We start from the raw sequence: 72,089 nt of genomic DNA, 5'->3' as shown, positions 1-72,089 counted from the left end.
AAGATGAAAGCACTTTTTCATATATATGTAAGGAGAATAATTGCTTTTAGTCTGTGGCACACCTCTCACTTTATTTTCCTCTCATTTTAAAAAACAAAAGGTTTTAATTTTGATGAAGTCTAATTTATCCTTTGTAAAGATTTTAAATTTGTTTTATCTAAAAAACTGTAGTCTACTCCAAAGGTACATAGATTGTCCCTTAGACTTTGCTCTAAAGTCTTACAGTTTTGGCTTTTGCATTTAGGTCTGTGATCTGTTTCAAGATGATCTTTGTGTAGAGTATGAAGTACATGCCAAGAGTCATTTTTTCCGGGTGGATATCCAATTATCTCAACATAGTTTGTTAAGAATATTACTTTTTGATTCACTGAATTACCTTGAAATCTTATCAAAAATCAATTAATGTGTACTTTTTTTTCTGGACTCACTATTCTATTCCATCGATCTGTATGTCTACACTTATGCTAAAATTCATTACCTTAACTCCTGTGACTTTATGACACCTTGAAATTAGATAGCATAAGTTTTCTAACTTGATTCTTATTTTTCAAATTGTATTAAATATTCTTGATCTTCTGTATTTCCATATAAATTTGCCAAGATCTATGAAAGAAAGGCTATAGGAATTCTGACTGAGACTGTGTTAAATCAGTGGCTTTCCAGGTGGCTCAGTGGTAAAGAATCCACCTGCCAATGCAGAAAACACAGGAGGTAGGAGTTCAATCCCTGGGTCAGGAAGATTCTCTGGAGTAGAATATGGCAACCCACTCCAGTAAACATGCCTGGAAAATCCCATGGACAGAGGAGCCTGGCGGGCTACAGTCAATGGGGCTGAGGTTGGACACAACTGAGCACAAGGGATATTATGCTAACTCAATAGAGCAAGTCAAGGAATTATGAAATTTTAATAGCATTGATGCCTTCAATCCATGAATCTAATACGTACATTTCTATTTATTTAGATCTGTTTTAACTTTCCTCAGCAATATATGGTAATGTTCTATATGCAGCTATTTGATATATTTTGCTAAATTTACTTTAAGGTATTTTATTTTTATGCTATAAAATAGTATGTGTTTTATTTTGATTTTCCAATTGTTTGTTGTTAGTATTAAAAGCTTCAATAAAGTTTTGCATATTGAACTTATGTTATCTGGCTAAATTCACTTACTAGTTCTAGCAGTTTTTTCACAGATTCTTTGGGGTTTTTTACATGTACTATCATATCTTCTACAAATAAAAAGCTTTACATCTTTCCTTCCAATCTATATACCTGTTATTTGTTTTTCTTGCCTGTTGCAACAGCTATAATCTCCAGGAAAATGTTGAATAAAAGCAGTGAAAGCATGTACTCCTGCCTGTTCCTAATCTTATAGGAAAGATATCCAGTATTTCACTACTAAATATGATATTAGTTGCAGGTTCTTCAGACTCCCTTTATTAGAATGAAGAAGTGTTTTATTTCTAGTTTCCCAGGGATTTTTTTAGATCATTAATTGAAAGTGAAAGTCGCTCAGTCACGTCCGACTCTTTGTGACCCCGTGGACTGTAGCCAGCCAGGCTCCCCTGTCCGTGGGGATTCTCCAGGCAAGAATACTGGAGAGGGTTGCCATGCCCTCCTCCAGGGGATCTTCCCACCCCAAGGATCAAACCCAGGTCTCCCACATTGCAGGCAGATTCTTTACCATCCGAGCCACCAGGGAAGCCCAAGAATACTGGGAGTGGGTTGCCTATCCCTTCTCCAGGGGAACTTCCCGACCCAGGAATCAAACCAGAGTCTCCTGCATTGAAAGCAAACTGTTTATCGGCTGAGCTGCCAGAGAAGCCCCGGTACAACCAATACCACTATCTACTTCCAAAACTTTTTCATCAGCCCAAACAAATTCTGTAACAATTAAGCAATAAATCGCTCATTCTTCGCATTCCCGAACCCCTGGTAACATTAATCTACTTCTGTCTCTATGAATTTACCTATTCTTGATATTTCACACAAATGCACTCATATAATCCTTGTCCTTTTGTGTCTGGCTTATTTCACATAGTGTAAAAATGCCAAGATTCATTCAAGTTGTAACACATAGTGGAACTTCATTCCTTTTACGGTTGAATAATATTCCATTGTATGTATGTATCATAATTTGCTTATCTATCCACTTGTTGAAGAACATTTAGGTTGTTTCTGCCTTTTGTATATTCTAAATAACTATGCAGTAAAAATTCGTGTGCAAATATCTGCTCAAGTCTTGGCTTTCAACTATTTTTGGTATACATCGAGATGTGGAATTGTGATTTGCTTTCTAATTTGATTTTTTTCCTTCTGCTAGTTGAAGATTACGGATTCTCTGTCTACTCTTTACTAATTATCTTTAAAATAATATTTTGCATTCATAATAATTAACAAAGTATATGGTTACTATTTTAACCCCCGCCAAATAATTCAACAGGTTTAGAAACTTAACTGATAACCTCCCTCCTGGCTTACATAGATTTGTTATCCAGAATTAATTTGTCTTCTTTTTAACCCCATAAATTATGTATTTTCATCATTATAGTTACTATTACTGGTATGCTGATATGATACAAGTTAAATAAAGAGTACAAGTAGGGTATATGACTTAAAAAACAGAAAAAGAAATAAAATCTTGATTTAAAAAAATTATAAATGTATACAGATTTTTTTAGCCACTAATAAAAAATAAAAATTAACAAAGAATATCAATAGATGCTGAGAAAACAAAACACCAGGACAGCAAATTTCTGCTCAAGTTAAAAATCTCTGATGTTAGGTTGATATTGCCACTATGTCTAACACTAGTTTGATCATATCTACAAACAGAATATATCATTTATCTTGAGAGTACTAATGGGTTCTGAACTATGTCATCTCAAGTACCCAGATTGTTACCTATGGCCTAGCAGGCCAGTAAGGTTCAATCATTAATTTGGTCAGCATACAACCATTCGGTATCTGGAATAGGACAGCACAGTTCCAGGCACTAGTAATATAGCACTGAATCCACAAAAGAAAATGAATGTCTCCAGACGTTAGTAAACATTTTTCCAAAGAAGACATACAAATGGCCAAAAACACATGAAAAGATGTTCAATGTAACTAAACATTAGAGAAATGCAAATCAAAATCACAGTGAGATGTGACCTCACACACATTAGGATGGCTAATATAAAATTAAAAATAAAAAGAGGAATAACAAGTGTTGTCTAGGAGGTGGAAAAATGGACCCCTAGGCATTGCTGAGAATGTAAAATGGTGCACTGTGAAAAACAGTGTGGACATTCCTCAAAAAGTGCAAAATAGGGCGGTCCTAAGATGGCGGAGGAATAGGACTGGGAGACCACTTTCTCCCCTACAAATTCATCAAAAGAATACTTAAACGCTGAGTAAATTCCACAAAACAACTTCTGAATGCCAGCAGAAGCCATCAGGCACCCAGAAAAGCAGCCCATTGTCTTCAAAAGGAGGTAAGAAAAAATATAAAAGACAAAAAAAGAGAGACAAAAGAGGTACGGATGGAGCTCGGTCCTGGGAAGGGAGTCTTAAAAAGAGAGAAGTTTCCAAACACCAGGAAACGCTTTCACTGTCGAGTCTGTGGCGAGCCTTGGGACCACAGAGGGCAACATAACTGGGAGGAAAAATAATTAAAACCCACAGATTACGTGCCCAACAGTAACTCCCCCACCATAGAAGTAGCGCAGACACCGGCACATGCCACTAGAAAGTGGGGGCTGGGCAGGGAGGCACGGGCTGCATTGCTTAGAGTAAGGACCAGGCCTGAATGCCCCGAGGGCAATCTGAGGGAACTAACAGGCTAGCAAACCAGACTGTGGGATAGCTACCACACGAAAAGCCCTAACCTAAGACACCGCCAGGCCTGCTCACAGAACAAAGGACTGAGCAGAGCTAGCCGGCTGCAGACCATCCCCCTCTGGTGACAGGCAGCCAGAGCCGGAAGGGGGCAATCGCAGCCCCAGAGAGACATTATCTACCAAACTGCAAGCAGGCTTCTTTGCTATCTAAGACTTCCTGGGGTTCTGGACAGTCAACACCCACCTGAGAAGGTGCGCCCAGTTGTACATCCAGAAAACTGAGCACAAAATGCAGGCCCAACCAAGTCTGTGCCTCTGAGGACTTCCTGAGTGCCTGAACCTGAGCGGCTCGGACCTGGGAGGTGCATGCAGCCCAGGGCCAGCCTCGAATGGTTCCCGGAGGAGCAACCTAGAGCCTGAGCAGTGTGGGCAGGGAGGGCACATGCGCCGTGAGCAGGGGCAGGCCCAGTGTGGCTGAGGCACTGCGAGCACATGCCAGTGTTATTTGTTTGCAGCGTCTGTCCCTCCCTCCCTACAGCATGACTGAACAAGTGAGCCTAAAAAAGTGTCCACCACCTCCCCACTTGTGTTAGGGAGGAAATCAGACACTGAAGAGACCAGCAAACAGAAGAAGCTAAAACAGAGGGAACCACCTTGGAAATGACAGGTGCAATAAGCCGGACCAAGGAACTATCTGAAAATGAACTGACCCCACACTGCCCACAACACCACCATAGAAAGTCCTAGATATATTTTTACTATTTTTATGATCATTCTTTTTTTTAATTTTTAAGTCCTCTATTACTCCTTTAATTTTCATTTTTATAACCTACTATTACTTTGCAAAAAAACAAAGACCCTATTTTTTAAAGCAAACTTCATATATAATTATATTCTTATAATTTTTGTGACTTATTTTTTTCTTTTCTTTAATATTGTATTTTTGAAAATCCAACCTCTACTCTAGATTTTTAATCTTTGCTTTTTGGTATTTGTTATCAATTTTGTACCTTTAAGAACCCAATCTTTAGTACCCATTTTTACTTGGGAGTGAGATTACTGGCTTGACTTTTCTCTCCCCATTTGGACTTTCCTTTTTCTCCACCAGGTCACCTCTATCTCTTCCCTCCCCTTCTTTTCTTACCCAACTCTGTGAATCTCTTTGTGTGTTCCAGATGGTGGAGAACACTTAGGGAACTGATTACTGGCTGGATCTGTGGCTCTCCTTTTGATTCCCCCCTTTATCCTCCTGACCACCTCTGTCTCCTTCCTCCCTCTTCTCTTCTCTGTATAACTCCGTGAACATCTCTGAGCGGTCCAGACTGTGGGGCACATATAATGAAGTGATTACTGGCTAGCTTGTTCTCTCCTCTTTTGATTCCACCTCATCTCATCCTGGTCACCTGTTACTCCCTCCTCCCTCTTCTCTTCTCCACGTAACTCTGTGAACCTCTCTGGTTGTCCCTCACTGTGGAAAAACTTTTCATCTTTAACCTAGATGTTTTATCAATGGTGCTGTATAGATGGAGAAGCCTTGAGACTACTGTAAAAATAAGACTGAAAACCAGAAGCAGGAGGCTTAAGTCCAAATCCTGAGAACACCAGAGAACTCCTGACTCCAGGGAACATTAATCAACAGGAGCCCATCAAATGCCTCCATACCTACACTGAAACCAAGCACCACCCAAGGGCCAACAAGTTCCAGAGCAAGACATACCATGCAAATTCTCCAGCAACACAGGAACACAGCCCTGAGCTTCAATATACAGGCTGCCCAAAGTTACTCCAAAACCACTGACATCTCATAACTCATTACTGGACACTTCATTGCCCTCCAGAGAGAAGAAATCCAGCTCCACCCACCAGAACACCGACACAAGCTTCCTTAACCAGGAAACCTTGACAAGCCACCCATACAACCCCACCCACAGCGAGGAAACTCCACAAAAAGAGAACTCCACAAACTGCCAGAATACAAAAAGGCCACCCCAAACTCAGCAATATAAACAAGATGAAGAGATAGAGGAATACCCAGCAGGTAAAGGAACAGGATAAATGCCCACCAAACCAAAGAAAAGAGGAAGAGATAGGGAATCTACCTGATAAAGAATTCCAAATAATGATAGTGAAAATGATCCAAAATCTTGAAATAAAAGTGGAATCACAGATAAATAGCCTGGAGACAAGAATTGAGAAGATGCAAGAAAGGTTTAACAAGGACTTAGAAGAAATAAAAGAGTCAATATATAATGAATAATGCAATAAATGAGATCAAAAACACTCTGGAGACAACAAATAGTAGAATAACGGAGGCAGAAGATAGGATTAGTGAAGTAGAAGATAGAATGGTAGAAATAAATGAATCAGAGAGGAAAAAAGAAAAACAAAAGAAATGAGGACAATCTCAGAGACCTCCAGGACAATATTAAACGCCCCAACATTCGGATCATAGGAGCCCCAGAAGAAGACAAAAAGAAAGACCATGAGAAAATACTTGAGGAGATAATAGTTGAAAACTTTCCTAAACTGGGGAAGGAAATAATCACCCAAGTCCAAGAAACCCAGAGAGTCCCAAACAGGATAAACCCAAGGCAAAACACCCCAAGACACATACTAATCAAATTAACAAAGATCAAACACAAAGAACAAATATTAAAAGCAGCAAGGGAAAAACAACAAATAACATACAAGGTGATTCCCATAAGGATAATAGCTGATCTTTCAATAGAAACTCTTCAGGCCAGGAGGGAATGGCAAGACATACTTAAAGTGATGAAAGAAAATAACCTACAACCCAGATTACTGTACCCAACAAGGATCTCATTCAAATATGACTGCTACTGCTAAGTCACTTCAGTCGTGTCCGACTCTGTGCGACACCATAGATGGAAGCCCACCAGGCTCCCCCGTCCCTGGGATTCTCCCGGCAAGAACACAGGAGTGGGTTGCCATTTCCTTCTCCAATGCATGAAAGTGAAAAGTGAAAGTAAAGTCGCTCAGTCGTGTCCGACTCTTAGCGACCCCATGGACTGAGGCCTACCAGGCTCCTCCGTCCATGGGATTTTCCAGACAAGAGTACTGGAGTGGGTTGTCAGTATGAAGGAGAAATCAAAAGCTTTACGGACAAGCAAAAGCTGAGAGAAATCAGCAACAGCAAACCAGCTCTTCAACAAATGCTAAAGGAGATTCTCTAGACAGGAAACACAAAAAGGGTGTATAAACTCGAACCCAAAACAATAAAGTAAATGGCAACGGGATCATACTTATCAATAATTACCTTAAACATAAATGAGTTGAATGCCCCAACCAAAAGATAAAGACTGGCTGAATGGATACAAAAACAAGACCCCTATATATGTTGTCTACAAGAGACCCACCTTAAAACAGGGAATACATACAGACTGAAATTGAAGGGCTGGAAAACGATATTCCACGCAAATAGAGGCCAAAAAAAAGCAGGAGTAGCAATACTCATATCAGATAAAATGATTTTAAAATAAAGGCTGTGAAAAGAGACAAAGAAGGACACTACATAATGATCAAAGGATCAATCCAAGAAGAAGATATAACAATTATAAATATATATGCACCCAACATAGGAGCACCACAATATGTAAGACAAATGCTAACAAGTATGAAAGGGGAAATTAACAATAACACAATAGTGGGAGGCTTTAATACCCCACTCACACCTATGGATAGATCAATTAAACAGAAAATTAACAAGGAAACACAAACTTTAAATGATACAATAGACCAGTTAGACCTAATTGATATCTATAGGACATTTCATCCCAAAACAATGAATTCACCTTTTTCTCAAGTGCACACAGAACCTTCTCCAGGATAGATTACATTCTGGGCCATAAATCTAGCCTTGGTAAATTCAAAAAGTTGAAATCATTCCAAGCATCTTTTCTGACCACAATGCAGTAATATTAGATCTCAATTACAGGAGAAAAACTATTAAAAATTCCAACATATGAAGGCTGAACAACACGCTGCTGAATAACCAACAAATCACAGAAGAAAATAAAAAGGAAATCAAAATTTGCATAGAAACGAATGAAAATGAAAACACAACAACCCAAAACATGTGGGACACTGTAAAAGCATTGCTAAGGGGAAAGTTCATAGCAATACAGGCATACCTCAAGAAACAAGAAAAAAGTCAAATAAATAACCTAACTCTACACCTAACGCAACTAGAAAAGGAAGAAATGAAGAACCCCAGGGTTAGTAGAAGGAAAGAAATCTTTAAAATTAGGGCAGAAATAAATGCAAAAGAAACAAAAGAGACCATAGCAAAAATCAACAAAGCCAAAAGCTGGTTCTTTGAAAGGATAAATAAAACTGATAAACCATTAGCCAGACTCATCAAGAAACAAAGGGAGAAAAATCAAATCAATAAAATTAGAAATGAAAATGGAGAGATCACAACAGACAACACAGAAGTACAAAGGATCATAAGAGACTACTATCAGCAACTATATGCCAATAAAATGGACAACTTGGAAGAAATGGACAAATTCTTAGAAAAGTACAACTTTCCAAAACTGAACCAGAAGAAATAGAAAATCTTAACAGACCTATCACAAGCACGGAAATTGAAACTGTAATCAGAAATCTTCCAGCAAACAAAAGCCCAGGTCCAGATGGCTTCACAGCTGAATTCTACCAAAAATTTAGAGAAGAGCTAACACCTATCCTACTCAAACTCTTCCAGAAAATTGCAGAGGAAGGTAAACTTCCAAACTCATTTTATGAGGCCACCATCACCCTAATATCAAAACCTGAAAAAGATGCCACAAAAAAAGAAAACTACAGGACAATATCACTGATGAACATAGATGCAAAACTCCTTAACGAAATTCTAGCAATCAGAATCCAACAACACATTAAAAAGATAATACACCATGACCAAGTGGGCTTTATCCCAGGGATGCAAGGATTCTTCAATATCCACAGATCAATCAATGTAATACACCACATTAACAAATTGAAAAATAAAAGCCATATGATTATCTCAATAGATGCAGAGAAAGCCTTTGACAAAATTCAACCTCCATTTATGATAAAAACTCTCCAGAAAGCAGGAATAGAAGGAACATACCTCAACATAATAAAACCTATATATGACAAACCCACAGCAAACATTATCCTCAATGGTGAAAAATTGAAAGCATTTCCTCTAAAGTCAGGAACAAGACAAGGGTGCCCACTTTCACCACTACTATTCAACATAGTTTTGGAAGTTTTGGCCACAGCAATCAGAGCAGAAAAAGAAATGAAAGGAATCCAAATTGGAAAAGAAGAAGTAAAATTCTCACTGTTTGCAGATGACATGATCCTCTACATAGGAAACCCTAAAAACTCCACCAGAAAATTACTAGGGCTAATCAATGAATATGGTAAAGTTGGAGGATATAAAATCAACACACAGAAATCCCTTGCATTTCTATACACTAATAATGAGAAAATAGAAAGAGAAATTAAGGAAACAATTCCATCCACCATTGCAACGAAAAGAATAAAATACTTAGGAATATATCTACCTAAAGAAACTAAAGACCTATACAGAGAAAACTATAAAACACTGGTGAAATAAATCAGAGGACACTAATAGATGGAGAAATATACCATGTTCATGGATCGGCAGAATCAATATAGTGAAAATGAGTATGCTACCCAAAGCCATCTGTAGATTCAATGCAATCCCTATCAAGCTACCAACGGTATTTTTCACAGAGCTAGAACAAATAATTTCACAATTTGTATGGAAATACAAAAAACCTCGAATAGCCAAAGCAATCTTGAGAAAGAAGAATGGAACTGGAGGAATCAACCTACCTGACTTCAGGCTCTACTACAAAGCCACAGTCATCAAGAGAGTATGGTACTGGCACAAAGACAAAAATATAGATCAATGGAACAAAATAGAAAGCCCAGGATAAATCCACACACCTATGGACACCTCCTCTTTGACAAAGGAGGCAAGAATATACAATGGAAAAAAGACAATCTCTTTAACAAGTGGCGCTGGGAAAACTGGTCAACTACTTGTAAAAGAATGAAACTAGAACACTTTCTAACACCATACACAAAAATAAACTTAAAATGGATTAAAGATCTAAATGTAAGACCAGAAACTATAAAACTCCTAGAGGAAAACATAGGCAAAACACTCTCCGACATAAATCACAGCAGGATCCTCTATGACCCACCTCCCAGAATATTGTAAATAAAAGCAAAAATAAACAAATGGGACCTAATTAACCTTAAAAGAGCTTCTGCACAACAAAGGAAACTATAAGCAAGGTGAAAAGACAGCCTTCAGAATGGGAGAAAATAATAGCAAATGAAGCAACCGACAAACAACTAATCTCAAAAATATACAAGCAACTCCTACAGCTCAATTCCAGAAAAATAAACGACCCAATCAAAAAATGGGCCAAAGAACTAAATAGACATTTCTCCAAAGAAGACATACAGATGGCTAACAAACACATGAAAAGATGCTCAACATCACTCTTCATCAGAGAAATGCAAATCAAAACCACAATGAGGTACCATTTCATGCCAGTCAAAATGGCTGTGAACCAAAAGTCTACAAGCAATAAATGCTGGAGAGGGTGTGGAGAAAAGGGAAGCCTCTTACACTTTTGGTGGGAATGCAAACTAGTACAGCCACTATGAGAATAGTGTGGAGATTGCTTAAAAAACTGGAAATAGAACTGCCTTATGACGCAGCAATCCTACTGCTGGGCATACACACTGAGGAAACCAGAATTGAAAGAGACACATGTACCCCAATGTTCATCACAGCACTGTTTATAATAGCCAGGACATGGAAGCCACCTAGATGTCCATCAGCAGATGAATGGATAAGAAATCTGTGGTACATACACACAATGGAGTATTACTCAGCCATTAAAAAAATACATTTGAATCAGTTCTAATGAGGTGAATGAAACTGGAGCCGATTATACAGAGTGAAGTAAACCAGAAAGAAAAACACCAATACAGTATACTAATGCATATATATGGAATTTAGAAAGATGGTAACAATAACCCTGTATGAGAGACAGCAAAAGAGACACAGGTATACAGAATAGTCTTTTGGACTCTGTGGGAGAGGGAGAGGGTGGGATGATTTGGGAGAATGGCATTGAAACATGTATAATATCATATAAGAAACAAATCGCCAGTCCAGGTTTGATGCAGGATACAGGATGCTTGGGGCTGGTGCACTGGGATGACCCAGAGGGAGGGTACAGGGAGGGAGGAGGGAGAGGGGTTCAGGATGGGGAACACATGTACACCCGTGGCGGATTCATGTTGATGTGTGGCAAAACCAATACAATATTGTAAAGTAAGTAGCCTCCAATTAAAATAAATAATTTTTTTTAAAAAGGAATGTAAAAAATATTTTTTTTAATTTTAAAAAAAGTTCAAAATAGAACTATATAATAGAGCAATTCCACTTTGGGGTACATATTTAAATGGATTGAAATCAGCATCTCCATGTGTTATTTAGGACCTCGGGGATATATGTATACTAATAGTCATAGAAGCATTATTCACAATAGCTAAAATTAAAATGCTGGGCTGGAAGAAGCACAAGTGGGAATCAAGATTGCCAGGAGAAATACCAATAACCTCAGATATGCAGATGACAACACCCTTATGGAAGAAAGTGAAGAGGAACTAAAAAGCCTCTTGATGAAAGTAAAAGAGGAGAGTGAAAAAGTTGGCTTAAAGCTCAACATTCAGAAAACTAAGATCATCTTAGTTTACGATCATCTTAGTTTATGATGCTTAGTCAAAAGCATCTGATCCCATCACTTCATGGGAAATAGATGGGGAAACACTGGAAACAGTGTCAGACTATTTTTCTGGGCTCCAAAATCACTGCAGATGGTGATTGTAGCCATGAAATTAAATGACGCTTACTCCTTGGAAAGAAAGTTCTGACCAACCTAGATAGCATATTCAAAAACAAAGACATTACTTTGCCAACAAAGGTCTGTCTAGTCAAGGCTATGGTTTTTCCAGTGGTCATGTATGCATACGAGAGTTGGACTATGAAGAAAGCTGAGCGCCGAAGAATTGATGCTTTTGAACTGTGGTGTTGGAGAAGACTCTTGAGAGTCCCTTGGACTGCAAGGAGATCCAACCAGTCCATTCTGAAGGAGATCAGTCCTGGGTGTTCTTTGGAAGGACTGATGCTAAAAGCTGAAACTCCAATACTTTGACCACCTCATGCGAAGAGTTGACTCATTGGAAAAGACTCTGATGCTAGGAGGGGTTGGGGGCAGGAGGAGAAGGGGCCAACAGAGGATGAGATGGCTGGATGGCATCACTGACTCGATGGACGTGAGTTTGGGTGAACTCTGGGAGTTGGTGATGCACAGGGAGGCCTGGCGTGCTGCAATTCATGGGGTCTCAAAGAGTCAAAGGCGACTGAGTGACTGAAGTGAACTAAACTGAAAATTAAAAGTCATTCAGACCATAGATAACTGAATAAGAAAAATGTGATACATGCATGTATTGGAATATTATTTAGCCTTAAAAACATAGAAAATTCTGACACATGCCTCAATATGGATGAACCTTAAGGACATTATGCTCCATAAAATATGCCAATCACAAAAAGACAAATGTTGTATGATTCCACTTATATGAGATACTTACAGTAGTCAAAACCATAGAGACAGAAAGTAGAACAGTGGTTGTTAAGAGACAAAAGAAGAGGGGAATGGGAAGCTATCATTTAATGGGTATAGAATTTCAGTTTTGCAAGATTTAGAGTTCTGGATACAGGTGGTGGCAATGGTAGCATAAAAATATGAATGTTCTTAATAATGACTGAATGGGTTTACTGAAAATGGTTAAGATAATCATTTTTATGTTGTGTGTATTTTGCCACATCAAAGTTTTTTAATTATTTCAGGAAGCTGACACACTGTGAGAAAGGAAGAAAATGAAAAAGAAACAAAATACATGACATGTCAATATGTGGAATGTTCCAGAGAAAAATAAAACAGGGAAGAAAGATAGGGAATGCTGGGGGTGGCATGTAGGTGGTTGTCGTGGTCAGGGAAGACTTCATCAAGGAGGCGATGTCTGAGCAACGACCCTGTGTCACAGAGGGCTGGCTGTCCACAAGCATTTGCATTCTCTGTATTAGAGCAAAACTGTTGTACGAGGTGACCTCTGAGCCAGGATGACATTTTCCAGGTCCTCTCACAACCGGACACAGCCATGTAACTAATTCTCATCAATGGAATTTGAGGAGATGAGCTTTCTCTTACCTCTAAGCTGAGATTTTATGAATCTGAAGTGGCTCCTCCACTGTCTCTTTCCCTCCCTGCCAACTGATACACAAGAATCTAAAGCTTTAGAACAGGGCTGTCCAAGAGAAATAGAATATGAGATATATATGTTATTTTAAATTTTCTAGTAGCTACACTAATATACATATTATTCCTTTCCCTGGTAGCTCAGAGGGTAAAGCATCTGCCTGCAATGCGGGAGACCTGAGTTCGATTCCTGGTTCGGGAAGATCCCCTGGAGAAGAGAATGGCAACCCACTCCAGTATTCTTGCCTGGAGAATCCCATGGACAGAGGATCCTGGTAGGCTACTGTCCACGGGGTCACAAAGAGTCGGACACGACTGAGTGACTTCACTTTCTTTCACTTTCTTACACAACATATGTATTTTAGCTTTGTGTAGTGGCAGTATCATAGCCAAGCAAGTTTATCCAAGATGTGATTATTGCTATTATAAATGGGTAAAATTCATTTCAAGAATGCATTTTTGAGCCTACATGTGCATGCGTGTGTGCTCAGTTGCATCCAACTCTTTGCAATCCTATGGACTGCAGCCTGCCAGACTCCTTTATCCATGCATGGGATTTTCCAGGCAAGAGTACTGGAGTGGGGTGCCATTGCCTGGGAGGTCTGTTTTTGAGCCCAGTGGGGCTCAAATAGAGAGGAGGTTACGCAGATCTTTGGTGGCCGGAGGGCGGTCTGTGGCAGAAACATCTAGCTGCCCCAGGAGTCCTTACTCCATGTTCACTGCATTAGATTCTTGCTGGGACATGCTACAGAGCCAGTGATTATCATCACAGCTCACCTTGAATCCAGTGTGGCCCTGTCACTAACTGTTCTCCCAAGAGAAGCTGAGTACCAGTGATGCTTGCCATGTCCACTGTCTGATCTTCCTTCTACTATGGAGAAACAGAGGCCTCAGGGCCCTGACCAAAGACACTGTAGAGTCACACAGGGAAGGAGCCTACGCCCCAGAGTTGCCACTTACAGGAAAGTCACCTGCCATCCAGGCACCATTTTCAGCTGTTTCAGGAATGGGAGGTAGACTTGTGCTTTGGTAAAGGCACTGTAAATTGAAGGTTTCTTTGCTATAGTTGCAAACAGAACCCTAATTAACATGCTCCTGATAGAAGTGAAGGAGAGATGTAAGCAGCTCTCTGGGCAAAGAGCATTCCAGGCAGAGGGAGCAGTCAATGCACAGCCCTTGGGCAACAGAAGAAGTGTGTCCAGGGATCAACCAGGAGCAAAGTGTGGCCAAAGACAAGCAATAAGGGGAAGGTGATAAGATCAGAGCCATAAAGAGAAGCCAGATCCTCAGGACCTTGTCGGCCATTTTAAGGACTTTGGCTTTTACCCTGAATGCGTTGGGGAGCCACTGACGTGTTCAGAGTCAATGAGGAAGGCATGCCCTGACATTTCAGCCTGGATCACTATAGTGGGTGCTTAGGAAAAAAGTCCAGAGGGACAACAAATAGAGAGATCCATTAAAATGATTGAGGGAGGAGGTGAAGTTGGTTAGGAATCAGGAAGTGGTAGCGGAGGTGGGAAGCAGTGTTTGGATTCTGAGTATGTGTTTAAGGTAATGCCAAAGGCTCCTTGTCTGAAATTGAGGCATAAATGATATTTATGCTTCCGGCTGGCTCATGCCAGACAACTATATATGCATGGAGAGCAGAAATTGGCTCTTGGCAGCTCATCAAGTACTTGGTGTCCTCTGTAGTGAAAAGGGCTCTTCCAATGCATAACCACATTATTGTTTCATTACAGGTATTAATAATTGATGTGTAAAAACCCAACAAAACTAACCGGAGTTCTTAGGAATGCTTTCTGAGCTACTCAGCTCATTAAAAACTTTTCATTGGGATTTAATGCTATTAAAATATATTCACCCTCAGTGCCATCATTAATATAAACTATGAAACTGTCATCAACCTGAGAGACAAGATTGCTTGGGGTTCTTTCCAACAGCCAGCTATGATTGTTATGAGACAAACAAACATGGCAAGCTACTTGAAACAGGAAAACTATCAAGACATCAGTCTTATAGCCATGAAATTCAGTGAAGCTTTACTCACGGACTGTATGGAGGGTTATTACCCTCTCTTACTTCTAATGATGAGAGCAAAATTAATTTTTATTACTATTGTACACATTTTAATCCATATCTTTTCCTTTTAAAACCTATATAATTTCCATCATTATACATGTGGTCTTCCTCACTAGCAATATTCTCTGCTTTCCTCTCTCTATAATATGTTCTCAGTTAAGCCTCAGCTGAGTTTGTCATTTTTTACTCCTTTAGAAGTGTCACTGGAAAAAAGGTAATCCTTTTACATAGCTGTATTGTTCTTCAATTAGCAACTTCACCTGGTTTAGGTTGACACTAAGGCAGAAATTTCTTAAAATTTGTAATTTAAAAGAACATTACAAGATTAGAAAAGATTTAGGGAAAGAGCAAACACAAATTGCCCTGAGGATACTGTATATTGTGTCACTGTAATTGCAAACATCAATAAAACGTTTAACCATGAGACAAGAAATCGGTAAAATGGAAAAAAAATTCCATAGTAAATTTCAAAAGCTTGAGAAAATAATAGAAGTGGCCACATGGGAACATTTAAACAGTAAGAAATCCAGTAATCTGGGTATTGGAAACAGGTAGGAGTCTCCCTTGAGTCAAAAGGATAGGCAGGATTATAATTAAGAGACCAGTTTACTAAACAAGTGTAAGGCCTCCATTACTGTTCAGTCGCTAAGTCGTGTCTGACTCTCTGTGACTCCATGGACTACAGCACACCAAGCTTCCCTGTCCTTTACCACCTCTCAGAGTTTGCTCAAACTCATGTCCATCAGGGGAGAAATAAATGCAACAAAACATTAGACATTATTTCAAAAAAAAAAAAAAAAACCACATGATGAATAAGAAAACATTCTCATTTTACTTAAACTACATAAAGTGTAAGATAAAATAAGAAAACTATGCTTTCTTACAAATAAGGACCTACAACTTTAAAAAACTGACATTAAACAAAAGAAACAATGATTTAGCACTCCTTTGCTCAAAACACAATCGCTTTTGATGGGACTTTTATAACAAACAACATGTAGAGAGGAGAGAAAGAGAACTTAATTAAGGCAATTATGGCATCATTAAAATGTAGACCAAAAGAATATGTGCTAATTTGCAGGACCTTCTGGGTTCCTGTGCTAGATGGTATCATTCTCTATAATGGGTGCAGCCAAATATAAGAACAAAACAAAAGTCTGTTCTACCATCACAGAAACAGCTGTTTATTTGATAGGCATGCTCTTTCTAGAGATTTCACCCACTACAGATTTTATTCATATATTTTAAATCTTCGACAAGAATAATAATCCAGGGATCCCGAATAATTCTATGAAGTTGGTCATACAAGCCTCTGTTTTCTCACACTCCTTTCTGAAACCTTCTCCCTTCATCTGGAGGCTCTTCCTCTTCCTACCCCGTTAGGAATGTAGAGTCACCTCCATTCAAGCTTTCTTCCTTGGAGGAAGGGACAACTCCTGTCCCCCCTCTTACCTGATTCCACTCATATCTGTCCCTCTCAACTATGCCTGTCCTGAGTTCTCCCTCCTTACTGTGTACAAGTCTTACTGTACACAGACACTCTGATCAATTTCTCTGAGTGTAATGAGGCCATGAATACACACCCAAGAACTGACCCTCATAATCTGTGACTAGAGGAGGAAAGAGGAGCATTTGGGAAATTATTCAACCAAAGAGACCAAAATTTGACCCAATCACAGCATCTCAGCCATTGGAGGGGGCAAGCAACTATATATAACAAAGTGCTTTTATAGATCTACTTCCCAGATCGGGGCCCCAGCCCAGGCCCCAAGACAATGCTTAGGAATAAGGATAAGAAGTGAAAAGTAACCACCAGGAGAGATTGTTCTCTGACTCCCTATCTTGGCACAGAAATGAACTTTGCTTGGGGGGTTGGTGAGAAGAGGGTACGAGAAGGGGGCCAAACCCATCTCCCATCCTCTGTGGCAACAGCACCAGCAAAGATCCATATCTGGTTTTACTTGCTGGTGGCAGCAGCAGTAGCTGGCGCCTTTGACAGGGGACATGGTGGCATCACAGAGCATCCTTGACTTCATGGGTACCAACAGCTTCATTAGCCAGAGTAGCCAAGCTACATGGAAATATCTGGCATCACACAACCCCAGTGGGGGTAGAAAGAAATCAACATATGGCAGTAGAGGCCCTGGGTGTCAGGGAGGTGGGAAGGACTTGAGAGTATGTGTGACGAGGTGCCCCGAATTCAATGGGGAGGCAAAAGTGAGTCTCAGAACAAGGCTAGAAGGTTCAGTGTTTTATAGAAGGTATTATAGAGAAACAACATTTTGTACTTTAAGGTTAACATGATTTTTACCCCCAGGTATGATCTGAGGATAAATGTCTTAACATGATACACAAGTGATGTTAGTTAAGTGATTACTCTTTCCAGGAACAGTTTGCATTTCAAGAGGGATTTCTTGTAGACAAAACCTTAATATTTGTATACCCACACTTCCCCCAGTTGTTAACTGGACTCATGGGCTAATGTACCTCCACTTAGGCTCAATAATCTACTTGTCAAGTTTGTTCTAAAGCTGAAGGTTCCTGCATAGGATGAGGTGGTTAGGTTAGGGAAAGCTGATATTTTAAGTATTTCAAGTTTCCAGTTCCTGAGCCCCTCACCCCAAACTCTTCTTTCTACTTCATAATGAAAACATTTTCATTTGGTCCTACAGAGTATTATTAATGAAAAAGTACTATTAAAATTATGCTATTAGGGAGCATAATATATTTATTATATTCTATATAAACTGTGGAAAATTCTGAAAGAGATGGGAATACCAGACCACCTGATCTGCCTCTTGAGAAATCTGTATGCAGGTCAGGAAGCAACAGTTAGAACTGGACATGGAACAACAGACTGGTTCCAAATAGGAAAAGGAGTTCGTCAAGGCTGTATATTGTCACCCTGCTTGTTTAACTTATATGCAGAGTACATCATGAGAAACGCTGGACTGGAAGAAACACAAGCTGGAATCAAGATTGCCGGGAGAAATATCAATAACCTCAGATATGCAGATGACACCATCCTTATGGCAGAAAGTGAAGAGGAACTCTTGATGAAAGTGAAAGTGGAGGGTGAAAAAGTTGGCTTAAAGCTCAATATTCAGAAAACGAAGATCATGGCATCCGGTCCCACCACTTCATGGGAAATAGATGGGGAAACAGTGGAAACAGTGTCAGACTTTATTTTGGGGAGCTCCAAAATCACTGCAGATGGTGACTGCAGCCATGAAATTAAAAGACGCTTACTCCTTGGAAGGAAAGTTATGACCAACCTAGATACCATATTCAAAAGCAGAGACATTACTTTGCCAACAAAGGTTCTTCTAGTCAAGGCTATGGTTTTTCCTGTGGTCATGTATGGATGTGAGAGTTGGACTGTGAAGAAGGCTGAGCGCTGAAGAATTGATGCTTTTGAACTGTGGTGTTGGAGAAGACTCTTGAGAGTCCCTTGGACTACAAGGAGATCCAACCAGTCTGTTCTGAAGGAGATCAGCCCTGGGATTTCTTTGGAAGGAATGATGCTAAAGCTGAAACTCCAGTACTTTGGCCACCTCATGCGAATTGACTCATTGGAAAAGACTCTGATGCTTCGAGGGATTGGGGGCAGGAGGAGAAGGGGACGACCGAGGATGAGATGGCTGGATGCCATCACTGACTTGATGGATGTGAGTCTGAGTGAACTCCAGGAGTTGGTGTTGGACAGGGAGGCCTGGTGTGCTGCGATTCATGGGGTCGCAAAGAGTCGGACACGACTGAGCGACTGATCTGATCTGATCTGATATTATATATTTATTAAATTGTGTAATTTTATAAGTATGATTTATAAAGTATATTATAAATATAAATTATAAAATATATATTTATAGAAATAAACATATAAAATAATCTTATTTTAACTTGTATATAAAGTTCAGTTCAGTTCAGTTCAGTCGCTCAGTCGTGTCCGACTCTTTGCAACCCCATGAATCACATTACATTTAGCCAATTTAAGCTTAGAAAAATGACAACGAACATCAGTCCTTGGCCTGATATTTTTTAACATTCTCATTATTAATGTATATATATACATAATGTAATATAACAAGTAGAGAAATGTGCCCACTATCACCAAATATGGAAACTAAAAAGTGACTTCAGCAAACATTCTTACATATCCACACTAAGTGATTAGGTGTCAGTGGCAACAGTTTTAGGAGAATATCCTCAGCATCCAATAAATACCTAGAATGACAGGAATGGATGACTCTCAAAGACCCTCCAAATCAGACTGGCAATTTTAAAGAGAAAATTAAGGCTAGGTAGGCAATATCTTTTGTCTCATGGCCAAGCTTAATCTGGAACCTATGCCCCTCCACAACTCAAAGTGTGTTCTTTCCCTTCTAGCTAAGGCTCTGGAGATTAACAGGACACCTACCCCCATTTCATTCAGAATCTGGTTTCCAGGCTAGTGGTCAATCCCCACTCTTACCCAGCAAACCTTGTGGTTCCCCCCAAACAACCACACCCAAACCTGGAGCATAAAAGTAGCATTGCATAAAGGGGTGACCTCCTATACACTCTCCAGGACCATGGTATTCCCAGACTCACCCAGCTCAGCTCAAAATCCATCCTATATGTTGTGGGCTGAAATGTTTGTTATAGCACAACCCATGTACAATCCTTGCCTAAAACATACACAAGTGCAAACAAACACACACACACACACACAAAATGTGTTAAATTTTAATTGCATGAGGATGCAAGTCACACAATCTTTAAGCAAACTGACTGCTCAATAGTGCGAAGGATGACAAGGACTCTGTAAAGATAAAGAATTAATTTCCTCTGTTCCCTGTGGAACATGTAAGCACAGTTTAGGCACCTCTCTTTGGATAGCTGGACATCTGGATGTCGTGAGATGGGAGCCATAATTGCCCTTTGGTATTAATATGATCTTTTTTAAAAAATTGCTACTAAGGTCATGAGCAGGAACCAATCATGAACTGATTCTCCTTCTGACATTGCTTATGGTCAGCCAAGAGTAAATTTTCTGCCTTCTCTGAACCACAAGCAGTTAGAGAAGCAAATGTAACACATTCCCAGACCCAGGAATATCTAAAGACAAAGCACATTTTAAATGGTAGCCCTCAGTTTAAGAAGAACCATTAAACCGATCCACTCAGACACCTCAGAATTGCCAGGACGTGAAGTCAAGGTCCCTCTGTTATCCATGTGGTGAAAAATCAGTTTTTAATTCCCTTCTGTGACTGAACGTTTGCAAACGGATGTTACAACAAGATGACTGTGCTTGCAGTAGTGGAAGGAAAGGAAAATATCAGAGGAAGCTGACATATTAACTGGACAATTCATACTAAATGACATGTATTGTATCTCACCACAGTATATTTTCCCTGCAAAGTGTGACCAATTGAGATTGGGAACCCCAAAAGGGCAAAAGACCATCTGCAAGTTTGAAAAATCACACAGTATCTTATATACGGAAGAATGTCAGTCATCTGCTGTGTTATCTTCCGATCACAGCCCCTGCTGCTCATTCGTCTATTAATTTCCACCCACCCATCAGATTTCTCATTTACAACCTCAACTCCTTCTGAAAACCAGTGATGACATAGCCATACTCTTCAGAGACAGTACTCCAACACACTTACTTATACTGATGGTTTCAAGTCCCAGAATTTATAAATAATCTGTCAGTCACTCAGTTACTCAGTTGAAGCTAACAGTGGCTGGGAACTCAACTAGGGCATCAAGAATATGTGACTTCTTTCTGCCTTCACTGATGGAGCCTGAGGATCCATTTCTGAAATCACTGAGTCAGAAGCATCCAAAGGAGTCAATGAATAACCATACAATTAGCATATACAAAGAACATGACACTAGGAACTGAAAAAACATGTAATACCCAGGTCCAATTCCAGATCAAGTAAACTAGAAATCTCTTGAGTGTGTGGTCAGATATAGGTTTTTGGGTTTTTTTGTTGCTTTTTTTTTTTGATTGGAGGATAACTACAATATTGTAATGGTTTTTGCCATACATCAACATGAATCGGCCACAGGTATACAGTGTCCCCCCCATCCTGAATTCCCTCCCACCTCCCTCCCCACCCTATCCCTCTAGGTTGTCCCAGAGCATCAGTTTTGGGTGCCCTGCTTCACGCATCAAACTCTCACTGGACATCTTATTTTACATATGGTAATATGTATGTATGTTTCAATGCTATTCTCTCAAATCATAACACCTTCTCTTTCTCACACTGAGTCCAAAAGTCTGACAAGAGACCGACCTCAAACCTAGGAACACATACAGACTGAAAGTGAGGGCCTGGAAAAAGGTATAAGTTCTTTTTAAAAAAATCTCTCCAGGTGATTTTAAAGCACAGACAGGATTGAGAACCACAGGCTTAACACAATACAGGACCCCGAGGCCTGTGGCCACAAAAGTGCACAGAGCACAGTTTCCACTTTGTCAGCTGGGAGAGGCATTGTGGAGCCCCAAGCCACCATGTAAGTCTAGCCAGCTTGAATCACCATGCTGTGAGGAAGATCAAGCCCCACGGAGAAGTCACATATTCTCAATGCCCTGCCTGAGGGCCCAGCCACTATCAGCTTCAGCTGAGTAACTGAGTGGCAGATTACTTATGAATTCTGGGAAGTGAAAACATCAATATAAATAAATGTGTTGGAAAACTGTCTCTGAAGTTGCTCATCAAACATTCATTTTCTAGTTTTCCTCTAAATCACTCTTGTTTAAGCAATTAATGAAATTACAAGTGTTTGAAGCCACATACTGAGTTTTTCATGTTTTGAATAGAGATTACATCCCTGGTGGCTCAGAGGTTAAAGCGTCTGCCTGGAATGTGGGAGACCCGGGCTCGATCCCTGGGTCGGGAAGATCCCCCTGGAGAAGGAAATGGCAACCCACGCCAGTACTCTTGCCTAGAGAATCCCATGGAGGGAGGAGTCTAGTAGGCCACAGTCCATGGGGTTGCAAAGAGTTGGACAGGACTGAGCGATTTCACTTTCACTTTCACTTTTCACTTTAATTGAAATAGGTGGATAAAATATTCAGAAAATGCTACGAGAAGGTCTACAACATAAAGCTGCCTAACTTCAAAGAGACAATACAGTATTATTTTGAAATAACAGAGAAATGAATAAACTATAACCATTGGAATGGTGATCTAGAAGGCTGAATGGGGGTCACCCCAAAAAAGGCATGCATGCATGCTTGCTGCTAAGTCACCTCAGTCGTGTCCTACACTGTGTGACCCCATAAACGGCAGCCTACCAGGCTCCCCCATCCCTGGGATTCTCCAGGCAAGAACACTGGAGTGGGTTGCCATTTCCTTCTCCAATGCATGAAAGTGAAAACTGAAAGTGAACTCTCTCAGTTGTGTCTGACTCTTAGCGACCCCATGGACTGCAGCCTACCAGGCTCCTCCGCCCATGGGATTTTCCAGGCAAGAGTGCTGGAGTGGGGTGCCATTTCCTCCTCCAGGGGATCTTCCCAACCCAAGAATTGAACCCATGTCTCTTGCATCTCCTGCACTGCAGGCATTTTTTAACGCTACACCACTAATCCCTGCAATCCGTGAATATTGCCTTATTTGGAAAGGTCTTTGCAGACATTAGTAAGGCTCTTAAGATGAAGTCATTCCAGATGATACAGATAGGACCTAAATCCAGTGACAAGTATCCTTATAAGGGGCACATAGGAGAGATTAAAGACAGACAAGGAGGAGGCACTGTGACCACTGAGGCAGAGATCTGAGCAAGAAAGCCATACGTTAGTCAGGATTGCTTATGGCCACCAGAAACTGGAAGAGGGGAGGAAGAGATTCTCCACTATAGTATCAGAGGGAGTGTGGCCCTGTCAACAACTAGATTTCAGAATTCTGGCCTCCAGAATTGTGAGAAAATAAATCTGTGGTTTACCACCCAGGGTGCAGTAATTAGTTACAATAGCTACAGGAAACTAATATAGTTGTAAAACATTTATTCATCTAACTTTCTGCTTCCACTACAATGGCAAAATTTAATAAACTGCAATTTTATTCTTTGTATTTGTCCTTATGCTTCTACCTACAAGACAGACTTCAGTTTAAAATACCATTTCTATTATATAAGTGTCAAATGTTTATTACATTATTATTTTCGTTTATGTTTAATGTTTCCCATGCATTTTTTTTGTCTTTTTAATGTATGATCTAGCAGTGATTTTCACTCTGTATTTACCAGCAATCTTTTTTTTAAGATTTGTTTTTTAATGTGGACCATTTAAGTCTTTATTGAATTTGTTACTATAACACTTCTGTTTTGGTTTTTCAAAGACAATGCATGTGGGATCTTAGCTCCCCAACCAGGGATCCAACTCACACCCTCCGCACTGAAAGGTGAAGTCTTAACCACTGGACCACCAGGGATGTCCCCCTGGTGTACAAAGGTAAGCACTGATTGAGCATTCTGAACACTGCAGATAGTTTGTTTAAAACATATATATATATACACACAGGTATATATATATATATATATATATATATATATATATATATATACACATACACACATATAGGCGGCTTCCAGTTCTCAGTGGTAAAGAATCCACCCACAGTGCAGGAGACTTGCAGGAGAGATGGGTTCTATCCCGGAGTTGGAAAGATCCCCTGGAGTAGGAAATGGCGACCGGCTCCAGTATTCTTGCCTGGGAAAAAAAACCATGGACAGAGGAGCCTGGAAGGCTACAGTCGATGAGGTTGCCAAGAGTCGGACACAACTGAGCAACTGAACAGCAATATATGTGTGTGTGTGTGTGTGTGTGTGTGTGTAATTTCCAACAGTGGAACGTTCTACAAAATGACAGTAACCCTCAACACTGTCAAGGTCATCTAAAATGAGCAAAGTATGAGAAATTGTCAAAGCCAGGAGGCACCTATGGAGACATGAAGACTAAATGTAACGCTGTATCCTGGAACAGAAAAAAAGGACATTGGATAAAAATTATGGAAAACTGAATGATTGCTTTAGTTAAGAATAATATAGCAATATTGGTTCATTAACTTAACAAACGTGCTATACAAATTTTAAGATGTTAACCAATAGATGAAACCGGGTGCCCCCCGTATGGGAATTCCCTGTACTATCTTCTCAATGTTTCTGTAAATTTAAAGCTGCTCTTAACAGTCACGCCTATTAATACACACACACACATACACACACACACGCACACACGCACACACACAGCTCTATCAACATTCGTATTTTAAGTAAGAAACTAAGGTTGAAGGAAGTGAAATATTTCATACAAATCAGCAATGTTGAGGAAATTTCCTCGACTGTTTCCCAGAATACTAGTGAGTTCTTTAATAAGGCTAATTATTGGCGATATTCTGAAAAGGGAACAACACCAATAAACTTTCCTGGACTTGCAAAGGAGAAAGAAAAAGCAGCTGGTCCTGCTGGCAGTCGAGTTTCCAGGGCTAACTGGCGTGCCATCTGCTCGCCGCAGCAGAGCGTGGTAACATGGTTCACGTGTCACTCCAGCGATCGCGTTAGAAGTCGGCCTCAACAAGCCTGGACAATTTCGCGGCCACGCAGGTTGCCGGAGGAGGGGGTGGCGGCGGCAGCAGCATCCAGAGTGTGTGTATCGTTTTCCCAAACTCCATCTGCTCCCTCGTCCCCGGGCTGTGCCCGCGGTCTGCCCGCGCGGCCAGCCGAGGGACGGGCGGGTATTTTGGGCACAACAAAAGAACGTTCGTCCTCCTCCCCACGCCGCCCCCGCCCTCGCTTCCCGCGGCCTCCCGGGCGCGCGTGCCCGGGAGGAATCAGCTCCCGGGCCCGAGGTTTCCAGGTACCCGGAAGGGGAGGGGGCGATGCGGCCACAATTGGGCGGGTGAGGCCGAAACGCGCGCCCAGGAGCGCCAAGACGCGGAGGGCGGCGAGCCCGGGCCGTGCCGCCGCGCGATTGGCCGGGGCCGGCCCGCCGGCCGCCGCTGATTGGCGGATGCTCGAATTCGGTCTCTAGGCGCCAGAGGAGGTGTTTTAGCCGGGACCGCGGTCCGGAGCTGGAGTCGCGCTCGGCGGGCTGGGACGCTGGCGCTCCGCGGACGCCACGGGGTCCCCGCTAGCGAAGGGTGCTCGGAGCGGGGAGCTGCTTGCCTAGCTTTGCCCGCCCGATGTCGCCGTCCGGTTGCTGATCGAGTCCCCCAGCTGATCCCGCTCCACTGTGGGGCTGCGGAGGTCCCGGGAGAGGCAGGAAGGCTCCTTCGCAGAGTGGGAGTAAGTAGCGCTGGCAGGGAGGCGGGAATTGGGGGGAAAGGGGGCCCTCCGGCTCCGGCTACCAGTCTGCCACCCCTCCCCTCCCCGACTGGCGGGGAATCGAGGCATCGCTGCCTCTGGACCAGGCGAGCGTGGGGTGTCTGGGCTCCAGCTCGCCCTCCGGTCGGGCGGTAAAAGAGGACCTGCCCTACCTCACGAGCTGGGGGTTTCGTTGCAAGAGTTTATCTTTGGGGTCTGCTCGGAGGCCTGGGAAGGGACTGCGCTAGGCACTGAGTGGGTTTGGTCTAGCGATCAGGTTTCCTTCCCCCCATTCAAACCCCCGTCAAAGCCGAATTCCTCCCAGTTCTTTGCGCCAAAATTAACTGACCTAGGAGACCCTGTACTTTCTGACAGATTTCCCCTACACCCTCTTGACTTGAAACTTCATTTTGTCTTGTTACTTTTCATTAAAAATGACTATTTTTATCTTTTTTTTTTTTCTTCTTACCAATTTCAGTCATTGCTAAGCACAACTTTGAGTGTTTGTGTTCATTCATGTGCGTTTTACAGACTTGGGGTAGCCACCACCCCGGAAATTCCCAGGATGAGTTTAGGGAGGGGAAGTTCATGTTCATGAGCAAGTAATAGATATTTCTGTTGACGGAAAGAATATCCAACTGTAAAGTCATTTTCTAATGTAACTGTATGTTACAGATGGAGGTAAACTGTCTAACACTAAAAGACCTGATCAGCAGGCCGCCCAGACTAGATTTTGCAATTGAAGATGGGGAAAATGCACAAAAGGTAAGTGAACTTAAATACCTTAAACTCTATCATATTTAGGATGGTAATGTCTAATTCAGTTAAGGATTCCAGCATCCCACTTGTGTTTGTCTTATAATAATCTTGGTGAACATTTTAGAACTATGCTTTTTTTCTAATGGAGGAGACATCCAACCATTATCCTTCAGTTTCTCAGTCATTGAGTAGTGGAAAGAGGCTAGGTTACATGTAATGCTGAAGTAAATTTATATGAATCAAAGATATGCTAGACACTGCAGTCAAAAGATTGTAGTGTCTACAGTTATCAAGAGTAGAATTAATGCAAATGAACTCACAAAACAGGCCTACAGACTTCCAATAGGAGCTTATGGTTGGGGGTGTAGGGAGAAGGAAGTGTTTAGGGAGTTTGGGATGGACGTGTACATAGTGTTATATTTAAAACAGATAAGCAACAAGGACCTACTGTGTAGTACAGGGGACTCTGCTCAATGTTATGTGGCAGCCTGGCTGGGAGAGGAGTTTGGGGGAAAATGGATACATGTGTATGTATGGCTGAGTCCCTTTGCTGTTCATCTGAAAACTATCACAGCATTGTTTGTTAATCAGCTATACCCCAATACAAAATTTTAAAAAAAAGTAGAATTAGCTAATGCTGGTCAGAAATGTTAAGTCTCAGTTCCCAGGAAAACTCTATGTGCTAGATTATTAAAGTATAGAGAGATGTTCTTCATACTGACGAGCCAGCTCCTAGAGGCTGTTCCATCTTCCCAAGAGCATGAGCAGTGCCTCCCGATAAAGTGACTGAGTTCCCCAAGACTGAATATTTTGCAGTGCCCCTGCTGGTTTTGCACTGAGGCCTCCCTTGTGGTTTTGCATGCCTTGTAATTTGTGAATCAGTGGCGCTGTGTTCAAGAAACATGACGAAGTAACCAACCATAGCAGTGTCTAAATAGGACTCGCGTCATCACAATGCCCTTGCCAGCCGGTGCCCTACTGAAAAGGTGGAAGAGCTTGTTAGTAATGAACACCTAAGCATTTTTAGGCAGAGGCAAGTAGATATGACATAGCCAGGTTTAGAAATTTTAAATATCAATTTGAGCACAGCCACATCCTCAGGCATTGAACTTCTCTCAGTCCCTGAGCTTAATTTTAGGCTTAGCATGCATCCTGAAACTGCCTGCCTGCAAAGCACCTGTTATATGGGCCTTTGAAGAATACTTGACAACCATTAATTTTGGATACATGTGAAATTATATGCTTTTTCACGTATGATTTCCACCACCACCCCCCACCCCAGGATTTGATTTATTTTTGTTGGGAAAAGAAGTATACCAAAACATTAGTGTTTTTAAAGAGGACTTTAAAAAAATTCCATTTGCCATATGAGAGTGGCAATGCCCAGACTTTATATATTCAGAGTTTTGGTTTTGCAAGTTTCAGAGCAAAACTTTTTGTTTTCCGTCCTAATTTGGATGGAACAGCCTTGAAAGAATGTGTATACCTTTAAGTAAGTAAGTAAGTGTTAGTCACTCAGTTGTGTCTGACTCTTTGCAACCCGATGGACTGTAGCCCGCCGGGCTCCTCTGTGGGATTCTCCAGGCAAGAATACTGGAATGGGTTGCCATTCCCTTCTCCAGGAGCGCTTCCTGACCCAGGGAACAAACCTGGGTCACCTGCACTGCAGGCAGATTCTTCACGTCTGAGCCACCAGTGAAGCCGTGTGTATACCTTTACATAGAGACAGAGCCAAGGGGCAAGAAAAGGCAAACCTGGTATCCACTTCTTTCCTCCCAAGTGGATGACTTTTTATTAAGTGCTTTCAACAAGCATGCTTCTCCTATTCTAGCCCAGTAAGTACTGTGCCTGGCTGAGCTTTCATATTTTAGTGGGTATAGAGAAAACTCCAAATGACTCCACAGAGATTTAGGAAAGTGACTAAAATATTTGAAATAGAATGCAGGGCTTATTTCACCTGTCAAAGAGATGGCAAAGGAAGAGATGAGCATCCAGGAGATGCTCGAAGGGGCTTTCATCTCTCTTTTCACCTTGCTGTAAAGTAAAGGAAAGAGGATTTCTGGGGTTGCTGAGGATGTGGGATTTGGAGTCAGATCTGGATTTGAGTTCCTGTTCTACCATTTGTTAGCTCCGTAAGCTTGAATAAATTTATTTATTCAGTTTTTCGACGAATATTTATGTTCCAGTTGCTGGGGATACAGTGTTTTAATAAATCTCCTAGCTTCCCTAAGCCTATTTTTTATTTTATGAATTGGAATTAGTAAGTAGACTCTCTCCTCAGGATGTCTATAACCCAACAACCCATACTGTTCACCCTTACTCAATTGAACTGACAGCCCAAAGATAAATATGATGCAGGCCTGGCCCTCAATTATCTGAGAGATGTTTCGAGGGCTCAGATATTAACTCACCAACTAGCCTGTGATTTGTTAAGTGCTATAGGAGTGGGAACCAATTGCCCCAGCAGAACAGAAGAGTAAGAAAGAAATTCATGGGGAGTCTAGAGAAAGTTGGAAAGCTTCACGGGGGAGCTAATACTTGGGCTGAGGACTTCAGCTTGTAAGGGAACAAGAGGAATAAGATGGACTTTGTAGGCAGAAGAATCATATGAGTCTATGTGGTGTGGACATTCAAGAAATGTTCAAAATTTCCAGAGTGGCCAGAAGCTAGTGGTACTTCCTGAAACCCTCTGGTGGGTGCCTGGAACAGTGTCCTGTGGGTCAGTCAGCATGTAGAGGACTTATCTTTCTTGACTGTCTGATCTTCATCAGTCAAGGTCTATAGTACTCTATTAGGCATGCATATTTCTTACCACTCACGGAAAAACTTTTCTTTAAAATGTAAAGTTTACTGTGCCCAAGTCGTGAGATTATAAACAAGACTCTCCTTTTCAGTTGTCTGTACTGCATTTAGGAATGACAAAAGTAGAAAAAGGATGATTTGGGATGAAAGAGTGGACAGTAAAGATTGAGCTTCGGGAGGGCTATGTGAAGGAGATAACACTCGAGCTAGGTCTTGAAGGAATGAATGGTAAGACTTAGGCAAGTGGAAAGGAAGGATACTCGTAAAGAAGTGGAAGCTAACATAGTAAATTTGGGGACCTCACCTAGACTTAGTGGGCATGGGTTTTCTTTGAAGGTCATTCATCTTTTGCATGCTAAGTTGCTTCAACTGTATCCAACTCTTTGCAACCCTATGAACTATAGCCCACTGGGCTTCTCTCGCCATGGGATTTTCCAGGCAAGAATACTGCAGTGGGTTACCATGCCCTCCTCTAGGGGATCTTCCCAACCCAGGGATCAAGCTCACGTCTTTTGGGAGTGGTTAAGGAAAGAAGGCGAGTTCGACTCGAAGCATTTATTTATACCCGTGTGCTTATAGGTAAATAAATAAATATGTGCAAGAGGCAGTTGGTTGCCTGATTTGGGAATTCATGGAAGGTTCTAGCCAGATACAAACTTGGGAATTATCAAATGCATGTTGGTTTTAAAGCTATCAGTGGGTGAGCTGCTCCGGAGAGCAAACAGGGAAGTGTGGAGAGCTGAGGTTTCTAAGAGCAGAAAATGAGGAGCCTATGAAGGAGGCTGAGAAGGAACAGTCACAAACAGAAAGAGAACCAAGAGAGAAAAAGTGCTAGCTCAGAAAGACTGAGAGTTTTATAAAGCAGATAGTCAACAGTCTTAACCGCAGCAGTGAGGTCAAATGTGGTGTTTTGCCATTGACTTGTCAACTAAGATGTGATCTACGTGAGAGCAGTATATCAGAGCAGACTGGTGGTTTGAGGAACCCCCAGGAGACGGGCAGGGGGAAGTCCTGGCTGTGGATTACTCATTCTGGAAAGTGTGCTCTGAAGGGGAGGAGAGTGTCGATGACTAAGAGACACCTGCGGATGTGCCTGTCATATTTGCGATGAGTAGGGTGAAAGATGAGGATGAAAGAGTAGGGTGGGTTTCAGCGTGATGGTGTGCGCAGCGGCTCAGGTGTGATAAGATGCAGGGCAGGTTTGAAGAAACACGGGGGAACTGTTTGGGCAAAATGTGGGACATGCATGAAGTGGGACTGGAAAAGAGGTTGGCACAGTATCACTAGGGGCCTTGAACGGGCTGCTGCCGATGTCCTCTTTAAAGTAACGTGATCAAGGCTGCATCTGAGAGAGAAGCAAGATTAGAACCCAGATCTCCTGATGACCAGGTCCTTTCTATGGCAGCTCAGTCATAATGCTGGTGTAGTAAATAATAATGACGATAAACATTTGTACAGCACTTGACAGATTACAAAGCACTTGCGCCCTCAGTATCTGGCCTGATCCTCACAGCAACTGCATGGCAGGTAAGCCAAGGTGCCTCACCTGCATTGCACACAAGAACTGAAGAATCTGTTTCCCGGGTGCTCTCTTCAGGACCGCTCTCACTGAAGAGGCCATTTCCAGGATGTGGCAGCTTCTTCCTGGCAAGCAGATCTGACATGGAGATTAGCGGTCAGGTGGTGTATCAGGGAGTGCCCTGGGGACAGTGCCCATTTAAGGGACAAAAAAGCACCAAAATGAGACAGCGGGTGAAGTGGAGCAGTTGATCAGTCTCAGCGGAAGTCGGGTTCACCCTGAGGGAAGCTCTGGGATGACCCCCCTCCCCCGGAGTGGTTCTGAGTCTGGGCAAGAGGACCTGGCTTCTCCATGTCAGTGTGGCCTATCCCAGCCCCTGAGGATAGTACTGGTCTCTCAGGAAGGGGCATGTCCTGGACGAGTCAGTCCACTTCAGCCAAAGCATGAAGATGCTTACTGCTGGCATTAGTCCAGCAGCTGGGGAGATGAGGCATTCATTCCTCAAGAGAGCTGGGTACACCCCAGTGTCTACCACATGGCTGGGCAGCCTTGCTGGAAAGCCTTGGAGATAGGTACTTTGATCTGAACCCTTTATATTATAGATCTGGAAACTTGAGTCCAGACAAAACCAACACTTTGTCCAGTATCAAAAAATAAAGTGGAGTCCAAAACCAGGTTTCTCAATCCAGTCCCTTCCTCCACCTTCCACAGTGTCAGGATTTGGGGATAGACAGACGGATGGAACACGGTGGATTAGGTTGCAGCTGACTTTCTGCCCACCTGAAACCGCAAAACAATTTTCTGTTTTATTTTCTGTTGATGTAGAGGTATGGTAAGGATCATAACCTACCACGTGACCTGACTCCCCTCCTACTTACCCAGGGATTGAACTTGGGTCTCCAGCATTGCAGGCAGATTCTTTACCATCTGAGCCACCAGGGAAGCCCCAAGTATTACTTAAACTGTAGTGAAAATACATCAAAGTGCTAGAGGAAATAATTGATCTGAATTGCTCCTCAGTAGGGAAAAGTAGGAGGAGCTCAATGTTCCTCGGAAGACAGCTACCACGGAGGCAGTGGAGAAGGAAGAATCTCTGCACCTCTGCAAGCCTGGGCCACACCTCCACCATGGGGAGACCTTTGGAAATAACTCAATAATCAAAGCCCGTTGTTCCTTTTGCACCTACGAGGGGCAAGGCATTGTGCCAAAAATAGTGAAGAATGAGACATGTGGAAGTAGCTCCCTGACCTCTAGAGGTGCACAGTCTCATTAATGAGACAAGACATACGCCCAGGAAGTTAAATAGCAATACGATGTGCTTTGTTCTATTAGCTCTGAGCTCAAGGATGGATAGTAATAAAGAACGGGAAAGTAGGGGGAGAGAATAGCTAATTTGTATTGAGTGCTCAGTATATGCCAGGAACTATTGTCATAACTGGAGATCAGTATTTTTATGAACTTCGTTTTCAGTTGAGAGAATTAAAATACAGTGAGGAGAAGGAAGTTGCCTGCACTCACCCTGCTGATGAGCTGGCCCTACCAGCCTGCATGCAGAACTGCTCCCCATGCCACCTCTCCATAGATGCTTGTGGGGATCAGTGGCCTGCTGGGTACCCTGGAGCTGCGAAAAAGATAACTCCATCCCAATTCATACTCCAGACAAGCTTATTTCTAGACGTAGAATTTCGGAAACTGGGACACAGAAATTCGGAAAATGCTATCAGCTATTTCTTGCCCTACCCGTGACTTTTATACTGAGTGAGTTTGTATGTGACCTCAGGCAAGGTACCCTCTGTGTGCCTCAGTTTCTTCATCTGTCGGCTTGAAAAATAATAGTACCTAGGTTAGAGGATTAGATGAGGAGTTAGTGGTGTAAAGCACATGAAACAGGACTTCCCTGGTGGTCCAGTGGTTACGAATGCACCTGCCAATGCCAGGGACGTGGGTTCGATCCCTGATCCGGGACAATTCCACAGGCCACAGGGCAGATGAACCTGTGCACCACGCTGCCAAGGCCACCTGCTGTAGAGCCTGTGTTCTACTGCAGGAGAGGCCACTGCACTGCGAAGCCCACTCGCTGCAACTAGAGAAAGCCCGTGCATAAGAACAAAGAGACAGCGCAGCCAAAAAAAAAACGTGCACGGAACAGGTATTGTCTGTAGCACGTAATATGCATCAGTACTTTCGCTTGAGAGTTCCCCTGTAGAGAATTCATCAGAATTGCACACTAGTAGGGACTTGTTAAGAGATCTGAGGAGATACAGGCTGGACGCTTACTGCTGCAGTGGTATGAGAAATTGTCACCCCCATCTCCACTCCCTTCCTAGGACAGAACTCACTCACCATGGCTAGCTGGCAGCTTCCACTGATCCAAGGAACAAGAGATGGCCTGCTACCACGAATTCCAGTTTCTCCCAAACAATTCTGTTTTCCCTTTTCACGTGTTGCTCATTTATAGGAAAACGCTTTTTTAAAACCACTTCTCAGCCAAGATCCAAGCATCCAATAAGCTATAGAGTGATACTGTGTGCAGGAATATCAAATATGCAACTCACCCACCTTGCTAATTACGTCAGGCAAAATTGCCTGGAGGTGAATTCAGCTATGGGAAGAGCAGAATCTTTTCTGAAAGGTTTTGAATGGCAAATCTTATTCTGCAGGAAAGAAATTTGTTTCAGAAACTAACTTGTAGTTTCAAATGTGAGTTCTGTGTACTCAGTCCTTTTTCTTAATGGATTAATGGACCCATCGTTAATCTTTTCTTATAATTAGCTAAGACATTTTATTTAAAGTATGGTCTGGGGGAAGGTGCTAGTCCACAAACTTCTATTAAGCTGCAAAAAATCAATACCAGAACTTGAGAGTTTAGCATTTAGAAACCTCTATAGTAATTGGATCTTGCCCCTATAACATCTAAGCCTGTGACCAGTGGTCTCTTCTTGTTGGACAAGCTATAAATTGGGTTGAGTGGCAAACTCAAGGGGAGAGTCACGTGATGGGAGTTGCATGTGGGTCCTATGAAGGAATACCATGTATCAGTCTGCGGGAGTTTGGAAGTGAAAGGCACTGGTCCTTCAGCAAGGGTAGTTTGAGAAGCACCACTCTAGGGGAGGGACCATACATTGCTGGGTGGTTTGAAATGTGGCCTTCTGTGGATGCCCTTCCATTAACTGCTGTGTTAGCACTGGTGAACATTGAACAAAAACATAATCACTCTTCACTAGTTAGTGCAAACTTGTGAATAGTGTTTAAAAAATATGTCACTTAGAAGCAGTATGGATTCAACCCACATTGGCTGTTATTATCACCCCCGACTATTACAAACATCCACCAGTGATAGATACACTCATGCCTTCTTTCACAGAGATGCCATGAAAAATCGCCAGTCCAGGTTTGATGCATGATACTGGATGCTCAGGGCTGGTGCACTGGGATGACCCAGAGGGATGGGATGGGGCGGGAGGTGGGAGGGGGGTTCAGGATGAGGAACACATGTACACTCGTGGCGGATTCAAGTCAATGTATGGCAAAACCAATACAATGTTGTAAAGTAAAATTAATTAATTAATTTTAAAAAATAAATAAAAACTGATAAACTATAAAAAAAAAAGTTTAAAAGGAGTAGCCAGTTATAATCAGTTTCTCATTGGAGCTGCCTTTTGATTCCCATAGATCCTTCTGTTTATTTTCTTTTATCCTATCCTGATATTTTTCAGCCCTGAACGTATGGTCTGTTTGCAGTTTATTGTCTTAGTGAATAATGGGAACAAGTTGCACTCTTACCTGATACCTGCCCTTTCTCATTTTTGCTAAAAGGTCTTTTTTTTTTTTTAACTAGGAAAATATATTTGTTGATCTCTCAAGGATGGCCCCAAAGACGCCAATAAAAAATGAGCCAATTGACTTATCGAAGCAAAAAATCTTCACTCCAGAAAGAAATCCCATCACTCCGGTTAAGCTTGTTGACAGACAGCAGGTGGAACCATGGACGCCCACCGCTAACCTGAAGATCCTCATTAGCGCTGCCAGCCCAGACATAAGAGACCGAGAGAAGAAAAAAGAACTGTTCAGGCCCATTGAGAACAAGGATGATGTGTTTACAGACTCTCTGCAGGTATACAGGCTGTGCTCCTAAGGGCTTTCATAGAATGGAAAATTTTTAACTTAATTATTAAAATGTCACAGAACTGTCAACTTTTTGGTTGTTATTGAGTTGAAAACACCATTCCACTTACTCCTTTTATTTATTTACAGCTGAAGTGGGACTCTCATTCTCTGTCTCATTTTTCATAATGAACGTTTTTGTTTTCTTCAGTTTTTTTTTTCTCTCTTTACCAGTATGTGTTTTTTAATGATAATTTTTAAGCCATGATATTAATTTTATGATAATTAAAATTATTGTTTTAATTATTTTAGTTATTAATAACAATGATATTAATTTATTATTTAAATTTTAATAATTTTGATTTAATGAAGAAATTCGGGTTTTTTAATGCTGCCATGAATTATAATTTTCACTCTGATTTAATAATAATCTAAATATTTGTGATTTGGGAAATTTTATCATTCTCCCATGTATGTTTAGTTCACTGGTTTAGTGCTTTAACATTAAGTCATCTTTAAATTACCTGTCCTGTGGGAACCAGAGCTCTTGAGCAAGCAGCATATGTACACTTTTTTTAAAAAGTCTTTCTTGGGACTTAAATTGAGCCTTTTTCAAATGTGGTTGATAAGACAAGGGCACTCGTTTAATATGCTTAAAATAAGAATGAGTTAGGAAGAGTAAGATTTAGCTGTCCTTAGCAGCTCAAGTCTGCCAGCTCTTGGTAAATTGTGAAACATAAGAGCTTGGTGACACAATGTAGGCAAGTCTGTCGCAGATTTTCATGTTAACAGGGATTACAGGGGGCTTAGGGAAAGATAGATTCTGATACATCAGGTCTGAGGGGAGGCCTGGGGTTTCTACAGCTCTTAACACGCTCCTGCTGATGCAGATCTACAGCCTGATGAGCACAGCAGTAGCAAGGGTGTAGCAGCCTGTAAATTATCGCATTGTTCATTCTTTAATTTAATCAGTAGACTCAGCCTCAGGGCTCCCCTGGTGGCTCAGATGGTAAAGAATCTACCTGCAATACAGGAGACCTGGGTTTGATCCCTGGGTCGGGAAGATCCTCTGAAGACGGGAATGGGAACCCACTCCAGTGTTCTTGCCTGGAGAATTCCACAGACAGAGTAGCCTGGTGGGCTGCAGTCCATGGGGTTGCAGAGTCAGACACGACGGAGCAACCAACACACACACAGAGACTCAGCCTCAAGTCACAAAGGAGGAAGAGTTCAGTTCAGAAAAGCAGTAGGTAAAAGGCTGAGAAAAAAGGTTAGGAAGAGTATTCTAACTAGAATCTGGGGTGGTAAGGATGAGGATGCTGCCCTCAACTCACCATGCCACCCACGCAGTCTCTCCTTCAGGACGTTAGCCGTGACATCTCCCGCCTCCCCTGTCTGCCCTCTGTAGCTTGATGCTGTGGATGACAGTGCTGTGGATGAGTTTGAAAAGCAAAGGCCAAGCAGAAAGCAGAAAAGCTTAGGACTCCTGTGCCAGAAGTTTCTCGCTCGCTACCCAAGTTACCCTCTGTCAACTGAGAAAACTACCATCTCCCTGGATGAAGTTGCTGTCAGTCTCGGTATGTATCATGGGGTCACCTGTCTCCAGTCACGGTGGGAAATCGATTCCTTGGGTGAGCCAAAGGCTTCAGATCACCTCCTCTACTAAGTACAGAGCAGGCCCTCCAAAAGAGTGAGGACAGAGGAGCAGGTAGAGCTTTTCTTGTGTCATAATCATTATGCATAGAATTCCAGGGAGCCTTCCAGGCCTGAGGGTCAAACAAATATTTGGTTTCTTTAATCTCAAAAACTGTGTTTGCAAAAGACTCACGTTACAAATTAATAGCTAATACCTTAATTCTATCTTATTTCAGACAGACTCAAAAGATTTTTAGAAATATCCTGCTGTTTATTTTTTTTTTAATGCTTCTAAGAGTTCAGAACTGCTGTTATTTCTGTTACAAAGCCAAATTTGAAAGCAAGAGAGTTAGGTTTGAAGCCCTGTACTGTGACCTTCACAGCAAGTCTGCCCAACTAGAAAAAGCACATCTGGATATAATTCAAACAGCTAAGCCTTGTAACAAAGAGGAATACATCCGTTCACATGGCGTGACCGTATGTCATGTACAGTGGCGTCTGGGCTATAAATATGCAGGCAACTGGTCCGAGTAGAGACTCCTAGTGGACATGGATTGCAGTTAGTTTCACAAGGAACATACTGTTGACAGTGAATAAGTAGAAATCACAATGATTTAAAGATGTCAGAGTGTCACCTTAACAAATTAGGACAATTTACATATAGGAAAAGGAAAAAAAGTCTCAAAGAAGTCAACCCAGTAGGCTTTATGAGCCTGGAGGAGGGCATGGCCACCCACTGCAGGATTCTTGCCTGGAGAATCCCATGGACAGAGGAGCCTGGGAGGTCCTTCAGGTCACAAAGAGTCAGACACAACTGAAGCAACCTAACATGCACGCATGCAAGGCTTTATGATAGATTATATTTTTAGTTGGTTTATTAGTTCTGTATCTTCCCATAGCCCAAAGAATGTGACTCAGTTGATCCTTGCCAATCTAAATTATTCAAACGGATGGTTAAAAAGATTTGCTGGAAATTGAAGTAATGAGGAGCCAGTGGTTGTGATTAGAAGACCATGGGCTGGACTTTGGGTAAGACAGAACTGGATTTGAAGCCCAGGTTTCTAATGTATAGGCTGAGAGAGATTTAAAAAGTTAATTAATCTTTTCTCAGTCATAGCATAGAAACCATAGCACCTCCCTTACAGAAGCTTAGAAAAGTTACAGATCATGTCAGTAACATGCCCAGCTCAGGGCCTGGCTTAGTAACTTATTGCTCCATGGAACTGTTTCTACTCAGCTGTTATGAGAGGTTCCCCTTGCCCACTTCCATAATTCTCAAGCTGTCCTGTCAACCTGTACAGCCAGGAAGAGGAAGCAGAGGGCTTTGACAGGGAAGCTGTTTTAGAACCCAGGAATAGCATACAGTATTCTGGCTTTGGTAGCAATGAAATGAGATGTGAGCCAGCTGGACAGAAGCTTGGTGTAGACATAGCTGAGGCACTGGGTCCTAGAAACTAGTCCGAAGAGGCTGAGGGTAAAAGAACAGATCATACAATGTCTTTCTCATTGGGGTTTCTCTATACACCCATCCTTTATCAAGAGATCTTGCTGATATCAAAGCAGAAGAAAAAAGATTAGATGTTGGAAGGCTGCCTTACAGGTCCCAGGGAGGACAGGGCTGTAGGTCTCCTGTATAACCATCTAGAGCAGAATGCCAAGGCTTTTGCAAAAACTTCCTACTGTGTCATGATTTCCCAGGCCTGCCAAATGAACTTTCCATCTCTTCATGTGAGATAAGACGGGGTCCCTTCCTAGAAGCTATGTCCAGGGTAACCATCTCCTTGATTGAATCTAAACTCCTGGCTCTATCCCAGGTCACAAGCTGTAAGACCAGATTTTAACCAAGGATCTGCAGAGCATTCAAATTGCATTGTTTCCCAGTTTCTGGTCTCATGTAGATTTGATACTGATATTACAGGTAAGAAGTTAAAGAACTGGGAATGACTTTAGTAAATGGAAAATTACACAGCCTAGGAAAATTTACTGGGCCAAGATGCTCTTGATGAGCTCTGTGGGGCCTAAGGGAAGCGTGGTAACAATGAGTAAATGCTCAAGGGCATAACCAACACCATGACTAGGATGAATAGGATCGCCTTGAAGACAGAAGAAAAAGAAGGTCAGAGAATCTTCCTGACAGAGCAACCTGCAGGACTTGAGGCCTGTGAAATGGGACTTTTAGATGTGCCCAGCCAGTGGACAGTTAAACTCAATCCAGGTTGCAAAAGTGAGTGAGCAGTCAGCCAGCACACCTGTTATTGTGCATGCCAAGCGGCATCTTATTGTCTTAAGTGGTCCGAATCGTCCTTGTAATTCTTATTTCTTCCTTTATTTCTTGGGATGTCTAGCCACTAGATGGAGACTTAACGGCTCCTATCTAATACAAAATAACAAAACAGTCGGGCATATGGCTGGCCCTGGGATATCTCAGTTGCATTCACATGACATTTCTAATGGGAAGGTTTATGGCGAGTTATGCTCTAAACGAGATGTGTTAATATATGGAAACAGACTGGAACCAGGGCCCAGGCAGATCTGGACAAGGGGCTGCTGACTGCTCCTGCCAGCACCTTCCAGCAGGCATCTGGCAGCAGAGCCAGAGCTTTTGGAGAGTGAAGAGCCTTTCTGGGTCATGAGCCTAAATGTTCTGATTGACTGTGAAATGCCTCTTCAAGCGGGGATAGCACTTCCTCTCAGCTCCACAGTATTCTTGTAATCTGGTCTATTTCTCGTGTTAAGTCTTTGGAAAGCCAAGAGCTGCATACACTGAGTCTGCTCTGATTATACAACAGCTGTTGGCAAGCGAAGGGGAAGAAGGCATTTTTGTTGCTGGGCCCTTTTGCTTGGAGATGCCTGGCAGCATTTGTTACGGATACTTAGGCGAGAGCAAGAAGGGCCAGTGAGTCCCAAAAGCCTAAGTGTCTATTGCATAACAGGATGAGACACAGATGCGAGGTTTAAAAAATCTGTTTCTACTGTCACCTTGAATGCCAGCAGGAATTTTAGGTATCTCCCACACCACACAGAAAGTACTTACAAAATCATATACAAAGAGCAGATAAATTCACACCTATCAGAATCCCTTTAAGTTTATTGTTGCACTGAATCCTCCTCATTTTATGAGATAAATACCCAGGCACAGAAAGAGTAAGTAACTACCCAGACTCACCCAACTAGTAAGGGATAGTGCAGGGATTCCAGTCCAGGCAGTCTGACCCTGAAGACCCCACACTTAACCCATGAAAATATTTTTAGTAAATTCAATAGACTGCTCATAATCCTGGCTCTTTAGGGAGTGTGGCATAAGTGGGCAGGGAATCCATGAACTGGACGGTCAGCCTGTGCAGGACTTCCTGTGCTTTACTGACGGGCTGTGTGGCAGGACATGGTGCGTGAGAGCACAGGGAGAATTGTCCGTGGCTGTGACGAGCACACGGAGGTCTGTGTGCTCCAGCCCTGGCCCTCGCTTCCTCCTGCAACCTGAGAAGGGTGCCCAAGCTCTTGACTCCTAAGTTTCCAGCCCAAAATAGGAAAGAATATTTACCATCTGTTTTCCCTACTGGCCATTACAAGAATTAACAGGACAATTTTTTCACATCGTTCAAACTCCGGGAAGGAGAGTATGGTCCGATAATGAGGTTACAGTTATTGGACACAGCTTTATAGTCTGTATACTTAGGACTAGCTACAAGTCAAAATCAACCGTCCAATCTTCATCAAGCCTTTATTACTGTGATGCAGATTGCTCAATCCCACCAGTTTTAACATGTTGAAATGTTCATGTGGTTTGCCTAACAGGTTCAAAGAAAAGTTGCTCTACTATTTATGTAATACAGATGGAACTATCATCCATCTCAAGGTGGATGTTCACCCTAGATCTTATCAAGAGTTGGATCCCAAGAAGAAAAAAGAAAAATAATTTCTGTTGCTTGCATTCTCATAGGATGAATTTGTTGAGCAATTATATTTGCTGGGCAAAGCATCACACAGAATAGTTCACAGACAAGGCCCAAGCCTTCATGGACTTTATACTCTTAAGTGTTCTTCGGGGCTTCCCTGGTGGTCCAGTGGTTAAGATTCTGCCCTTCCACTGCAGGGGGCCCAGGTTTGATCCCAGATCGGGGAAGTTCAGCCTGCCATGCAGTGCTACCAAAAAAAAAAAAAATTAGAAAAATGTTCTTCAGCATGACAATGGTCGGCTTCTATTTTTCAAACAGGCGTTGAAAGGAGACGCATCTATGACATTGTAAACGTGCTGGAGTCACTGCATCTGGTCAGCCGGGTGGCCAAGAATCAGTACAGCTGGCATGGTAGGCACAGCCTGCCGAAAACCCTAAGGAACCTCCAGAGATTAGGAGAAAAGCAGAAATACGAGGAGCAGATGGCACACCTCCAGCAGAAAGAGCTCAACCCGATAGATCATAAATCCGGAGAACGCAGAAGAGATGGTTGTCCCGATTCCCAAGATCCACAGTTACTGGATTTCCCTGAACCAGACTGTCCCTCCTGTGAGTCCCCTGGGCCCACACCGGTCTCTTCTGAAGATGGGGAGGGCCAGATGGGCCACCCTGGAGGCATGTGGCCTCCCGGTCTCCCTCATGAAGATGGGCAGACAGATGGCTCCCACCTGGGCTGCCCACTCCACCTCATGGGAAACCTGTGTAGCGGCGGTCTCACTTGGTATCTGGTGTGTTTGGATCATAGGTGGCGAATGGCCTTCCAGTTTCAGACTGACAGTCCCACGCTGCTTCCTCTTTGTGAGCCTTTAAGGAAAATTTACTTGGAAAGAATTTCTGTCTTCAAAAGATTCTATTTGTTCAATTGTATATTGGAGTGGATGACTTAGAAAAGAACCCAATTTGCAGAAAATGCTGATTAGGAAGACAGATAGCCTTTCGTTTGATACTGAATTTTTTTTTTACTTGTATTGCATTGTTCTTCCCTTTCCTAGCTCCTATGTATGCTGTCCCTCTTTGATCTTTATTCTCACCCTAATCCTCCTTGCTAAGATGATAAAGTGCAAATATTCCTTATGTTTCACTTGCAAATATAAGAAATAGATATGGACGGGTGGGCCTGACTTTCATTCCATTCACTACCTCATGCCTTTAATTTCACCCTCTGAACCAGTCTTTATCCGAATAACCAGAGGAGACAGCCATCTATCGGGGATGATTTGCCTGTCATCTATGGCAACACACATCTAAGCAGTGTCTCTTACTTACTTATTGTTTATTTCTTTACTTATTTCCAAAATGCAGTGGAAGAGGTGAGCACCTCCTATGTGGATGGTGTATTCTAGTTCTTGTGGGCTCAGAGAAATACAAGTGGAGTCCTTGCCTTTGAGGGAAGAGCTGATGTTCTGAAAACAGTTCCAGATCCCCAGTCTATCCTTTCACTCTTCTACTTTAATCTTTTCCAAAATTGCTTCATAGATTCTATTCAGTGGAGTGTGAGTGTAAAGCATTGCAGAATTTATACCAACTATAGAATAATTTTAGGACCCCCCAAAAAATCTATCTTATTTCTTTATGAACCATCTTTTTGTGATGTGTGGCCAAGTGGTGATCAAAAGTGATCTTTCCATCTGCTGATAGAGTTAGATAGGACTGCCAAAGTACAAGTACAGTCTTTCTTGTGGTAGATTATATGTTTTGATGCTTTCGTTTCATTCCCTTTGTAGCATCTGCAAACAGTCGGAAAGACAAGTCTCTGAAAATTATGAGCCAGAAGTTTGTCATGCTGTTCCTGGTCTCCAAAACCAAGATTGTTACTCTTGATGTGGCTGCCAAAATACTGATAGAGGAAAGCCAAGATATACCAGACCATAGTAAATTTAAAAGTAAGCATCTTCACTTAAATCCACTTAGCAGCACAGAAAGGGTGGGGTTTCACATGATGTTTGCAGCCTTGGAGATAATTTTTTTTTAAATTATTTTGTTGAGATGTGCACTCCTTCTTGCCTTCTTTAAGCTTCTTGGTGCTGTAAGAGGTAAGCTGATCACATACTATAATTCCTGTGAAAGTTCTGCCTGATGCCTTTTCCTCGGCAGAGTGGTTGCTGGAGGCAGAATGGCATCCCACACATGCAGGTCAGGGAGGGTGTGAGAGGCTTTGAATTTCTCTTTGGTATCGCTGCATCCCAGATGGAATGTCTGAGTTTTCTCTCCCTTTTCTCCTCACCCCCCGCATACTCTTCTGATGTGGACATGAAAGTTGTCTACAGGTAAGAACCAGAAGAACAGCAGGGGAGGGGAGGGGGGCGCGGTGGGACGTGGATGCTGGACAAGAGAGTGTTTCGAGTTTCACACCCAGAACATCTTCCTCTTCCGTCAAGCCTGGGTCCTGAGCCAGAGGCCCTGGCTGCTGGTAGCTCATTCAAGCCCTGGAAACCCTGAATTCAGCATTTGCTAGCTTTTGTTTGTTTCCAGCTGGAAGTATAGCCACCCTGTGGGAGAAATGGCTAGATAAAATCCAGTTCTATCAGGATTGGGAAGAATATTGCATCTGGAGTGAAAGCTTGATGATTCAGGCCCATAATCAGAGCCCTTGGCTTATCCTAGCCCTGAATTCAAGTGGCTTTCCTCCCTGTAAGTTGACTTCTTGGATAGAGCTTACTTTGTGGGCATCGTCCTGCCCACCTAATGTGTTACCGCCCACCCCTCTGAATTTCTCCTCCAGTGCATGTGTTTTCAAATGTCTCTCCCTGGACCTCTCAGACTCAGGGAATGCCCACCCAGCCCTCCCCCACTGGGTGTCCACCAGGGTTAGAGCCGAGGCGCTGACTGTCTTCAGCAGTCATACCTCGTGACCTCGAGCCCTGGACAGTCTGTGTGCCCGGCAATGCAGCCTCGCCGGAAGCTCCAGGGAACCCCTGTCACTGTCACAGCCCAGCTGCCTGGGAGAGCAGGTGCCACCGTGTCTTGCAGGGAGAGACTCCAGGCAAGCTTCTGACAAGCCGTGGATCAGAATGACATTTCCTACACCTTTAATTACAGCCCGTTTGCCTCCCTCGGTGTTTTTGCAATCACAGGGATCCCAGCTTGTCACCAGGTGCCTCTGGTACGAAGCGTGAAGCTGTGAAAGCAGAAGGACACACTGACCTTCGCTGAGTGAGATGATCAGACACTGAAATCCTTAGTGATTTCACGCGGGAGTCACTGGCCTCTCATGCTCCCCCACTGCTCTCTGCTGGAGGCTTCTTTGGTGGCTGAGAAAGTGACCCATCACACAAACTAAAAGGTCGTGACGTCCCGGACCAAGGTATGGTGTGACCACAGTTGTTTTTTATGTCTTCAAGCAAAGGTACGACGCCTCTATGACATAGCCAATGTGCTGACCAGCTTGATGCTGATAAAGAAAGTGCACGTCACGGAAGATCGAGGCCGGAAACCTGCCTTCAAGTGGATCGGCCCTGTGGATTTCAGCTCCACAGGTAAGGCGCTGTTGCTCGGGACCATCTGATGTATAACCCCCAGTTGCTTTTTCAAAGCGTACACCTACCACACTTCGAGATTAATCTTCCCCTTCATCTCCCATCACCCACGTCACATTCAAAATTAGACTCGTGCCGCCAGTCTGGGAACAGTGAGCCTTAGCCTACAAGTGGTGGTGCTGGCGGCTCACGCACAGAGAGCTTAGAACCTGGCAGTTTCTGAAGCTATTAAATTACAGCTCGTTGGCTTTTTTTTAATTTCATTCCAAAGTTCCTGGAAGTTTGGGCCTAAGGATTAAAAATAATGCTTCATTTTAACAAGTTTTTTTTTTTTTTTAAATGACACTTTTTATGATCTCTGGTTGTTCTGCATTAGCAGAATAAAACATTGTTTTTCTTTGAAATTCCAGATAATGTAAAAATTATATCAGTTACTGTCACAAAACTCATAGGTGGTAAGATGACACTTAAACATAGGATGGATGTAATGAACACCTTTTCTGTAATTTATTTAAAAAGTCACAAATGTCATAATTTTACTAAATTAGAGCAAAAGAGGGTATTATCTTCTACTTATTTTACAGGTAGTATTTGTGCAACTGGGGACTGGATCTTTCTGTACCAGCTACATATGTATAGCTATACTGCCAGGAAAAAAGCCATTAAAGTTATTTTTAAATTGCCCTTCCAATTTTAGTCTTAGTAGTATAAATTCTCGCACTTAGCCCAGGCTTATAAAAGATATAGCTCTCTACCTCACTTCGTAACACATTATTCACTTAGAAACTAGATGAAGCCACTTAGAACCAAGTATGATTAACTCAGCAAGTCCTTACTGCATGTGAACTATGCAGGCAGTTCATTTTATTGCACTGAGCAGGTGATGCATTTTTCACAAATTGAACATTTGTGGCAACTGTGTGTTATCAGGTGATGCTTAGTATTTTTTAGCAATGATGTGTCTTTTAACTTAGGTGTGTACATTATTTAGATATGACGCTATTGCACAACACAGTATAGCATAAACCTACCTTTTATATGCACTGGAAAACAAAAAAATTCATGTGACTCGTTTTATTGCAGTGGCCTAGAACCAAACCCACAATATCTCTGAGGGTTGCCTTTAGTAACACGGAGGAAAACCCAAAGAGACATTTATGATAGAGTCCCTGCCAGTATGAAATGTACAACTTTGCCACTTTCTACTCCTGTTTTTGGCTTATCCTTGGGTTTTCACCAGTGAAGCTCTCTTCCCCGTTTCAACATAAAATATTCTACTCAGCCTTCAGTCTGGCTCACATGTCAGCTCTTGCATGAAGTTTTCCCCAGTCACCCCGAGCAAGAAGTATCTCATCGGAAGGATTGTAATTTAGTATCTTGCCATTATACCTGGGGATGATATCATGGTATTGTCCCTGCTGTACACATTTGAGGCAGACACAGTTTTTATTCGCCTTTAATTAAACTCTAGCATCCAGACCAGTGCCTTATCTACTTCAGTTGGTTAATGAGCTTCTACTGAAGGTGTATAATTAATATACCTTTGAAAATCAGAGAACTCTTAAGCACTGCATATGATAATACTGGCTCTGTAGGAATTCAGAGATGATATGGATTAAGTTCTGATGGACTGTTAGGTTTTGGACGGATGGAGAGCTTTTTTTTTCAGTTGAAGGAACAGATACCTAAGAACATATCTGGCTTGTGTCAGAGAACTCAGGCATCCTGACTTAAGTGGAGGACCTAGGATAGGAATAATGAGAAGTAAAGTGTGATCATTTGGGACCACATTTTGGAAGGCCTCAAAAGTTAGCCAAGAAATCGGTACCAGTGGGCAGAAGTGACAAGGGGTCTTTAGATAAAGAGATTGAAAGAGAGGAGGGATTCAAAGTTGGTGGTGTCACTGAGGAAAACAAGATAGCCAGAGAAGTGAGCTGGTGTTGAGAAGTCGAGGAGTTTGTGGATTTATGTAACCAGTGGGTCGGCCCTTGGGAGCGCTCTGATGTGTCATGGGAGAGGGGACTTGGCACTAGATCAGGAACCTCAAATTGCACTTTCTTCCTCTATCCTTCAGAAACCTGGTCCTCCTTCTATATTCCCTATTTCCATTACTGACAGCACAATTGTCACGAGCCCAACAATTAAACTTGGAACATCAAGTTACCTTTGATTTCTTAATTCACTCCCCTTCACTCCTCAATTAGCAATCCACCTCTTTACTCTTTTCCTTCCCCACCATAAGGACCTTTCCTTCCTTTTAACAGCTTTATTGCAGTATCATGACATTCAATAAACAGCACAGTGGTTAAAGTTATAGTTTGATAAGTTCTGCATCGTAAGCCTCAGTGAATAATCACTGCAACCAAGGTAGTTAACCCATCACCCTCCAAAGCCTCCTTCTGTTCCTTTGAATACCTCCCTCCCTTTCCCCACTCCCAGCAACCAGTGATCTGCTTTCCTTCACTCGAGACGTGTATCTTCTGAAATGTCTAATAAGTGAATCAAACACAGTCAGTGCTTATTATTGGCAGATTCCGTATTTGCGAATTTACCAACTCACGAAAATTTATTTGAAACTCCAGAATCAATACCCACAGCATTTTCTGAGTCATTCACAGATTGCAGAGTGGCAAAAGCTTTCATTTGCCATGGCGTGTGCTCCCAGCTGAGGTCAGACAAGGCAACCTTGTTGTTTCCCACACTTGTTTCTTTTGACTCACACTGTAAACAAGCATCCTTTTCATGGTCTTTTTAGTGCTGCGTTTTCACGTTTTTGTGGTTTGTGTTGGTGATCTTGCTGTTTGAAATTGTCCGCAAGTGTCATACTGAAATGCCGTCTAGTGTTTCTAAGTGCATGAAGGCTGTGCTGTGTCTTACAGAGAAAATACACACGTTAGAGGAACTTTGGAGAAGGCAATGGCACCCCACTCCAGTACTCTTGCCTGGAAAATCCTATGGACGGAGGAGCCTGGAAGGCTGCAGTCCATGGGGTCGCTGAGGGTCGGACACGCCTGAGCGGCTTCACTTTCACTTTTCATTTTCATGCATTGAGGAAATGGCAGCCCACTCCAGTGTTCTTGCCTGGAGAATCCCAGGGACGGGGGAGCCTGGTGGGCTGCCGTCTATGGGGTCGCACAGAGTCGGACACGACTGAAGCGACTTAGCAGAGGAACTTAGTTCCGGCATGAGTTCCAGTGATTTTGACTGAGTGCAGCGCTAATGGATCAACAGGATGTTCTAAATGTGTCTTAAACAGACTCATGAAACAGGGTTATGTACTAATCAGTTTATAAAAATGTTTTGACCAGAGACTTGCAGAAAACTAACCCTGTATTTCCTTTGGGAGTGATGGTTCAGTATTGACTAATTTCAGTCTTCATGGTGACTTTATAGAGCTTTACCACAAATAATGACAATCAGCTGTAGTGTGAGTACTCTTTTTATCAGACTTCTTTGATTCAGCATAATTATTTTGAGATTAATTGCATGGTAGTGTGTATCAATGGTGTATTCCTTTTTATTGCTGAGGAGTATTCACTGTATGGATATACTATTCTCTTTTTTTTAATTTTTTTTATATTTTATTTTTTAATGGATATATTATTCTTTATTCATGCACTTAAAAGTGGACTTTTGAATTATTTTCAATCTAGAGCTATTACAAACAGCTGACTCGTTGGAAAAGACCCTGATGCTGGGAAGGCTGGCGGGTAGGAGGAGAAGGGGGTGACAGAGGAGGAGATGGTTGGATGACATCAGTGACTCGGTGGACATGAGTTTGAGCAAACCCCAGGAGACAGTCAAGGACAGGGAAGCCTGGCGTGCTGCAGTTCGTGGGTGGCAGAGTCAGACACGACTGAGTGACTGAACAACAGCAAACAAAGCTGCAGTGGCTATTCATGTACATGTCTTTATATGCAAATATGCTTTCATTTCTCTTGATTCATATCTAGGAGAATAGGTGCATCACACGATAGGTGGATGTTTAAGGTTTTAAGAAACTCCCAAGCTGTTTTCCAAAGTAGCTGCAACATTTTACGTTCCCACCAGTGCTATATGAGAGCTCTAGGTCAGCCTTGGTTCTAGCTGTTCCAATGGGTGTGTAGAGGCATCACTTGTTTTACTTCGTGTTTCCCCCCGGTGCTGTTCAATCCAACCATCTTGGTATCATTTGTCTTCTTTTGATGGGCTTTCTTTAACACTTCTTAGAGTGCAGGTCAGCCAGTGGTGAAATCTTCCAGTTGTTGTATGTCTAAGAACGTCTTTATCTCACCTGTGTTTTTGAAAAATATTTCCCTTGGGTAAGGATTCTAGGTTGGAGGTTTTTTTCCTTTTGGTACTTTAAAGAACTGGTTCCACTGTCTTCAAGCTTGCATTGTTTGTGACAGGAACTCTCCCATCATCCTGTTCTTCCACATGTAATGTGTCTTCTTTTTTCTCGGTTACTTTTCATATTTCTTTATGACTGGTTTTAAACAATTTGATCATGCGTGGGTTGTTACAGTTTTCTCGGTGTCTCTTACTTCGATTTGTTGCGCTTCATTGGATCTCTGGATTTAAACTTTTCATCAAGTTTGGTGAATTTTTGGTCATTATTTCTCCTTTCCCCTTCTGTCCTTTGGCAACTCTAGTTACACTCATGTTTGGCTGTTTGAAGTGGTCCTACAGTTCGTTGATGTTTTGTTCATTTCTTTGTCTCTTTTCTGTCACTTCGGATAGTGTTTATTGCTCTTTAAGTTCACAGTTTTTTTCCTGCATGCATGAATTTTTTTCTAAACTGCCATGCATTCCACCCATGGTGTTTTTCCACCTTCAGCATTGTAGTTTTAATTGCTAGAAGTTTGACTTGGACCTGTATAAATTATTTTAAATGTTCTGTTTTGTGGCTGTGCTGGGTCTTCACTGCAGAGCACAGGCTTCTCACTGCAACGGCTTCTTGTTCCAGAACGTGGGCTCTAGGGTACGCAGGCTCAGTAGTTGTGGCACATAGGCTCAGTTGCTCTGTGGCCTGTGGGATCTTCAGGGCTCTAACCAGTGTCCCTAGCATTGCAAGGTGGGATTTTAACCACTGGACCACCAGGGAATCCTGGGCCTTTGTAGTTTTGATGTCTCCACTTAACATGTTCAATTTCTTGAGTTCACGGAATACAATCATAATATCTATTTTAATGTGCTTGTCTACTAATTCTATCATCTATGTCACTTTGAGGTCCATTTCAACTAATTTTTCTGCTCATTGTGGGTTATAATTCCCTGCTTCTTTGTGTATAATGTAATTTTTGACTGTATGCCATGCGTGTGTGCTAAGTTACTTCAGTCGTGTCCCAACTCTGCGCAACCCTGTGGACTGCACCCACTGGGCTCCTCTGTCCATGGGATTCTCTAGACAAGAGTACATGCCCTCCTCCAGGGGACCTTCCCAACCCCAGGATGGAACATGCATCTTCTATGCCTCCTGCATTGGTAGGTTGGTTCGTTACCCTCAAGCCACCTGGGAAGCCCAATTGTATGTCATTATATGTACACTGAGAATTATAAATTGTTATGTGCTAAATAATTCTCTCTTCCTAAAAATGTTCTTGAGCTTTGTTCTCTGATACAGCAAAGTTACTTGGAAACAGTTATCCTTTCGGCTCTTGCTTTTAACCTTTGTTAGGCAGAATGGCACCCCACTCCAGTACTCTTGCCTGGAAAATCCCATGGATGGAGGAGCCTGGTGGGTTGCAGTCCATGGGGTCGCTAAGAGTCAGACACTACTGAGCGACTTCACTTTCACTTTTCACTTTCATGCACTGCAGAAGGAAATGGCAACCCACTCCAGTACTCTTGCCTGGAGAATCCCAACGACGGGGGAGCCTGGTGGGCTGCCGTCTCTGGGGTTGCACAGTCGGACACAGCTGAAGCTACTTAGCAGCAGCAGCAGGCAGAACCCACCCTATCAGCAATTAGTCTTGAGTACACTGTCCCCACTACTGAGGCAACACCCTCTTTAGCATTCTAACCAAAGACCATGAAGTATGAGATTTTTTTCCCACTGCATCTGTTGGCAGTCAGCACTGTTCTCAGCCCTGTCTGAGTGCAGACACTGTTCTGTGTACTCCTTTTGAGGGCTCTTTCCTTGGCCTTGGGGAGTTTCCGCCCATGCATGAGTACTCCACTGAATACAGTCAGCCCTTTGACTCTCTGTAGGTTCCATATCTGTAGAGTCAACCAATGATGGATCGAAAGTATTTTTTTAAAAATACAGAAAGTTCCAGAAATCAGAACTCAAAATTTGCTGCACACTGGCAGCTACTGAGATAGCATTTACATTGTATTAGGTACTACAGTAATCTAGAGATGATTTAGTATATAGTGCCTACAAAAGTTTACTCAGTATCTACACAGGATTAAATCTATGCCATTTTATGTAGGAGTCTTGAGCATCTTAGGTGAGATGCTCAACTATCCATGTGGGGACTGGAAACCGATCTCCTGTGACTGCTGAAGGGCAGCTCTACCAAGGAGGACCCTCTGAGACCTCCAGCATTCCTTCTGCTTGGCTGTGCTCTTCAGTACCCTGCCCCACCAGCGCTAGCTGCCTTGACTTTCCAGGTCCCCCAGCTGCATCCCCAGACCTGCAGGCTCTGCCTAGAGCTCCTTCTCTGCCCCTTAGCCTGGAAGTGTTGCCCAGGCAATAAGCTGGGCTAATCAAAGCCTCTTTTCAGGCCCTGTCTCTAATGGATCACCATCCTTCGTGGCCTAGTGTCCAGCATCTTGAGAACCATTGTTTTATATACTTAGTTCAGTATTTTATTTCTTTCAGGAAGGAGGGTAAATAATACTGTCTTGACCCACTTTCTTCTAGTTGATTCTATAACTTCTGATTTTCTAAAGAGAGAATTTGTTGGGGTTTTATTACAAGAAAAAGAAAACCGTAGGTGGTTTTCTTTTTCAATATTTGCGTATTTTAGAAAAATGTAAGTCTAGCTGGGCCTTTCGGTTTATTAAATCCGTCTTACAATTAAAATGTGCATCCCTTGAACTTAAAAAAGATAGCACAGATGAGCAGGGTAGGCATGACTATCTGAACAATGGTAAGTATTTCTTTATAGAACATAGACCTGGTTCTATATAGAGATTTCTGTCCTGATTTCACAGAGGCTTATTTAAGCATAAAATTGGCCTCAAGGCCCAGTCTTCTAATACCCTCACTGTTCTGCAGCATTTCAACCATGAGGTGTCTGCTGACCTTATGCCTTTGGTCACTTAGTAACTGAGCTTCCTGCTGCATAGGAAAGAAATAATAAAGCATAATAATAGGAAATAGAGATTCTTATACTCATTGCCCTGGGACTGTGGCATAAGAGGCCAATCTCAATTAATGTTAAAATCTCTAAATATTCATGTTGGGCTGAGTACGATTGGGTTTTCCTTCAATATCTCTGCCCAAAGAAAGCATCTGAAATGTCAGGTGCATTCCAATTTGGGTTACAGAACATCCTGCTCTACTTTTATTGCGGTTTAGATAATTTTAGAATATATATGGATTCAGTCTTTAAAGTCACTAACTTATTTAAAAGATTAGTACACTGAAAGAAATTGGGGTTTGAGACAGGGTTCATGAAATTCCTTTGTTTTCATTTTTAATTTATAGGTAGCTCCATTTTGAGAGGTTCTCAAAGCCAAATCTTAAAAAGGCTGAAATTACCCTGAATTATAGCTGTATAACAACACTACCAGTTGTCTTATTTATTTAGATGATGATCTCGTGGATGTTTCTACACCTGTCCTACCAGAATTGAAAAAAGAAATATATGGCCACGTTCAGTTCTGTGCAAAACAGAAGCTTGCTCGACACAGCTCTTTTAACTCAGAGCAGGCTTCCGAGAGGACACAGAGGAAAGTGAACTCAGAACCCAGCAGCCCTTACAGACAAAAACAAGGTATCTGCCTTTACTTACCCACAGCGTCTATTAGTCACCATGTAATGGTAGCCCTGCCCGTGCAGTGACGTTTTAGTGAGCTGATTGTAGGCTCTGCATGAGATGGTGAGTTCACAGGGTATACACATGGCCCTCAGCCTGAAATTGATTCTCGTTGGCCTTGAAGATTGAAGATTACTTGGTTTGCCATGGTTGACCTGTTTGATGCATCTCAGCAATTCACCAGATTTATAAAGCAATACTAGCTTTGTTTTGTTTTCTTACTAATTTTTAATGAGACCTACATTCACCACTTAGAGCTAGCTTCTGGACATGTCTCTCTCTGAATCAAAACCAGGATGGATTTGAGATAGTCTTATAATCCTTGAGCTGGGAATAATGAACCCTGCTGTATATAACTGCTGTTATAAGTCCCTTGCTGTATTTGGTAGAACTTTGTTTTCCTTTTTCGGATTAGGAGTCTACTCCTTGGAAATTGGAAGTCTGGCAGCTGTCTCCAGACAGAAAATGGAAGACAACTCAGAGTAAGTAGTTTCTGTCCTAGTTTTAACTGTGACTGAATTCAAATGCCACCCATCGAAAGGTAAAGTGTAGCAGTCCTGCTCAAAAATCAGCCATTTGTTTATTAAGGATTTTTAAGTTTCCCCCTTGTGCCCAACACTGTGCAGGATTTGGCATCTGGGACCCAAAATTGAAAATTTTTATGAAAAATGTATCCCCTAGGCTATGAAAGCTTACAAGGAAAAATAAAAAGACAAGTCACTACTAATGTGACAGAGAAATGACATATCATAGTCCCATGAATCACTTTGTCATTATCCTAACTAATGTCATTTATGAACTACCGGGTACTATTCTTAAAGTTTTATGTATATTATCTTATGTAATTACAGCAACAACCTTTTGATGTTGGTGCTATTATCCTAATTTACAGGGAGGCAGCTGACATCCTGAGAGATTAAGTAACTCGCCCAAAGTCACAGAGTTAATAAGTGAAAGAACCTACACTATCGGAATCAGATTTGGGGTTTGATTTTGAAGGAAATCACATATTATCAGAGGGAACAGAGGAAATGCTGAAGAGAGAACAGAAAAGGTTTATAATGACAGACAAGGGAGGAAAAAAAACTGTTGAGCCAGAGTCAGGGAGTGGATGGGAAGTAAGCCATAGTGATTTGTCCAAATAAGATAGAAGAAGAGCTTGGGGTGTTGGAGGTGAGTAGGTCAAGTTGGCAGAATGCTCTGAAAGCCAAGGCGTAGAGTTTAGATTTATCAAATGGACAGTAAAGGGTTCCTGTAGATTCACTGGAGACCATTCAGGCTGCTTTGAGCAGGTAGGGTTGGAATTAAGAGAAGGACTGCAGATTAGGACATCGCAGAATAGAGCATTCCCAGTCTTTCTGCTCTGCTGTGGTGCCAGTCCAAGCCGTGTCAGCTGGCGATGGAAAGAAATGCAAATCAGTATAAGACAGTGAGTCAGCACAACTTAATTTGAACGTGTGCTGTGCTGTGCTTAGTCACTCAGTCATATCTGACTCTTTGTGACCCCATGGACTGCAGCCCGTCAGACTCCTCTGTCCATGGGGATTCTCCAGGCAAGAATACTGGAGTGGGTTGCCATGCCCTCCTCCAGGAGATCTTCCCAACCCAGGGATCGAACCCATGTCTCCTGAACTGCAGATTCCTTACCATCTGAGCCACCAGGGAAGCCCAAGAACACTTGAGCGGGTAGGCTGTCCCTTCTCCAGGGGAGCTTGCTGACCCAGGAATTGAATGGCATGTCCTGCATTGCAGGCAGATTCTTTAGCAGCTGAGCTCACCAGGAAGCCCAATGTGAATGTGTGCTGTTTGAAAATTCTGTAGTAATACAGAGTGGAATGGGACGAGAATGACAGAGAATAATTCTGTAAATACATTTACTTCCCCGCTCGCTGCTTACTTCATTTATCTCACAGTGAACGTGAGGTAAACAAGATGTGCCCTTTAAATCAGCATCTGGCCTCGTCTCTGTTATCTGCCCGGCATCTCTCAAGGACTCCACGTGCAGACCCCACTGGGTGGCCTTCCGTAGTTGGATGAGCCTCTGGGCTCAAGTGTTCCTCCCTCATGGTCGGAGAGGGGGCTAAGACTAGCTCCTGTTAAAGAATGATGATGTAAAATTGTTACCATATTCTGCTGGTCATTATAGCATCTGTGTGCCTGGGAAGGGGTATTTGGTGGGCAGCCAATGACTACTGGCTGTGGGAGAGGCGGAGGGGAGCCTCTGAAAGCCCCTATCCCGTTGCAAAGCATCCATCCAGGTATAATACGTGGTTGTCTGCTTCTGGGGTTAGCTCATGATCTCAGGGAGCCCACTTTAATAGTGGGCGTGGGGGACTTCCCTGGTGGTCTAGTGGTTGAGAGTCTGCCTTGCATTGCAGAGTATGAAGGTTCAATCCCTACTCGGGGAAGTAAGATCCTACCAAGATCTTACATGTCGGGGAGCAACTAAACCTGCAAACCACAGCCTGGAGAGACCGCAACTAAGATCCAATGCAGCCAAATTAATAAAAAAAATTTTTTAAGTAGCAGGAGTGAGCAGTGTTCCCTCAGTCCTGCTTTGGCTCATCTCTCTAGGAAAGCAGAGCTGGAGGTCAGTAGACTGTGGTGACTGCATGGCCCCACTCTGTTCCTTTTGTTACAGGACGGTAGCTTTTGCCAGTCAGAACATGATGCCTCTGCCGAGCAGCCTGGACCCTGCAGCTCCTCTCCCCAGCCCATCCGTTGACTCAGAATACCGTGTTAGCCCCTTGTGCAACCAAGTCCTCTCTGCGGCCCAAACAGACTTGAAGGCCTTGCCTGCCCAGAACGGTGTGAACGGCCAAGGAGGCGTTTCCCTGGCCTCCATGGCGCTGGATGTGGAGCACCAGCCGCAGCCCTTGGCGGCTGCCCAGCCCCTGCTATACGTGCCTCCCGCCCCTCTGTTCATGCTGTGCGGGGGCCTGCAGGAGGGACTGTCTCCAGGGTCGGGCTCAGGATCAGGGAGCGTCGGCGGAGGCTCCGAGGTCACCGCAGCAGAGCAGCCCCCCATGCCCTCAGGTCAGAAGTGCCTGAGCAAGGAGAGGAGGCTGCAGGAGGAGGAGGAGGAGCCAGCCACCAAGAGACAGTGCAGGGACCACGAGGACGGTCCCCTATCCCTTGTCATGCCCAAGGTGAGTGGGCAGCGCGTGTGCCGACTGACGGCCTGTTGACCCGGTTTCTTCCTAACTGAGATGCGCAGATAGACACAAGCTACTGAGTCTGCAATAGGAGGTGGTGCCTGTATCAGTTTTATAATTAAGCCCAGGCCTCCCTCTTCCAAGTAACCTTTCCATAAAGTTCAGTTCATTTGCTCGGTCATGTCTGACTCTTTGTGACCCCATGGACTGCAGCACCCCAGGCTTCCCTGACCATCACCAACTCCCAGAGCTTGTTCATATCCATTGAGTTGGTGATGCTATCCAACCGTCTCATCCTCTGTTGTCCCCTTCTCCCGCCTTCGATCTTTCCCAGCATCAGGGTCTTTTCAAATGAGTCAGTTCTTCACATCAGGTGGCCAAGGTATTGGAGTTTCAGCTTCAGCATCAGTCTTTCCAATGAATATTCAGGGCTGATCTCCTTTAGGATGGACTGGTTTGATCTCCCTGCAGTCCAAGGGACTCTCAAGAGTCTTCTCCAACACCACAGTTCAAAAGCATCAATTCTTCAGTGCTCAGCTTTCTTTATAGTCCAACCCTCACATCCATACATGACTACTGGAAAAACCTCTGTCAGCAAAGTAATGTCTCTGCTTTTTAATATGCTATCTAGGTTGGTCCAGAGAAGGCAATGGCATCCCACTCCAGTACTCTTGCCTGGAAAATCCATGGACGGAGGAGCCTGATAGGCTGTAGTCCATGGGGTCGCTAAGAGTCGGACACGACTGAGCGACTTCCATTTCACTTTCCACTTTCATGCATTGGAGAAGGAAATGGCAACCCACTCCAGTGTTCTTGCCTGGAGAATCTCAGGGACGGAGGAGCCTGGTGGGCTGCCATCTATGGGGTTGCACAGGGTCGGACACGACTGACATGACTTAGCAGCATCCAGGTTGGTCATAGCTTTTCATCCAAAGAGCAAGCATCTTTTAATTTCATGACTGCAGTCATCACCTGCATGATTTTGGAGCCCCCACAAATAGTCTCCCGCATTGCAGTCCGATTCTTTACCAGCTGAGCCACAAGGGAAATCCAAGAATACTGGAGTGGGTAGCCTATCCTTTCTCCAGCGGATCTTCCCAACCCAGAAATCAAACCAGAGTCTCCTGCATTGTGGGCGGATTCTTTACCAACTGAGCTATCAGGGAAGCCCTGGCCATAAAGTAGTCCTGTAATAAAAGTAATTTTTGAAAAATCACACTTAGCATAAAATGCTAAAAAGTATAAAGAAAAACAAAAAAGAGGCATTCACTGTTAACACGTTTGTATATCCTTTCCCAGTCTGTTTTGCCTTATTTTTTTTAACATGTCAATGAAATAATCTCTACTCCAGGGTGCCCCTGAGGTCCAGGTCAGGAACGGGGTGCCACTGGCTCTGTGTCTGCATCAGTGCACATGCCACTGCTCAGAGAGCCCATCTTTCTAGAATAAAAAAACAAAACTCTGAGCTGTCTGCATCCCCTGCTTAGTGGCCTTTTGGAGGCTAATGCGATATGACCAGTAAAACTCTCAGAGAGCAGAAGCACTGTCATCGCAGCCATTTGTAGGAAGTCAGCGAAGCACACTTCATGGACATCAGTCCCTTATTTAAGACCCTTCCTCCTCTATGCATTCCTCTTGCCAGAATGAATTTTCCTAGTTTTGTGTATAGCCTGTGGCTGCAGAACAGCAGGGAAAGACTGACTGGTACGTCTGTATATGTGTTTCTCAGATAAACAGGATGGCTTTGGGTCAGCCCTGCAATTCTTACCCAGCCCCTAAAGCCTACTGCATCAACACCCTTTGTGTATCCCAACTCAGTACTTTATTTCACCTTCTAAACACCGTGCTCCCTTACTCATCATTAAAATCTCCCATCATTTCTATGCTTCAGAAATCTTAAGCCTACAGAAGCCCATGTCATGACATTGACCTTCAGACCATTCCTCTAATTACACCAGAAATGACAGACATACACAAATCACGGGGCACACAGTGGTGCCTGACCTTTTCATTTTATGGGTTAGCTATTTGGAGAAAACTGTTGTTATGATTCACTGCTGGGAATTTGATTTGCTTTTCTATTCCTGGTTGGGTTGTGCTTAGAAACCTTCAGACTCTGCAGACATCGCCTCTCCCAAGACCTCAGAAAGCAGGGCATCTGCACCCCATGAAGACACTCACATGAACGGGCAACTTTCTGCTGCAAAAGCAGTTTCGGGAAAGGCTACCACGAACGGCTTCGTCTCTTCCGAGTGGGGAAACCCTTGTAGTAATACAGAGATAGAAAAGCCTTCAGAGGAAAACGAAAGCACCAAAGGGCCGTCTCCACTGCAGTATCTCTATGTGCAGCCTCCAGCAGGTAAGAGGTGTCACGCCTTCCAGTCCTTTGGGTGCTCGGATTATACATTGCACGTTCGCATTTTTCTTTACATCATGTGACCACACTGATGTCTTGAGGAGCAGTCTCTGAGTCATTTCACTCCAGCCCCTGGCTTTCTCCATCAATGAAATGAAGATGGAGCTTGCTTGCACTTTCACCAACCTCTCAGATAATGAGAAAGTAATTAGGGCAGGTAATTTATTTTTAATGCATTCAACTTTCCTTGGTAAAAAAAAAAAAGCACAAATATTCAAATGACATTTCTGTTTTTATCATTCAGCTGAGTCTGGCATCGGTTCAGTTTCGCAGTATGAACCCCTTGGCCACCACGTGCGGCTCACGTGCCGGCCACTTACATATCCCGAAGTGCTGGCGTGCCCTTGTGGTCGAGTGCCAGGACTGCAGTGAGGGGGCTGGACATTAAGACCACTTCTGATCTGTGTGAACTTAAGTATCTAGCCCTCCTGAATTGGTAAAACAGCAATAATAAGAGCACCTGCTTCTTGGGGGTGCTATGAAAACAAGATTAAATTTAATAAGCTAATACATCTGGAGCACTTAGAATAATAGTGCCTGACACTTAGAAGACTCAGTAAATACTCTCTTTTGAAATAAAGCTGAAATATAACAGTTACCTAATTTTTTAAATATGCACTGTGTACATGAAGCTGCTCTTGATACAAAGAGACTTAAAGTTATTTTCTTCAGTTTCTTGTTCCTGTCACAGGTTAGGTGGGTATCCATTATTATTCGTGATCTAGAACACATTCTTTATTCCTTTAGCCAATATTTTGTGAGAGCTTCACGTAAGCATGATAGTGTTACTGATACCTTAATAAACAAAAAACAGACCTAGCTTCTTCAGAATGAAAATGTCAGTCCAGCAGCTTTTTCTGGGCCATGGGTCCTTGGACACTATGCAGAAGCCTGTGGACTCCTCCTTAGGTTGTTTACAAATGCAGAAAATTAAATACATAGGATTACAAAGGAGGCAAATTACGTCGAAATCCAGCTAGGAGAATCATTTTAAATTATAGTAATAAGATCTGCCAAGCCTCTCATAACTTGTGGGGAGCTTTAGACTCAAGAAACCCACCATCAAGGTAAGATTATATGAATTCACCTGTGCTTTTTACTAGTGACAGTGTCAAGGTACTGTTCATTTGGCTGTGATTTGTTGCCTGTGATCTTAATTGAGGGAAATATAAATTTCAGTTAGAAGTTGATCAAAAGAAAGATATTATTTTCCCCATCCAAGTTCACTTTTCTCCTCAGTTTGGGTTCAGTGGAGCTCATGCTAACAAACTCTCCTGGGAGACGTGAACATCCACCAAATTTTCACACGAGTAAACGTGGCAAGGAAGTGAGGGGGTGCTGGAAGAGCACAGAGTGGGTGGCCTGGTCTGGAGGTGGATAATTAATTTACCGTGGGCTCCCATTTTAAAAGGCCCTGAACGTGGGTGCTTGGATGGCATCTTCGCTTTGCACTGACTTCCACCTTGCTCTGCTTGTGTTGCAGGATTAAATGGTCTCAGTGTGCTCCTACCTAGCAGTCAGAGCCCTCATGCTGTGGGACTGCCTGTGGGCCCGCTGCCCTCACTCAGCATTCAGTACATGGTCTTGCCCTCGCCAACTCTCAGTGGTTTTCCTGTTCTCTGCTCCCCCACAATGCCCGGGCCAGTGTCCTCTGCTCCCAGCCCTCTCCCAAACGTGGGACCTGTGAATTTTGGCTTGCCTGGCCTCGGATCAACAGCTCATCTTCTCATCGGCCCTGCCGCCATGGTTAATCCAAAGTCGTCCACACTCCCCTCCACAGACCCTCAGCTTCAGGGTCCATGCTCACTTCACCTGAGTCCGGTGATATCAAGGTCCCATGGCAGCGTCCAGCCTGGATCCCCTGCTTATGGAAGTCTCCCAGCCGCCACGGTAAAACTACAACAGGTGAGTCCTAAGGGTTCCCGTTGGCCTGGCACGTGGACAGCACATCGAGCCGTGATGGGGTTTGCCTGCATCGAATCAGGCTTCCCAGGAGGTGCTAGTAGGTAAGAAGCCACCTGCCAGTACAGGAGATGTGAGAGGCACAGGTTCAGTCCCTGGGTGGGGAAGATCCCCTGGAGGAAGAAATGGCAACCTGCTCCAGTATTCTTGCCTGGGAAATTCCATGGACGGAGGAGCCTGCCAGGCTACAGTCCATGTGGTCGCAAAGAGTCAGACACGACTGAAGCCACTTAGCACAAACACAATCAGACTTCAGTCAAACCACTTGCCGATGGGGATCCAACACCAGATTCTAGCTAGTGTCCACTCTAGACCCGGAGGCATCTGCTCATTTCATTAAGTAGTGAGACTCAAGAGATCCTGTGCTTTGAAAGCAAAAATAGTTTTAGAATCAGGAGGGACTTCATCGTTCAGGGGGATTTTTGATGCATGCTGACTATACAGATGATTTTTCCAAGCTTATTTTTCATTTCATTAGGTCAATAAAGGAGACCATCCTGAATTTTAGTTGTGCAGCTAAAGAAATAGTCAAGGGAAATGAAAGTCTTAATACTAGCTCAAAGATTGTTAGCATCTATCATTTCTTAAAATGCATTGTTTAGGAGGCAGTGGATATATTAATACATATGGGAAAGACTAGAGCTCTCTTCAAGAAAATCAGAGATACCAAAGGAACATTTCATGCAAAGATGGGCTTGATAAAGGACAGAAATGGTATGGACCTAACAGAAACAGAAGATGTTAAGAAGAGATGGCAAGAATACACAGAAGAACTGAACAAAAAAGATCTTCACGACCAAGATAATCACGACGGTGTGATCACTGACCTAGAGCCAGACATCTGGAATGTGAAGTCAAGTGGGCCTTAGAAAGCATCACTACGAACAAAGCTAGTGGAGGTGATGGAATTCCAGTTGAGCTATTCCAAATCCTAAAGGATGATGCTGTGAAAGTGCTGCACTCAACATGCCAGCACATTTGGAAAACTCAGCAGTGGCCACAGGACTGGAAAATGTCAGTTTTCATTCCAATCCCAAAGAAAGGCAATGCCAAAGAATGCTCAAACTACCACACAATTGCACTCATCTCACACGCTAGTAAAGTAATGCTCAAAATTCTCCAAGCCAGGCTTCAGCAATATGTGAACCGTGAACTTCCTGATGTTCAAGCTGGTTTTAGAAAAGGCAGAGGAACCAGAGATCAAATTGCCAACATCCACTGGATCATGGAAAAAGCAAGAGAGTTCCAGAAAAACATCTATTTCTGCTTTATTGACTATGCCAAAGCCTTTGACTGTGTGGATCACAATAAACTGTGGGAAATTCTGAAAGAGATGGGAATACCAGACCACCTGATCTGCCTGCCTCTTGAGAAATTTGTATGCAGGTCAGGAAGCAACAGTTAGAACTGGACATGGAACAACAGACTGGTTCCAAATAGGAAAAGGAGTACGTCAAGGCTGTATATTGTCACCCTGTTTATTTAACTTAAATGCAGAGTACATCATGAGAAACGCTGGACTGGAAGAAACACAAGCTGGAATCAAGATTGCCGGGAGAAATATCAATCACCTCAGATATGCAGATGACACCACCCTTATAGCAGAAAGTGAAGAGGAACTAAAAAGCCTCTTGATGAAGGTGAAAGTGGAGAGTGAAAAAGTTGGCTTAAAGCTCAACATTCAGAAAACGAAGATCATGGCATCCGATCCCATCATTTCATGGGAAATAGATGGGGAAACAGTGGAAACAGTGTCAGACTTTATTTTTCTGGGCTCCAAAATCACTGCAGATGGTGACTGCAGCCATGAAATTAAAGGATGCTTACTCCTTGGAAGGAAAGTTATGACCAACCTAGATACCATATTCAAAAGCAGAGACATTACTTTGCCAACAAAGGTTCGTCTAGTCAAGGCTATGGTTTTTCCTGTGGTCATGTATGGATGTGAGAGTTGGACTGTGAAGAAGGCTGAGCGCCGAAGAATTGATGCTTTTGAACTGTGGTGTTGGAGAAGACTCTTGAGAGTCCCTTGGACTGCAAGGAGATCCAACCAGTCCATTCTAAAGGAGATCAGCCCTGGGATTTCTTTGGAAGGAATGATGCTAAAGCTGAAACTGCAGTACTTTGGCCACCTCATGCAAAGAGTTGACTCATTGGAAAAGACTCTGATGCTGGGAGGGATTGGGGGCAAGAGGAGAAGGGGACGACAGAGGATGAGATGGCTGGATGGCATCACTGACTCGAAGGACGTGAGTCTGAGTGAACTCCGGGAGTTGGTGATGGACAGGGAGGCCTGGCGTGTTGTGATTCATGGGGTCACAAAGAGTCGGACATGACTGAGCGACTGATCTGATCTGATCTGATTGTTACCATGATGTGTGTATGGGAGTATGTGTGTGTATATACACACACACACACACACATACACACCCACATACTCACAAAATATACACAGATGTACATATGTAAATGTCTGTAATCAGTATAAATTAATCAGTACTTTATTCACTCCCCCAACTCTATCCGTAGTTCAGTCAATAAGCATTTGTTGAATTACTATTATGCATTAGGCATTGTTCAGAATAATTACCTTCTCTCCCAGAGAAAGGGTTATGCTATGGCTACAACTATTTTTAGACAATTAATCCGAATCTCAAAAGTTTGCTAGACATTGAAGTAAACGTGTTTTTAAACAAGGTGATTATAACATACCATATGCATTTTGATGATCGGTTATGTGTTAGGCACTGACCTAGGCAGTAAAGATACTGGTAAACAAGATAATGGTTCCTGCCCTTTGCGGGCATGTTAAAGGGGTAAATGTTTAACATGAGAAGATAAATATTAGCAAGTAAACAAAAAGAGCAAAGACATATACATGTACTACTCGCCAGGGATGGTCTGCCGCTGCTGCTGCTAAGTCACTTCAGTCGTGTCTGACTCTGTGCGACCCCATAGACAGCAGCCCACCAGGCTCCCCCATCCCTGGGATTCTCCAGCCAAGAACACTGGAGTGGGTTGCCATTTCCTTCTCCAGTGCACGAAAGTGGAAAGTGAAAGTGAAGTCACTCAGTCATGCCCGACTCTTAGCAACCCCATGGACTGCAGACCACCAGGCTCCTCCATCCATGGGATTTTCCAGGCAAGAATACTGGAGTGGGGTGCCATTGCCTTCTCCGAGGGATGGTCTAAAGCACCTTAATAATATTCTCTCAGTTAAGTCTCACAGTCCTGTTAATTCGGTACTTTGGTCATCCCCGTCTTTGGTTGGATGAGAAAACTGAGGGGCAGACCAGCTAAGTAATTTGCCCAAGGTCACACAGCTAGTTATGGCAGAGCCCAGACCCTGGCTCCAGCTGCTTGTGACCGCTTCGCTAGGCCACCTTCCTGCACACAAAGTAAATCCGCTAATTTCCAGCTGTGACGAGTGTTGTGAAGGAGACATGTTGGGTGAATGACAGAAAAGCCAAGGGGATGGAGCGCCTGCGCGGGGATCACAGCCGCACGGGCCAGGAGGGGCTTCCGGTTCAGAGACTCGAGGCAATGTAAGGTCACTTCTGTTTTTATTCACTTTTCTTTTTCCTATTTCAGTCTCCAGTTCCAGTGACCCCCAAGAGCATCCGGTGCACACACCAAGAGATGTTTTTCAAGACGCCTGGCAGCCTCGGGGACCCTGTCCTCAGGAGAAAAGAAAGGAATCAGTCACGAAGCTCCAGCTCAGCACAGAGGAGACTGGAAATCTCCAGCGGGGGCACCGACTAGCCTGATGCTTTGCCCAGCAGAGGTGAGGATCCAGGCGCCCGAATTTCTCTTTGTCGTGTCCTAATGCTGAACCGAAACCAGCATGCAAACCATCTGGTCTTCAGCATGCATGCTTCCTCTCCCCTGCATCCCCTGGTTCTAATGTTAACTGTCCATCCTCATGAAGCGTCTGTATTCCTGCAAGTCATGTTCCTAATTGTGCATTTTATACCAGTTAGTGTCCAACTCTACGTGGTATCACGGTAGAAGCATCAGCTGACTTCTGTCATTTTCATTTAGGAATCACCTTATTGCTGGAAGGAAATCTGAATAGCCTCCTGGAACCTTGTGGTTTTCCTAAAGGGGAGGGGCGCGTCTAGCACTTAAGTGGGGTGAATGTTCTTGACGTGTATTCACTCACCCCGAGTAGATCTGTGGTGAGAGAAACTTCCTTTCTGCAGTTTAAAAAAGCTACTGCTTCCTTCGGCTTCATCAGGAAGCCAGCTTCAGTTGTGAATCCTATGGTATTATTTATTTTGTTCGTGAAGTGGGATTTAGTGCAAAAAAGTTTACAACGACAGCAAAACACATATTTTTCAGGGTATGACGACTTGAATGTTTGTACTTTTTTCCTAGAATTTGCCCTGCACTTACTTAACAACCTAGTAATAATGTGGATAAATATATATACATGACGGAATGTCAAGACCAAAATAACTGTGAATGACACACCTCGCTATGATGAACTGTGCTAACCCAACCTGGGCGTGAGGATTAAGATGAACTCTAGCAGCCAGATAGCTGCTGCTCGATAACTGTGTGAACAGTGAGGTTTTACTGATCATTTGTTAAAAAACAAAAACAAAAAAACCTACCATGTTCAGTTCCCTTCACTACATGCCCTTGTGGTTTTTTATTTAAATGTTAACTGTAGAGTATCAGGTACGGGATGTCTTCTAGCTATTGCTTTTTATCGAATACATCAGGATGGTAGAAAGCAATTCTACAGAAAATTGAGACCTAGTTGGGATGTTTTAGTAGAATTCTGAAGAATGACAATGTAAAGGTTGACATAGGACAATGGGTGATATTTTTTTTTTTTTACTTTTTTTCCTTCATGATGGGACCAGTAAGAGGGAAAATAGACACATTATGTTTAGAATCCCAAAGTATTCAAACCAGAGTGATTTTTTCATAGAAGTTCTGCAAAATGAGAACAGAGAGTGCAGGGGATCGTTGTTCTAGCACAAATGCAATTCTAGAGACTTAATCATCATCTCTTTGTTGAACTGTGTTCCTTGAGGGTTTCATTAAGTAGCTGAACTAGATCTCTGCGTGCCTAGATGTGTTGATATTTACCTCAAGGTCTCTTCAGAACAGATGGCTTCCTCCCCACCCCACAACCCTGCCTCCCTCTCCCCCTTCATTTTCCCCTCCTTTCCTTCCTTCCCTCCTTCTTTTTTCCTTTCTCCTTCTTTAAACTTTTAAAATTTGGAATCTTGGTGTAGAATTTTATTTTTATTTTTGGACCCAAAATGTTATATGAAAGAATAAAATATTAATTTAAGAGACTCTGGGAGTCTGATAAAGTAGCTTTATCCTTATCGCCCCCACGAGAGCATTGAAAACTTGAGGTAGGTAGCCAGATTAAATAACTTTGCTATTAATTAAAATTTTTATCAACACTAAACTTTTAAAGTTTACAAGATGGTTTTTTCCCCCCCCCTTTTCACAGACTTCTCTAGAGTTAAACAGATAAAAAGTCCGGTTCTCATCTTCTTCTAGTCCAATTGTATGGTAATGATTACCCTAAAGAAATATGATAGATTTCCTATCGAAACAAAAATATGCCTCTTTCAAGTAGATTGTAAGACACACGGCATATAAATCCACACAGGATACATACATTTTAAATATATCATGCTTCAGACCGTCCACAAAGTATTTTCACTAGAGAGGGCTACATTTAGATGAAAATACAGACTGATTTTCCCCACTGTTCTTGGATACCTGCCACTTTAACTTCTTAATCCTTTTTTAATTCTGTTCTATAAACCTCAGAAGATTTACGGTTCTTGAGGAGTGTTAACAGACAAACCCATAAATGAGATTATGATGCTGTGACCATACTTAGCGATAGAAAAACCAAGGGCAGGTTCCTTTTGTATGCAGTACCCACTTCTTCATGCAGCTCCATGATGCGTAGAAATAATAATGCAGTGATCATTCTCTCAGAATATGAATCTGTTTGTTCCAGAGCAGCTGACGGTAGTGGAGCGGCTGAGCTAGACTTGGATATTAGGGGTGGTGAAGAAGCCATGGTGGCAATCTTGAGTCTATCATTGTATAATTTCGTAAAAGAAAAAAAAAGAAAAAAAAAATGACTGTCCGTGATCCTGCTAAGGAAATGCAGCTTTGAGTCAGCACTGAGGGAGGTGTGTGTGTGCCCTACACTGTCCAGGGTTTGTGAAACCCTTTCATTCTGGTACGAGAGTTGGGGGTATAACTTTTATACTTGAATCTACCTACCAAGTTTACATTTCTCAATTCCTTTTTGTAAGGTGCTATTTCTGTATTTAAATAACTTTTTTTTTCCCAGTGTAAAGCTGCTTTCTGCTTTATTTTATTGCACTGCTAGTTTTGTGTAGCTATTTTATTGCTGCTTACTGCTTTTTTTTTTTTTTTTTTTTGTATTACGTAGCTCTGCTCTTTCTTCTAATAGCTATATTATCTATATAATTTTTCATTTTAGTTTTTTCTTTTAGCCAAGTATTAAGCTTTATAAAATATCAATAAAAATTAATTCATTTTAACAAGAGGTGTTGGTTGTATTTGTTGGTGAGCTTTCTGTAGATACTGATTTCATGGTAAAACCATTCACTATTACAAAATAGCCAACCAGACCTTCATAAACCCAAGTCAGCTCTTTCTCCTGAGCCCTGCTGGTGGTTCCCAAATGCCAAACCTTAGAGTAGCAGAATCATGTGGAAGCTTGGGCAGGCTGAGGGGCTCTGCTGTTGAGGTTTTCATTTCTACCACAGGTAGAGTCACTGTGGGCTTGAAGTTTCCAGATGATGTGAGGCTTAACCAATATAAGAATCACCAGTGAGATCACCTCCCTGGCTTCTCATGATCTCTCTTAGGTTAAGTGGTTCTTAGTCTAGCAAATGCTAACCCATTGTTCAAAGCCAGATTCCATGGTTACCCCTAGCTTTTAAATGAACCTCCAAGAGACTTACTCTGACTTTTCCGTAGCTTGTATTATCTCCAGAGCCAACTGGAGATTCCATTGCTGTCGGTCTCCTCTGCTAGATTGTCAGGCGCTGAGAAAAACAGCTTAGAAACTCCAACCTCAGACCCAGCCCTTAGGGCTCTGAAAGTGAAGTCGCTTCAGTCGTGTCCGACTCTGTGCGACCCCAAAGACGGCAGCCCACTAGGCTCCCCCGTCCCTGGGATTCTCCAGGCAAGAACAGTGGAGTGGGTTGCCATTTCCTTCTCCAATGCATGAAAGTGAAAAGTGAAAGTGAAGTCGCTCAGTCGTGCCCGACTCTTCGCGACCCCATGGACTGCAGCCTACCAGGCTCCTCCATCCATGGGATTTTCCAGGCAAGAGTACTGGAGTGGGGTGCCATTGCCTTCTCCATAGGGCTCTGAAGAAGCCCCTAAACGGTGAACAGAGGAACCACAGGACCTGCCACAACAGGGCTTGTCCCTTCCAAGCCTTCAGGTAGATTCAGCTTGTGCCTGAGACCTCTTCCTTCCAACAAATCACTTGTGCCAGTCCTTAGCCTTCGTCTTACAGAGGTATCTAAAATAACCTGGACAGATCTGCTTCTGCACACAGTCAGGATTAGGATTTTGCGTGAGTGCTCAGTCATGTCCAATACTTTGGGAACCCATGGACCGTAGCCCACCAGGCTCCTCAGTCCTTATAACTCTTCAGGCAAGAATAAAGTGGGTTGCCATTTCCTATTCCAGGGGATCTTCCCAACCCATGGGTCAAGCCCGTGTCTCCTGTACTGGCAGGCAGATTCTTTACCACTGAGACACCTGGGAAGCCCATTAGGATTTTACTAGCATCTATTTAGTGGCATGTTATGTTATAACAGTACTGCAGGCATCCACCAATATCTTGCATGTGCCCATCCTTGCTGTCTAACAATGTAAAGGGTATATTGAACAAGCAGAACTCATGGGATGATCGTGGAAGCAACTTGATTTTGTCTGCCAGTGTCCCTTTAGGCCTGGTCAATGGGGGTAAGACACATACACTTGTATGAAGGTAAAGTCAGGTGCTGAGGCCTCCCTGTTACTGTAAATAGTAGAAGTTCTATAATTTTAAGTTAAGACATTCTCGGTTCATGATGCAGAATGAGCATTTAAAATTTCCGCTGCCTGGGCTCTCTGTAGCCTGGTCACCAATGACAATCCTTTGTCTCTTCTCTGCTGGGTGTCTCTCCTTTTCCAGTGAGCTGGCCTAGATTTCTATGCCCAGGAAGATCAAAGCAGGGGTGGTGCGAGAGGTGATTATCAGTTTAGTCCCTCAGTCATGTCCAACTCTTTGCGGCCCCATGAACTGCAGCACGCCAGGCCTCCCTGTCCATCACCAACTCCTGGAGTCCACCCAAACCCATGTCCATCAAGTCGGTGATGCCATCCAACCATCTCATCCTCTGCCATTCCCTTCTCCTCCTGCCCTCAATCTTTCCCAGCATCAGGGTCTTTTCCAGTGAGTCAGCTCTTCGCATCAGGTGGCCAGAGTATTGGAGTTTCAGCTTCAACATCAGTCCCACCAGTGAACACCCAGGTGAAGGTGGCAGGTAAGCAGAGGTGATCAGGCCTCTCATATGGTGGGCCTGGTACGTGTTGGAGCTGTTTTACGTGAACAACTGCTCAGAAGCCTCTGCTTGGGAACACTTGCCAGAAGAAACTATCTTCCTCCAGCTGCTATTCTCTTTCAGTCGCTGGTTTTCCAACATATACTCCACAGAGCCTACTGGGCAGGATTTAGAACAGTCTATCTTCCAGTCTGCCACTACCCCACATCCAGTGCCTGATTCTTGGCGAGAAGGCTCAACCCAACTCACGTGGCCTCTCCCTCCCCACTGTAGCGTCAAGCCCACACCGATCCCCCAGGCCAGAATCATGAACCAGCACCCTGCTCAACTGCAGGCAAGAGCTGAAGTGAGCAGCACTCTGCCCTTGCCCTTAGTGGCTCCTGGGAGGCAGAGGCCAGGAACCACAGCATAACTCTCCACAAAATCCATTTCTATTTCCACTCAGCACTTTCAAGGCTCTTTCAAGATCTGGTGGGTCCACGGTCTCATAGTGTGTAACTGGTTTGCAAAACCTCCTTTACTGGATTTACAGAACACAACTGTAACTTGCTGCTGCATCCAAGCTCACCATTTAACATCCTGTTAAAACAGTTAAAATCTTCCATTATCCAAGATTTACATTTTCCTAGCTAAATGTTAGGGAATTTAATATCTCATCTTTAAGAAATTAATTTTTGATCGCTGTTAATTTTTTAGTATTATGATCAGTTTGATGAGTTTGATGTTTTCTGTCCTGAAAACGCTACTCAAATAAAGAAATCATACCTGAAGCTACAATAGTTTTCTTTTAACTCTCTCATATCTAAATCCTTGTTTGTAAATAACACAATGGTAGCATTCAGTTTGATTGGCTCTTTTATATAAGCAGTCAGTCATTCCCCAACTGTGCCCTGAAGAACTCGACTGCTGATAGATATTAGGAGTCAAAAGTGGGTAACTTTGGTAAAACATTAAATATCTAATTTTTTAACTACAGGATTTATTAGAGACCAAAATTTGCAAGAGGAAATATATATGCAAATTGTTTAAACCTGGTTTGATAGCAGGATCATTTTTTTTCCTTAGAGCATTTTACAAGTATTAGGTTCAGCGGAAGTTACTTTGAGAAACAATGAATTAATCTACCAAATAACCCTCTAAAACTTAGTCTTCACTGAATAGAAAAAAGACATTAGTTTCTAAAATCAGAGACTATAGGTGCTTTATACCTGTATTCACAATGCCTGCCACAAAATGTGCACCTAATAAAAATGGGGGAAGAATACTGGGTGATGAGTTAGCACAAAAACAGTTGACCCTTGAATAATACGGGCGTTAAGCACGCTGACCCTGTATGCAGCTGAAAACCTCCATGTAACTTAGAGTCTGCCCCTCACAGACTCCATGTTTGAGGTTCTTTCGTATCCTTGTTCTGCATCCACCAATTCAACCAACCCCATATCATGTAGTAATGCTACCTGAAATAGTACCACTGCAGTAGTATTATTGAAAAAAAAATATGTGATAAGTTCAAACCATGTCGTTTAACAGTCAATGATACATAATTTTTGAAAAACCTGTGCTCGCTTCGGCAGCACATATACTAAAATTGGAACGATACAGAGAACATTAGCATGGCCCCTGCGCAAGGATGACACGCAAATTCGTGAAGCGTTCCATATTTTAGGTTCGATGCACGGTACTGGATGCTTGGAGCTGGTGCACTGGGACGACCCAGAGGGAGGGTGGGGAGGGAGGAGGGAGGAGGCTTCAGGATGGGGAACGCGGGTATACCTGTGGCGGATTCATTTCGATATTTGGCAAAACTAATACAATATTGTAAAGTTTAAAAATAAAATAAAATTTAAAAAAAAGAAAAAAGAAAAAAAAATAAAAAGAAAAAAAAAGAAAAACCTTAGTTGCATGGTTCTATATACACGATCGTTATTTCATAAATCACTGTGGTCTACAGCTTGGGTTTTTTCAGTTGAGAAGAATGGCATCTATGATGCCAAAAGCAAGATTGTCACAGTGTAGTCAGTCTTCTGGTATCTACAGTGCCATCAGTGCTTAGAAAACTGACCACTGACAATCTTGCTTTTAACTATTAGTGGCATTCTATGCAACATTTTTTTTACTCTTAGCATCCCTTTCCAGTCCCCTTACAGCCTGGTCCCAACTTGACTCCCAAGCTATGCTAGCTATTGTTCACTGACCTTCAGCATTCAATGAACTCCTGAGTTCTTTATCACAGGGTCTGGGAACTACATTTTCCAGATCCCCAAGCTATCAGGTTCTAGATGTGATTCTGTCAATTAAATACACTCATGCAGGACTGGACTTCCCTGGTAGCTCAGCTGGTAAAGAATCCACCTGCAATGCAGGAGACCTACATTCAGTCTCTGGGTTGGAAAGATCCCTTGGAGGAGGGCATGGCAACCCACTCCAGTATTCTTGCCTGGACAGTCCCATGGACAGAGGAGCCTGGCAGGCTACAGTCCATGGGTTTACAGAGAGTCAGACACGACAGTGACTAAGCACAAGCAGGATTAAGTAGAGAGAAAAGAAGCTGAGGTTGTTCCTCCTCTTACACTAGAGCAGCTCACGAACAGACTGCAGCAGACTGTTTTGTACCACCCATCATTCATTCTACTGTTAAGTCAAAGACTATGTGCCAGCAATAACGTTGGCACTGGTTTCATGCTGTCCCAGCCATCATGAGGAAACAGCATCCCCCAACCCCTGGGTGGCGGCTATGGTGGCATGATCTAGGCACTTCACAACAACCCCAGTCTTCATTTCCTTTGCTTCTAGCAATTTTGTAAGCACTCAATTCCCTCTTTTACAACCTTCCTACTAGAAATACCTACAGTATTTTCTAATTTCCACATAAAACACAGCAGTCTTATCTCTGCCACTCCTCTCATCGCCCTCCACCCATCTTTTGTCAATCACGCCACGCTGAGGGCTCATACTCTTCGTATCCTTCTCTGCATCTAGGCCTTTGCGCCAGACACAGTCTCTTCTTAAAATAGCCTCCTCCCAACCTCTTTTCTCTATCAGGCTGTATCCCATGCATCTTGCAACCTGAGTTTTTCCCACCTAGTGCCTAGCACTATGCCCAATGAATATGTGAATAAATCCTTATGTATCCTTCAGTCAACCAAACTGAAGGATACATAACAGGGTACCCTAACTTTTCAAGGTTATTATATCTTAATATGCAAGGTTAACAAGAAAATAGTGAGTGCAATAAACAGCAGCTTCTCACCAGAATCAACATTTGATAGCTCTACCTATCCCACCAAAATCATGCTCATCATTTATTTACTGCATAAGCATTTACTGTGGCTCTTGCAAACAGCAATAGTCTTTGGAGGGAGGAGGTGGCATTTTTCCTTTTTCCTCCCTCTCCTTATCTCTCTTTAATAATGGTAAAGAATTATAGAAATGTCAAGTTCACAAGTACCCTGAAAGTTTTCACATTCACTCTACTTTACAGAGAGGAAATAGAAGGGGCCTAAGGGACTCAGCCTGGGTTACACGCTACTTAACCACAAAGCTGAATGCAAGGCTCCCAGTCACCCAGTAACCCAGTAACCCAGTCCAACAGCCTTGTTCTTGCCATGCCACTTAGCAAGTGAAGGCAAAATCTTTTCACAAAGTGTTAAAGGAGTCCATACAAACCTATCCAGTTTTCAGGATGCATGAACTTTACAGACCCACCAAACTTGAGTGAGAAGAAAGTTATGACTTTATTCCCCAAGCAGCCCTCTCTTTATACAACAAGCTGAAACTGTGCAAAGCAATCTTAGCATCTGACCTGCATTTTGAGAAATGTATCTGACATAGACAGGTAGAGAAACAGAGGTGGAAAGAGGGCATTTGAGGTAGCAAAATGGCTGGCAGAAAGGCATGGAGACATACTTAACAATTGTTCTGTGACCTTTAAAAATTTTTATCAAAATATTTAAAACTTTCTTACTGTTGACTATAAATATTTAAGGAAATGAAAAAGTAAAACCAATACTGATTCAGTATGTTCTTTAAAACTTTAGAAACATTGAGAGCTAAAGTGTTTTATTTCTTTACAATAAAAACTTATCAAGAATAGTTTGAACAGTGCTTAACTTCTTATCCCATAAATTACAGTGAATACTCGTCATTTTTCTATGTCTTGATGGATTATTATACTCCTTTCTAAGTTTGGATCAGCTT

General features: G+C 42.8%; 1 protein-coding gene and 1 non-coding gene across 4 annotated transcripts; both read left to right on the top strand.

Annotated features, from left to right (window-relative positions):
* Positions 1-25,462: 25,462 nt before the first annotated feature.
* E2F7 (E2F transcription factor 7) lies at positions 25,463-65,159 on the top strand. 3 transcript variants are annotated; one of them, XM_061415596.1, is made up of 13 exons: positions 25,463-25,544; positions 26,238-26,327; positions 34,481-34,756; positions 36,155-36,323; positions 40,596-40,886; positions 42,062-42,220; positions 43,679-43,813; positions 51,553-51,738; positions 52,196-52,262; positions 54,422-54,929; positions 57,039-57,294; positions 58,835-59,256; positions 62,905-65,159. In XM_061415596.1, the coding sequence occupies exons 2-13, from the start codon at positions 26,238-26,240 to the stop codon at positions 63,073-63,075; spliced, it is 2,730 nt and encodes a 909-aa protein (XP_061271580.1). In that variant the 5' UTR covers positions 25,463-25,544; the 3' UTR covers positions 63,076-65,159. The 3 variants fall into 3 exon arrangements, with proteins under 3 accessions (XP_061271580.1, XP_061271582.1, XP_061271581.1); XM_061415597.1 differs by lacking the exon at positions 25,463-25,544 and adding an exon at positions 32,690-32,791 and having other exon boundaries at positions 26,241-26,327; XM_061415598.1 differs by lacking the exon at positions 51,553-51,738.
* Positions 65,160-69,450: 4,291 nt separating this feature from the next.
* LOC133249037 (U6 spliceosomal RNA) lies at positions 69,451-69,557 on the top strand. Its single transcript, XR_009736845.1, has one exon. It is a non-coding gene; the product is annotated as a U6 spliceosomal RNA (small nuclear RNA).
* Positions 69,558-72,089: the final 2,532 nt, after the last annotated feature.

The sequence above is a fragment of the Bos javanicus genome, chromosome 5 (assembly GCF_032452875.1).
Source record: "Bos javanicus breed banteng chromosome 5, ARS-OSU_banteng_1.0, whole genome shotgun sequence".
Classification (NCBI taxonomy): domain Eukaryota; kingdom Metazoa; phylum Chordata; class Mammalia; order Artiodactyla; family Bovidae; genus Bos; species Bos javanicus.
Note: the sequence above shows the minus strand (reverse complement) of the source record. Positions and strands in the feature narration are given on the sequence as shown.

What these genes read in the sequence shown, in the direction of transcription:
- E2F7 (XM_061415596.1), top strand. Translation starts at nt 26,238, where the DNA reads ATGGAGGTAAACTGTCTAACACTAAAAGACCTGATCAGCAGGCCGCCC. An exon ending in TGTTTACAGACTCTCTGCAG is followed by an intron (nt 34,757 to 36,154) that starts GTATACAGGCTG and finishes TGCCCTCTGTAG; the next exon opens with CTTGATGCTGTGGATGACAG. An exon ending in AAAATGGAAGACAACTCAGA is followed by an intron (nt 52,263 to 54,421) that starts GTAAGTAGTTTC and finishes CTTTTGTTACAG; the next exon opens with GACGGTAGCTTTTGCCAGTC.